The following is a 71,174-nucleotide window of genomic DNA, read 5'->3' on the forward strand; positions in this document are numbered from 1 at the left end:
GATTTGAAAGGTAACACAAAAAAAAAAAAAAAAAAAAAAAAAACAGAAGACCTCCTTCACGCACGATAAGGGCCGAGTTGCATTTTTGCACTTTGGTCCTTTCACGCACTAATTAATGCGTGAAACTTAGTAATGTTTTTTTTTTTTTTTTTGTACTAGTTTGATTCAACTTTTTTTTTTTTTGTGCTACAAAAGTCGCGGATTCAAGAAAAGAGGATATTCCTTTCACCTTTTTAAACTGAAAATAATGAGTCGTTTAAATAGCTTTTCAAAATAAAAAAGGGGTATCACGCTCAATAAGACCATTAGAGCCCGAGATAAATGCATAATAGACGGTAAAATAATCTCATATGACCCGTTACAATTTGAATAAAAAATGATAGCGTGGAGATAACTTATGTTTTATTTATTGATTTCTTGTGTTATATTTTACCAATTTTTTCGTAGAAAGGATTTCTGAACTAAAAGAAGTGGGTAAAAGTGTCTTGGGCCGGCATAGTTAAGACATAGAGATGCAGCTATATGGTCAGTTACAATTGACATGCTAGCTGACAATTGGAGAAACGTAACATCACATTAATATGATTATTTTAAATCTTAGATTTTATTCCTTTGATCCTGCTCGATCCTTACTCATTCTAAAATAGTATCCCACTCTACGTGTTTTTTATCCTTTTAAAATTTATTTAGGCTTGGGGTTGTATAGTGGATTATCAATACCTATTAGTTGGGGAGTGAAGATTCGAAAGCCGGAAGACAAATTGGCAATAATAAACAAATATCGAATCATATCTGACAATGTTTCGTCAAATCAAATCATGGATTCTTGAATTCGTCCTTAGATTTCATCCCAATGAGGGATATTAAAAAATTGTTTGCACAAGTTATGGAAAAAAGGATAACCTTTTTCCCAAAAACTATCAAACAAATACAACATGCAATAACTTAGAAAAAGATTTGGCCAAAAAAAAAAAATCAGCTTATTTTTGTTTCAAACGCCATTAAGTCAATTTGCATTTGAGTAAAGGAGTTGATCTTTCCATTATCTTTTTACTGCTACTGTGTAATAACGAAACTTTTACGAATATAATTTGTACCAACTAAGCATCCATTAATCACCCAAACTGAACAGTACATTTGAATATGCCATTAGTATTTTGTATGTTACACTGTGGTTTTAAAACAAGTGAAGAAAGAATAAAGTTACAGATCAAAGATGTCAATCATGACCTCTAAATCCTGTCTCAGATGAGTAAAATAATCACAAGAGGACTGTTACAACTTACAATCAAACTCTAACAGTATCAGTAGTTTCAGGCTAAAATACTTACATCCCTGATTAAATTGCCACTAACCAACTGAAAAAACTCTATGTCTCATGCTAACAACAGTTCATGGAGCTCTCAAAATTTAGCTGTAAGACCCGCTCAAGGGAGACAACCCGCGATTCTATATGCTCATTTGGTCTGCTTCTAAGAAACTTCAAGTCATGGAGGCATGAGATTTACAAAGCTTCCTTGGGATCGCTGAGAATTACTCGACTCTGATCCTTCTGACTCGTCCTCTGTTGAAAAACAACGCAGAAATAAAAGACAAAACTGAGTTTCTTGACTTGGAGTTCCATAGAGAGAACAATACTTCAACCAGAAGTATCATACAAAATGAAGCTATTTGTTTCTTTCTGCGTCGGGTAATCTAAAATCAAGAATAAGGTAGAAGGGAGCAAAAGGCATCAAGTAAAACAACATGCAAAAAAACATTGATTCTCTCGAGGCGCACCCAACATGACAAAATATTAAGGCACAAAACTGTATTTGACACAAACAACTATAGTATTTCAGATGTTCGAAAGCACTGACTCTGGCAGACAAGAACCGAAACAACGCACGGGAAGAATCAACCGAATTAAATACATTCCTTGATAAAGAGAGATGAAATAGGTAAGTATTACCGAATAGTGCTTTGATTGTTGGCCTCTTTGACTTGGTATTCTTCTTCTTAAGTTCAGCTGTGAAAAAAATGAGACCTCAAAGTCAGTTAACTTTCACAGAGCAACGAAGAAATCTGTTCCAAATACTAACTTTAGAATGAGCTTATAAATCGAGTAACTTAGCAGTCAACTTGTTTGTGATGTCCACTCACCGATGAATACCATAAACCACTATAAAGGGAACCCAACTACTAGAGCTAATTGTGCATAGTAATTATATTACAACCCCGTCAAAGCTTAATGCAGAAATTTACAATAGAGAAATGCTGAAAGCTCTACAACTGCACATACAATTAAACCAATTATCCCTTCCAAGGGTGACATTCAAGATGTCTTAGGTCTTCAAAGAGTCAATAACTAAGAAGTATAAAATGAAATCACGCATTCCAACCATTGATCTGTGAGAACAGACACAGTGGGGTCACAGTTATGAATAACCACCAAAAAGGAGAATTTTGTCCAAATTACTTGCATCACCAAATCCCTCATCATTCTTGTACTACAAGGCTTCGGCTTCTTTAAGTACCGCAATTTCAAGTTTGGTCCATTCATATGGAATAAGAAAGAAAAAAGCAGAGAAAATACCAACTAGAAGAAGCTAAAAAATGAGGTCCAGCTATTTAATGCTATCTTGAATTAAATACCCACTATGCTATCGTGCTTTGATATCATGAAGTTGCATCCGATCTTAGCTTATATAAAAGAGATCGAAATCTAGAAACAACATTACAACCTAGAGATATCCAGGAGGTCCATGCATGCAGAAGCACTAACTACTTCAAGAAGACCCATCCATATAATAAAAAGAATGAAAAATGCTGCATCAGTGATTATCTAAAACCTAAGTTGCGCGGACTCTTCACTTTGGTTGCCGCACCCGTGTCGGATTCTCCAAAAGTGCACTACTTTTGGAGTATCCGACACGCACCCGACGATATTTTTGAAGAGTCCGTGCAACATAATCTAAAACATATCATACCACCACATCTTAAATATCTTATAAATCATATTTTCTCCAGTTTAACACTACTAGTTGCTTCCACCGTGTCACAGTCCTCCGGAAAGAGCGAGAGAGAGAGAGAGAGATACCCATTCCATCCGCTTGGTAATCATTCACGATTTCAAAGTTTTTGTACGTGTACCCCACAAAGTTGATGTCCTTCGATGAGAGCATCTGCAGAAATGTAGGTAGGAATCAGATAAAGAGGGACTTAATAAAGGTGGAGAAGGAACAGTAGGTATCAGCAAGTTAAAGAGTACAACAACAGGAATAATGAAAAAAGAAAACCTTAGGAACACCATGAAACACTTATAGAACACAATACAAGAGAGGTGCAACTGCAGACATTTCTAAGGTGGGAATCTCTGTTAAGGTGCACCTAATTATCCAACCATGTAATGTAGCATCTATCTAGAGCAACGTATATAACTGGAAACAGAAGATACTTTCTCCCTTAAACGGTTTGACTTCCAGCTCTCTTCTTTCTCACCTTAAGTTTCTAGATATTTTTTTTTTGTTTTTTGTAGTTGCAACTTCGACATAGATTGCAAAACTTTTAAGAAAAAGGGCTCCAAAGTTAAAGGAAGAAACAAGGGAAAGATGGAGAACGGACAATTCAAGTACGACAACATTATTGCTCATCAATGATAATTACACTACGACCAGGGTAATTTGTGAATATCTCGTCTGAAACTTTGGTAGCGATTATGCATGCCATGTTACATGTCTATAATTATCACTAAAATTGCAGTAAACAGAATGTAGAAACAAAATGAAATCCCACATGATGCACCAGAGTGAATACCTTTCTCCAAGGACCAGATCTTGATGCACTCTGAGAATGAGATTCAGACTGCAGAGACAACAAGAAGATATCAAAAGCGAGTTAAATAGATCCCAGTGAAACACATTAGCAGAAGAATAAAAGGCACATCAATACCTCTTCAAACTTTTCAAAGTTTTGGGTGTCCAACTCATCATTAACCTCAGGGATGAAGGCAGCGTCCATATGATAGATTCTCTCCCAGTCTATTCCTTTAAACCAAGGGTGGACCTGATATAGAAGAAAAGATGGAAAAAGAAGAAGAAAAAAGCAGGCAATTTACACTTTGAAATTACATTGAAACTGATAAAAGAACATAGAATAGGACACACCATACAACACCTTTATTTCATCAGCACCATTTGAACCTAGTCTCTGGGTAACATTGCAAAGGAGTTTGCTAATAAGATCTTCCGCTTCTGAAGATAGCTTTGCTTCCTCTGGAAACTTTAAATGTGATTTCCAGTTTACTATCTGCAGGTACATGGATAAGATTATTCAGATGACAAGATTCTAAGGGACCTCTTCAGTACTTTCTTTGTGAAAAAGAGCAATGGTTTGAGGATAATCAAGGGTAGAATTGCTTATAAGATGAAGAGATGGAACCTTATTTTTCAGGGAAAAGGAAAAAAATATGGAAAAAAAGTTCTCCAGGAAACCAATAAGAAAAAAGTAGTAGTAAATAAAATGTGGAAATAGCTTTTAGAAACAAGCTGAACAATAAGGAAAGAAAATAGTACTAGTAATTGACCATTACAATGCGCAGAGCTTTTCCAATGCCTGTTATGAATGATATGTATGATTACACTAGCCAAGCCTCACTCTGGGATTCTATCATTTATATTTATAATCTTTTGCTCCTGCCTTGTTAACCCTTTCTTTAATTTATTTATTTCCTAGAACTATCACAGTGAGCGAATAAGTACGAAGCGCGCCTTTCATCATGCCAAATCTCTTTTATTTTGTCCTTCTGGAGATTACATTCTAAGAGATTAGTATAATATTATTCTAAAATGTAGATTAGTCAATCACATAACATTTGCAGGGAAGAGAGAGAGCACAAGAGGGTAGCCAGATGATCAAACAAAATAAAGCTTCTATTTAAGTTGAAACATCAACCTATTTCCTCCAAAGTTCAGATAGAGAAATTTGTGTGGTGGTGGGGGTGGGTGGGGCGGGGGGGGGGGGGGGGGGGGAGAGATGTGACAGATAAAGTGGTACAGAACTACAGACAGACCTCAACGAACAAGCAGGCCCAAGGAGCAGAGCGTGAGCAACAATTTCAAAATTCCAATTCATGTCCTTTGGCATAAGCCATACTATAGAAGATATAGATAAATAAACTAAACTATAAGAAAAGTAAAGCACCAAGCATTGGCAGGATAAAGAAAATATTTTAGTTTGAATGAGATCAATGAGACCATAGTAGAACTGCTCCAGTGAGGAAGATAGGAAATAAAGAAATCAAAGTAAGGGAAACATATACAAATAAATTCAATGATGATCGTTAATGAAATCACTCTGAAGCTCACCTTGCGACATGTTGACATGGGATCATCAGAATAGAAAGGTGGATAGCCCACTAGCATTTCATACATAATAGCACCAAGTGACCACCTGAAGAACAAGAGCAAATGTATGCCAAATACATCAGGACAAATATATAAAGCACACGAAAAGAACAAACTTGTACAACTGTAGCAACTTAAAACATAAGATCACATTTTTCCAGAAATTAAACAAAAGCAAAAAGGTATACTCAAAGAGGCCATAGAGAACTGTACTAACCAATCGCACTCCATTCCATAACCTTTCTTCAGCAGGACTTCAGGAGCTATATAGTCTGGTGTACCCACTGTAGAATATGCCTGGGTTGTCCCAATTGGGGAAATTTAGTTAGATAAGGAGATTGACTTCTCAATATTATTATTAAAAGTGAAAATCCCAAAAAAGCGACAAGGACCATGGAGTTTGAAGCGAAAAACGAGAAGTAAAGCGCATATTTTATGGAACATCAAATATCTATGAATTTAATATGATAAAATTAAAGTACAATTAAAATAACTAATTTTAGCATCTAACATACAATAATGTTGATATTAATCCAACTCCTCAAAGTTGAAATTCAAAGAAGCTATTGATTCTTGTTGGAATCAGTTAGTACACCATTATTTGAGGAGCACCTACGAAGCGATAACAGGTCGCTTCTCCATCGCTTTATTGACAAAGCGATGGCTCTAAAGAACACTGCTTCTTCAACCACACAAATCAAACTCTAAAATGATCCAAAAAAACACATAAATGATGCTACTTCAGGTTAATGGTAAGCAATACGGTCATTGTGAAGAAAACATACACGCAACTCCAAAACTTAGATCATGAGGTAAGGAGTATCCAAAACCAAATAAGGAGACAACAACTCAGTCCCTCAACCAATGTGGGACATTCCACCCCTCCCTGTGCACGCCTAGGACGGGACATATGTAGCGTGGACAATATAACATGGGGTCCGAACATTGGGTTAACCAAGATTAGGGATTGGTCTGGCTCTGATACCATGTTAATAAACTGGACCTTGGTCATAACTCATCCCAAAAGCTAGTTCATAACATGAGGGGTCGCCAAAGACTATATAAGGAGACAACAACCCATTTCCTCAACCGGGACATACTAATTGTCATCATGTACCAATTCTAATGATTCTTTCATCTACATTACCAACAGAGAATGGCCTTGTGCAATAAGAGTAAACCAGTGTCTTCTGAAAGAATAAAAGAGGGAAGTTCAACCAAAAAATACTCAAAAGGGAGGAGACTCACAAGTGTCCTCCTATTTTTCTGCCAATGTTGTAATTGCTCTTGCTGAGTGCGTTTTGGTGCTGAAGCACTCCGGGAAGATCCATGTACACTATCACCAGCGAAATCCTTCTCTTCTAGCGTGCTGCAGTCTAATGGCTTACATAGTCCAAAATCTGATAGTCTCAAATGACCGTATCTATCAAGCAGCAAGTTATCAGGCTTAATGTCTCTGCAGCGAATGAAGTGTGGGGAAAACAAGGTTAGAATGTTTATACAGGTCCAGTACGAATGTAGAAATAAAACATAACAAACTGCAACCAGGCATCAAAAAACGTTATCACCTGTGTATATAATTATGTATATGGATAGATTCTATAGCCAAAACAGTCTCAGCAACATAAAATCTGGCTTCATCTTCAGTTAGTGTATCCTTCCTCATGAGTAGGGTCATCATATCACCACCAGGTAGATATTCCATGATAAGATAAAGAAACTCATCATCTTGGAAAGAACAATAGAGTTTGACAATGCAATTACTGTCCACCTCTGCGAGCAGATTCCTTTCAGCTTTTACATGCTCAACCTAATAGGATCCAAAAGCTAAGGACCAGTAAATATAGTAGCAGAAACGTTATGGCAATCTGATGTTCATAATCACGTACCTGTCCTCTACGTAGCATTTCTGATTTCTTAAGTTTTTTCATTGCATATACAGAGCCCGTTGTTTTCTCTCTACAAACTCTTACCTGTAATGGAAAAAAGAGAAACGTTTACATCCTATAGACTTTCTGAAATGAGAATTTTTTATCCACAGTTCATGATATTGAGCTCAGAAACATTTAGCTGCTAGTAAACAGTGTGTTGAAGGTATAATGCAAGCGCTCCAGCATATTCAGCATGTCACTTAGTCCAACTACTACATTAGCAAATCATGGGGCAACCTGCTTATATGATGCCATCCCGAAACTGGCAAGATACCACCTAACGGAGATTCAGGACAAACTTGTAACTCATAAGGGAGACCACTACCCAGCAGAAAACTCTATTTTTTCAAGCTTTGACAAAAGAATTTCTTATGAAACCTGTAGTTTTGACACAAGAAAGGATGAGAATTGTATCGACTGGGTCTCTAAAAACCTTTTCTCGAGAAAGGCAACACCTTATTATTTTCGAAAGCACCACAATTAACTCGCAAGTATTAATTAAAGGAAAAAAGGAAATAAAAAACTCAGCTTACACAAGAATAAGGAGTTTCCCACTTATCCATCCAAGAATCCTTAGTTAAGAGGCAGAACCCCATGAAAGAGTGAGGTGACAATGTTCTTATTGCTTATTAGATTCACACTGAAGATAAAGATGTCATTTCAGTAAAGATTCTGCTTGGTTCATAAACCTCCCCTCGTCCCACCTTTTAAAGGGGAGGTTTATGAAGCTTATTGTACTACTTGGTTTTCAGGTCCCATAATTCAACCACACAACATAGCTTGAGCACCACTTACATATTATCAGTGGTGAGCTCAAGCTCCACACTAGCCTGTGGTGGCTTTTCTTGTTATTTTGTTTCATTAATATTACATGTTGTGATATGTCCCATTTCTACTTTTATGTAATGTATCCTATATAGGCTCCATTGACCCCTGTGGGTAAGTTTAGATGTACTTGGTACTGTATTTAAGCTAAACCTCACGAGGCTTAATTCAGATATGTGATGCTTCAAGCCTCTCTATTGGATGCTCATGCCTTTTAGTTGATACGCCGGGAGAAAGGTTCACTCGGTGATCGGCAGGCTCGTCGGGTGACGGTCACTGCCCCATAGTTTGATTCGTGACACTTTGGCATCTATGTTTTACAGAAATCAAGGGAAAATAGGAGGCAGTACCTATCCCAAAAAAAAAAAAAAAAGGGAAAATAGGAAGCTGAAAATTTTACTATTTTATGCGAGATGTTTTACCATCCACGTTCAGAACTCGGCAAACCGAAAATCTACGGTTAGAAGATTGTATTAATATCAGAACAAAACTGTACAAGAAAGAAACAAAGATATTAACAGGCAATTACACTTTTCAATAGAGAACTTACCTCCCCAAATGCACCCTTCCCGATCATTGTTAATAACTCAAAATCATCAGCTCCCATTTTGTGCCTTTGCAGACGCATGTATTCAGTTTCCTTCTTTTCATGAAATTTCAGTAGATTATTTTGATCTTCCTCTGAGACATCAGCATCCGCAAGCTTCTTTTCCAATACACTTCGACTGGTGACCAAATATAAAAAGGAAAAGGATATATTTCAAAGCACTTCGTAGGGCGGATAATTCAGAAATATCAAGACTATGCAACTCTTAGGCAGAGCAAAAAGGTAAAGGGTGCTCTTCTTTAGGTAATGATAATTCTGCCAAATCCGGCTAAACAGCACGACCATGCACCACCTTCCAAAATGACTGAATGAATTAACAGCTAACCAGCAAGACCATGCACATCTTCCAAAATGAATGAATGAAAGTATTTACATCTGGAATGATGCGACACTACAGCCAATCCTACTTATTTCCTGCAGCCTCTTCTATGCATTTGAAGTTGGCTAATTGTCTGGCACAATCATCGAAGTCAGTTTGACTAGTTTGCCATGTTTCAATTATACAAGATGCCTTACAAACAACACAGAGTTTTACCAAAGCACACTTTACATTGGGAACACCTTTAGTGGAATTTGAACCTAAACATTAATGTACTTTATTTATGTTTGTTCCTGCTGATGTAGGAAGGTAACACAAGTGAGCTATGATCAAACCTAGCCTTTATCATAATTCGTGACATCATTTTTGTACTTATTATTATGCAAACCAATTAACCAACTCTAAGCTGAAAATAGATGGGGTAATTAGTATCAACCATTTGAAAAGGTCAATCTTCTCACCAAATAGGGACGAGAAAGATCGGAAGAGGAAAATAGCAGACAAGCTGGAGGACCGCATATAACAAGTAATTTTTTGTCACACCAGTGTGACTGGACAATTTCTTCATATAAAAAGAAAAGCAGAATTTTTTTGTCATTTACATGCCTTATTGCATACAATGAGAGAAACATCGCTATATATGCAATATACTGAATATAACTTATGGACAAGAAATGATGCTCGTGTGTTGTTGTTATGAGTTGTGTATAGTTTATAAGCAGATAAAAGTAAGTGTTTTGAAGCAGAACGAGCTGGATAAGGATACAACAGGGGTTTAGCCAATAGAAGTTATATTCCAACCATTAACAATGACTGATGCCGATTTCATTTTAGATAATTCCTCGAATAGGTTTTAATGGAGATGAAGAAAGAGTCATTCCTGTCAACTTCTAAAAAATCCAGGCTTGTGGCAATGTGTAAAATGTAGAAAACTCGGAATCACATGCCCTGGGCTAACATTATTCAAGTGTTTTCCTTTTTCTCCTTAAAGTTGCTTAATACTTGCAGGAAAAATTACAAGCCTGCATATTACTAGTTAATGCAAATCATAACTCATGATACCAATGGAACGCATCTCAGGTTATTAGCACTCAGTCTAGGAACTAAAGATAACTCATTTTAAGATTATAAGAGTAGCAAGCATGACGTACCGCTCCTTTCTCTCCTGCAAACTTCTCATCTGTTCCTTGTAATGATTCTCAATGTATTGTTTCGCTGCAGCGACCCTTTGCTTCGTTACATTGGAGGCCTCTTCAGCTGACATAGGAGGCTGGGGATCTTCTCTTCCACTACCCATTGAATCTTTTGTTTTCTTGGTCGATGACCTTAACCGATCTCGTGGTTGAAACTTCTGGAACCAACTTCTTGCCGAATCCATCTACTCTTTCTCAGCTTAATAGGTCATACATTAGGAGTTCTTGAACCCGAGAATCATCGTAAAGTAACTCCACTCATTCCCCAAAATCAAGAACCTACCAAAATCATAGTAAATTCACATATATAAGAACACATAAGGGCACCAAGTCAAATACAAAACATACCAAATTTATCTCTTTTTTCCACCATATCAATTAAAATCCAATTTTTTTCATGGGTTTTTAAAAAAATCAATATATATAGTGCTCCCACCAACAAGAATCACCAAAAGTACAAAAAAAAGAAAGAAATTGAAACCCAATTAAATAGTTTTCATAAATGATTTAGACCCAATTCAGAAACCAAGATATGGTAAAAAGGGGAAGAATCAAGAATCTTATAAATTGAGAGTTATTGTTGATGCACCAAAATTGAAACCCAATTCAAGAATATATAATTATACAAGTTGCACACGTAATTTTAACCAACCCCATCTAACAAAAAAAAAACTGCAAAATAAGTAATATGTATGAACACAAAATCAAATACAAAGGAAAAATATGCTTACCAACAAATCTTTTGTGCTGCAGAGATACAGTAATCAAAACAGGGAGATGCTATATATACATATACATATACATATAATTATATACAATATACAAGACAGAAAGATTGAAGGTTTAGTTTACAAGATCGTTATGTACAGATTAAAATTATACTTAAAATATGAAATACCAAAAAAAAGAAGAAAACAAAATAGTATATTTTTTTCAACTTTTGGCTGGGAAGAAGAGAGTTAAAGCGGCAATTTCGTTCAGTTTTATTCTCCCTTGTTTTCCCCGCCTTCTATATTTAATACATGGCCGACACATTGGATTATAGTGTATATATATATATATATTATGTTTAAAATATGATTAATATAATATTATATTTTATGCTTCGTATTTAAAATTTTATTATATTCGTATTTGCTATAAAAATTTATTAATATTTTTTAAAAGAGAAGATTTGTTTAAAAGAAAATTATTTTCCTCTTTTTGAGATAAAACAATAGTAATATTTAAGCATCAGTTGATACTTTCAATTTTAATTCGATTAATTTAAATGTGTAAAATACTTATTATTTTTTATTAAATTTTGATTTGAATAATTATAATTCAAATTATTAAATTAATTTTACATGTTTAAAACGAAATAAAGTAGAAATTGATTTTCTATTTAAACGAAGAAATGCTATTTTTTAATTTTTGATAAATATTCTCGGTTTAGCTCATTTTACCTGTCATGTTGTCTTTTGCATGATTTTTTAAGGAAACGTGAATAAGAATTATAATTTGACTAATTTACCTTATTCATTATTTGATCTCCATTTGATATTAATCTCTTTTCACATTTATTAGAGTAAGAATAAAAATGAAAAAATAATTCAATTCTATCTTATTTTAAAATATAAATATTTTAAGTATATTTATTTTAGTAAACATAACAAATAAATGACATGGCGGAATAGCAAATACAACAATTAAATATTTAGATTAGATTTCAGATTGATTATTTTTTTAATATGGGGTCCAATTTTTTTTTTCATGAGTTTGGAGAGGGTGGGGTTCACTTTTTTTTTATGAGTTTGGAGAGAGTGGGGTCCACTTTTTTCCTTTTTTTTAAATATTGCTTGACGTTTTTAGTATGGGATCCACCCTTTTTTTTTTAAGAGTGACTGACGACGAAGCATGGGTAAACCGATGCTTCTATATAGTAGAAAAATAGAAATATAATAAAATATTTCTATCTACTTTTTAGAAGAGTTGGTAATATAAAGTATAAAATGTCATTTTTTTTGCTCTTAAATAGAAAGGTGGGTGGGACCACAAATGATTTTTTTGCCCTTAAATAAAAAAGTGGACCAAAGGACGGACGACGATCTTGCTTATAAATCGGCTCTTCTATATAGTAGTAAAGTAATACATATTTCTACTACATTAGAAGCACCGAATGGTGCACTTTTTCGTCATCCGTTTGTGGGCCCAAAAAAATTGTGGGCCCACATATTAAACACAAACCAACCAATATTAAAAAAAAATGTGATCCCTATATTAAACACAACCCAACCAATATTTAAAAAAAAAAAAAAAAAAAAGTGGAACCCACCATCTCCAAATTCACGGAGAAAAAAAAAAGTGGACCCCATATTAACAAAATCAAGCAATATAAAAAAAAGTGAATCCCATAGTAAAAAAACAAACAATGTCAAAAATGAAAGTAGATTATTTTTCCATTCCTTTCCAAAATTCCATAATCCCTTCCCGAACCAAACATGAATCTTTCGATTCATTTGGCTCTCACGCTCAATTACTTAATTTACCTAAAAAAAAACGTGCAGACTTTGTATTCGTAGCAAACACTAATATAATAAAGTTTTAGATACAGAGCACAAACTATAATGTTATATTAATCATGTTTTGAACATTAAAAAAAAAAGTAAAAAAAGGTGGAACCCGCCATCTCCAAACTCACAGGGAAAAAAAAAGTGGGCCCCATATTAACAAAATCAAGCAATATAAAAAAAAGTGAATCCCATATTAAAAAACAAACAGTGTCAAAAAAACGTGCAGACTTTGTATTCGTAGCAAACACTAATATAATAAAGTTTTAGATACGGAGCACAAACTATAATGTTAACTGTGGGCCCACATATTAAACACAAACCAACCAATATTCAAAAAAAAGTGTGGTCCCCATATTAAACACAAACCAACCAATATTAAAAAAAAAAGTAAAATAAGTGGAACCCACCATCTCCAAACTCAAGGGGAAAAAAAAGTGGACCTCATATTAACAAAATCAAACAATATTAAAAAAAGTGAATTCCATATTAAAAAAACAAACAATGTCAAAAAAAAAAAAAACGTGCAGACTTTGTATTCGTAGCAAACACTAATATAATAAAGTTTTATATACGGAGCACAAACTACAATGTTATATTAATCGTGTTTTGAACATTAAAAAAAAAGTAAAAAAAGTGGAACCCACTATCTCCAAACTCACGGGGAAAAAAAAGTGGATCCCATATTAACAAAATCAGGCAATATAAAAAAAAAAGTGAATCCCATATTAAAAAACAAACAATGTCAAAAAAAAAAAAAACGTGCAGACTTTGTATTCGAAGCAAACACTAATATAATAAAGTTTTAGATACGGAGCACAAACTACAATGTTATATTAATCGTGTTTTGAACATAGTAGGGCACTTTTTCGTCGTCCATTTGTGAGCCCAAAAAAAAATTGTGGGCCCACATATTAAACACAAACCAACCAATATTTTAAAAAAAAAAAAAAAGGTAAAAAAGGTAGAACCTACCATCTCCAAACTCACGGAAAAAACAAAAGTGGACCCCATATTAACAAAATCAAGCAATATAAAAAAAAAGTAAATCCCATATTAAAAAAACAAACAATGTCAAAAAAAAAAAACGTGCAGACTTTGTATTCGTAGCAAACACTAATATAATAAAGTTTTAGATACAGAGCACAAACTACAATGTTATATTAATCATGTTTTGAATATTAAAAAAAAAAGTACAAAAAGTGGAACCACCATCTCCAAACTCACGGGGAAAAAAAACTAGGCCCCATATTAACAAAATCAAGCAATATAAAAAAAAGTAAAAAAGTAACAATGTCAAAAAAAAAACCTGCAGACTTTGTATTCGTAGCAAACACTAATAATAAAGTTTTAGATACGGAGCAAAAACTATAATGTTAATTGTGGGCCCACATATTAAACACAAACCAACCAATATTAAAAAAAAAAGTAAAAAAGTGGAACCCACCATCTCCAAACTCACGGGGAAAAAAAAGTGGATCCCATATTAACAAAATCAAGCAATATAAAAAAAAGTGAATCCCATATTACAAAAAAAAAAACAATGTCAAAAAAAAAACGTGCAGACTTTGTATTTGTAGCAAACACTAATATAATAAAGTTTTAGATACGCAACACAAACTACAATGTTATAATTAATTGTGTTTTGAACATTAAAAAAAAAAGTAAAAAAAGCGGAACCCACTATCTCCAAACTCACGGGAAAAAAAAAAAGTGGACCCCATATTAACAAAATAAAGCAATATAAAAAAAAAGTGAATCCCATATTAAAAAAACAAACAATGTAAAAAAAAAAACGTGCAGATTTTGTATTCGTAGCAAACGCTAATATAATAAAGTTTTAGATACGGAGCACAAACTACAATGTTATATTAATCGTGTTTTGAACATAATATATAGTGTATATATATAATCACTATTCAAAGACAACTACATACACATAGATGCATTATAATCTAAAGTGTTGGGCCCGTGCGCTAGGTCATCTAGTATATATATATATATATATATATTATGTTCAAAACACGATTAATATAACATTGTAATTTGTGCTCCGTATCCAAAACTTTATTATATTAGTGTTTGCTACGAATACAAAGTTGACAAAAATTTATTAATACTTTTTAAAAGAGAAGAGTTATTTAAAAGAATACTATTTTCCTCTCTTTAAGATAAAACAATAGCAATATTTAAGCATCAGTTGATACTTTGAATTTTAATTCGATTAATTTAAAGGAGTAAAGTATTCTATTGTTAATGTATGTAGATTGGGCTAATACCTATTATTTTTTATCAAAATTTGATTTGGATAATTCCAATTCAAATTATTATATTAATTTTACATGTTTAAAATGAAACAAAGTAGAAATTTGATTTTCTATTTAAATGAAGAACTACTATTTTTTTATTTTTGGTAAATATTTTTGGTTTAACTCATTTTACTTGTCATGTTGTCTTTTGCACGTTTTTTTTTTTACATTGTTTGTTTTTTTAATATGAGATTCACTTTTTTTTTTTTTTAATATTGCTTGATTTTATTAATATGGGTTCCACACTTTTTTCCGTGAGTTTGGAGATGGTGGGTTCCACATTTTTATTTTATTTTTATTTTTTTAATATTGGTTGGTGTTTAGTATGGGGCCCACACTTTTTTTTAATGCAAGGTTCCACTTTTTTTTTTCCCGTGAGTTTGGAGATGGTGGGTTCCACTTTTTTTTTTTTAATATTGGTTGGTGTTTAGTATGGGGCCCACACTTTTTTTTTTAATGCAACGGATGACGAAGCATGGGTCCAAACCCATGCTTCTATATAGTTAAAATTACTACTATATTATATACCCATACCAAACTTCTTCTCCAATTTCCTCCCTTGTTAAAAAAGAAATGTATACAAGTACTAATTTTTTTTAATTTTTTATGCCAACCTAATTTGATGTTTTTGATTAGATTCTGCGTAAATCATTTATCTATACGGTCAAATCTCTCTATAATGACAGCATTTGTTTGAAAATTTTGATGACTGATATAGTAAGGTGTTGTTATGTATGTATACCGGCAATGACATTTAATGTTTAGATCTCATTTAGCTGTTATAAACAAAAGTATGCGAACAATTATTTTTCTGTATTTTATATGCTAAACGAAAACAATATACTTGTTAATTTTAAAAAAATTCAATTGATTTTTATATCTCATTAATTAAAAATTGAAGACTAATAAACCTATATATAATATAAAGCTAGGCATAGACAAGGTGATGAGGCACCTCTCTATGGCCTAGAATTGCATTTATCTTTTTTGTGGTTTTTTTTTGCCTTTTTCTCTTAATTTTATATTCAACTTATTCTTAAAAATATATAAATGGCCAAATAAATATTTAATTAGTGAGGCAGACGTTTGATAGATGAAAGAATTTAGTCCCCTTGGTCTCTTCCCATAAATTGTAACGGTATATTTCATGAAATAATTTGCAATAATGATCTCATCAATTACTTAGTAACTGAAGGGACGTTTAGAAAATGCAAAATGATAAGATTTTAGTCTTCTGCATTCTCTTTCCAAAATTGTAACCGCAGAAAGTTATTACTTATTTATATCATGGTATAATTTTCAAAACATATCTCATCATATCAAATGCTTGATGAAGCAATTGCTTTAGGGGGATAAGGCATTATCAACCCAAGATCATGCTTATAGCAGTGGAAAATGACAAGGTGAGATCTAAGGAATTCCATTCTACTTGCTATGCATTTGGGCTATCTCTATCATTTTCATGTGCTTGCCAATTGCCTCTCATATCTATTGATTTTTTTAGCTAACTGGTTTTGTTGTTTAAGCTTCATTATTTACATTGTTGTTCTAGACTATTGAAAAGATTGTCTACAATTCGATTCACCAACGGGTATCTCCCTATTGCAGACAAAAGAGTACATATTTCGTGAAGGTTGTAGACAGTTGAGGGGCCGGAAAAATTACAAATATGATAATAGCGTGCAAATATTTAATGGCTTTTGATGCCGCTCAACCAAAAGCATGTTATTAAGGAAGTGATGTGACAACTATCTTTGACGACCAAGGATTCTATTTATCTTCTTTTTTTCCCATTATTTTGGCTTTTTCTCCTTTTTTGGTTTATTAGTATCTAAATATTTTTGTTAAACTTTCTCCTTTCCCTATAATAAATGTGATTAATTTGCATTAAATTTATTAGTAAAAGCAAATAAGTTTTCCTTATGTCTAAGATGAGTAGATCACTAATTCCTCTTTTATCGGTCCCTTTTAATATGATTAATTTATAGTAAGTTTATTAGTAAAAGCAAATAACGCTCTCTCTCCAATCTCCCCCACATCTTTATCAGTAAAAGCAAAGATCACTACTCATTCTTTTCATTAATTTAAAAAAAAAAACTCAAAATTCATTATTAAAGGGAAACAATCGCATAATGAAATGCTACAACTATTACTGAAATTCATTATTAAATGATAAATCATAATGATTGATTAACATGGGTTTTCGGTTACTAAACTCTCCGAAAGAATCAAACTTACTTTGTGCATTCTTAAATCTATATAAAGGTTTTCACATTATCATTAGCTGATTAACAAGATATGGTTTGCAACTCTTTTTGCAAGAAAAATGATTGATAATGGAATAAAAAGAAAGTTTTGCAAGGTTTGATGAAATGAAACATGAAATAAAGCAAGAATGCAGATGGTGGAAGGTTACCGAAGCGTTGGAGGATGGTGGAGAGGAGTTTGGACAATTGCGAAGAGCCGTTAGTTTGATTCTATTGAGGTTTTTACAATTGAAGAAGAAACTACTCAAGGAAGAACCGAATCTGCAAAAAAGTGTAAACAGAGAATCGAAATCAGATGTAGCGAAGAATGAAGATAGAGGAACAAATAATGAAAAAGTAAAACCTGAATCAGAATCGAAGCGGAGGATCTGAAGAAATTTCAAAAAATGAATAGTATATATGTATTGAGGCTCTGACAACGTGTTTCCTCCCTTATCAAAGTTTGTTACTTTTTTTTTTAAATTTTTTTTATAAAGAAGTGATTCACTTTTTATAATATTCAAAATCATAATAATGTGCACTAAGATTTCATGGTAATCAAGTTCCCAAATATTAATTCCCAAAAAGAATGTTTTTTGTGTAACTAACAACTTTTACTTTCAAGTAACTATAAGAATGACAAACAAAAAAGTAACTAAAGAAAACCAAAAAAACAAGGAAAAGGCGCACTACATTGCTAAAACACATGATTAAATAGGGGAAAATAAAAAGGAAAATGGAAAGGAAAAAAACGAAAAATATTGTGAAGAAAAGAGGAATGCATGGCCAGATTTATTTGTTTCGTATTTTCTTTTTCTTTGTAAATCACATTTCTCCTTTGTTATTTTTTTCAAAATATGGTAAACATCATAAAATACTTTAGAAAGTAAAATGCAAAAATGCATATATAATTTTTATAGATACATATAAAAGATGTAGTTTCTCTTTTCTATCTAAAAATTTTCTTATAACTGCGCGAAGCGCAGACAAATTTACTAGTTACTAATAAATCCATAACTAGTTGTACCATATCGATAAAGAATTAAAATTTAAGGAACATATGCGTTTGCATCTAAAATTAATTGAGAATTTAAATATTTCAAGTTTGACTACAAATGTAGTTTGTTTCGTAATCTCTTTTGTTTCGTAAATTTCAGTTGTCTAAAAGTTTAACAATTGAATCTTCTATTTCACCAACCCAAGTAACTTTTTATTCTTAGGCCATTATAGTTAATTGTTGTTATAAAAAATGACAATTATAGAGAGGTTTAGAATAAATCTTAAATATTGTGTGATTATAAATCATTTTATTAAGGGTAAATGGAAAATTTTAAAGTTAAGTTTAGTTATTAATTATAGAAATGTGACATTTTTTTTCGAACAGACTAAAAAGGAAAGGAAAGGGTGTCAAATAAATTGGGACAGAAGGAGTGATAAATTTTAGATAAATATAATAGATCTGAATTAAAGTTATTAGATTATGCCAAGTTCGTACTAGTTTCACTTTATGTTGAGTTATTTTTTATGGAAAATATTTTTCATTATCAAAAGGAGGAAAATAAATTTCCTTGCTATATTATTTTTCTCTTTAATTATTTTATTTTTTAATTTTTTATATATTTGTTTCAACTAGCAATTAGAGTTTAAATTATTTATTACCCAAAAGTGTCGGCAGAACACATTCCAATTTGTTGATATTATTGGAAAAAAAAATCCCTGAGAAATACTTTTCACTCAACATCAAACACCAGAAAATATTTTATTCATGAAAAAGGACTTATATCATTCCAAACATATATATCTTAACTACTTATTTATTTCTTTGAAGGAATTATTTCAAGAAACTAGCTAGTCCTTTAAGGGGAAATATAAAATAAATAAAAATATAAATAAGATAAAGATATCAATTTTCTTTTGGTTTCAGAATTAGCATAACCATTTTCCAGTTAAAAAAAAGTGTCTCGAATATATTAAATTGGTCTTAATAGAACATAAGGATTGCTCAATTCGTGCGTATATAGTTAAGACAAACAAATAAAGTAAAGAACTACTTGTGTTGATTATTGTGATAATAAAACAGAGGTATTGAAATATCGAAAAGTCCCCATCAAATCTATGATTTATGAAGTTGCTAAAGATCAAGAGACGTGGGTGCTCGTACTACCCGTTCCAATCAAATCTATATCTAACTATGTATTAAAAAATAAAAGTTGACTAACTGGTATAGGCTATGGCATCACATGTTATGTAGGCGTGTAAGCATGTTACAAACATAACCGTATTTTCTTTTTCCAATAACCATCAAAACCAATAGTTAAGTGCTTGTTGAATTGAAAATAATATACACTATTGACACAGCCTTTGCTGAAAATCATGTGTTACACAACTAAGGTCTAAGAAACGTCAAGCATTTCCAAGGTAGGAAAACCCAAGACTCCAAAAACACACACATAAAAATATAATTATTCCAAGACCAAATCGAAAAGATAAATATTCCAAGAAACACATACTCCTTGCGTCTCAATTTAAGTGCCTAATTTTCCTTTTTAGTCTGTCAAAAAAGAATGTATCCTTCTATATTTATATAGTTGACAATGTAAACATCCTACATAACAAGTTTAAAACTAAAAGATTCAAATGATATTTTGGAACATTACACACATCTTTAATTTAGGATCACAAGATTCAAAAAATCTCTATGTATTTCTTAAATTTCTTGCCAAGTCAAACTAAAACACTTAAAATAGGACGGATAGAGCATTATGTTTAAGGAAATATATAAAGGGGGCCGAGGAAGGTAAAAATCAAACAACTAAACTGTTTTTAAACTCAACACTATTAATTACAGAGATAACACCCGCCAAGTAAAAGCCAATTGAGTGATCAAGTATAAGTCATTTGGGCATGAAATACTACTCTCTTCATCCAAAAATACTAGTGGCATTTTGCTTTTCGAGAGTTAATTGGACTAATATTCTAACCTAAATTATATTAGATTAAATCTGTATTTTAAAATTAAAATTTATATATTTGAATTAAGTAGGAATTCTTCTCATATCAGTATGGCGAGAATATACATGTTACAATGTTGATCAAAGTTCATATAGTTTGACTCTCGAGAAACAAATCCTGCCAAGTATTTTAGGTATTGACTTTGAACTTCAAGTGATGTTAAAATATTGTTTTGGAGGATATATCAAGTGAGATAAACTCACAACCATTCTTTGTTAAAGTAAAATTTTATGTTCAAACACAATAAGTTTTATAACTTTTAATTCAATTTCATCTTCAAATACTCCTTTTTTATTTAGCTTCAATTCAAATATTGTCCAAACATGTATCCCTTTCTTCATACTCTTTCAGAATACATAGATAATCTGAACAAGAAAAGAAAAAAGAAAATAAAAAGGTAAGTCCCAATAGATATGAGTTTGTAGAATTTTTTTTGAAGATAACCTAGAGGAGTAGAACAATTGTGGCACAGGCTATCTTTGTCAATAGGGACGGGGACAACGATGTCACACAAGAAAATGGCAGACGCAAAAAATCAACTCCAATAGTTCGATATGTCACAAGTTTATAGTTTGAATTTGTCCTTAGGTACATGCGACTTTCATGGTAAAAATTTATGTGCACCAGATGTTTACACCAAACAAGAAATGTAAGGTATATGCTTACACATATTTATCTTTTACTTCAAATTTAAAAACTTCATTATTTGATTTGATATAAACATCCAGTACATGTGCGGGTAAGTATCTACTATACTTCCATTTTCCTTCTATAGTAATTTTGGTATGATTATGATAAATGGATTTCTCTCCTTCTTCGGATAAATGAGGAATGAAAATGAAAGAAGGAATCATTGCTCGAAATCTGTAATAGTAAGAAGTTAACAAATAATTAATGAATTAGTCGAGAAACACGTAAGTGATCCGAACACTACCATAGTTAAAAAAAATTGTAAGAAAAGGCATTGGATATTTTTGTTTGGACCCCCCAGGGACCATAGAGCTGTTCAGAGGAAGAAACACGACTTACACAAGACAACAACAATAATTTGAGTAGACAGTGACAAAAAGAGAGAGCTTGCTTTCCCTGTACGCCCAAACTATTTTGGTGTTAGTCAGCAATCAATCGCATTCCCTACCTAAAATTTTCTCAATCTTTGCTCTAAAGTTCCAACTTTTAGGTAGTTGGTTTTAAAACGTCATGTTCATGCTTTTGAACAAAATTTGAGTAGTTGATTTTAAGGCACGATATGCTTCACAATATTATCCATTTGTCTTTATTTCAATTACTCGTGTTATAAATTTGGAATTTTTGTGTGAATTTCTTTAAAAGTCTTCCAAAAACTTGGCGTACCCATCTTGATAGTTATACACAACAAACCCGGGAAAACATAGATGTTCAATGTGATTATTCACCTTTTCTATCTTGATTTGATAAATATTCAATTTATCTGACATGATTATAGGATTCTGGGTGACGTTTTTCATTAAGTTCTCGTTAAAATTAACATCTTGACAATGGCTACACATGACCTGGTAGGTGCAAAATGAAGTGACGAATTTTCAAAGTAAGATACGAACAAAATAATATATTGGTGATTGTTGTTACAAGAAATTACTTGACACTAATATAAATAGAAGAATGGAAGACTATAAATACTTGTACTGAAGGCACATCCTCAGGGCTTCAACATGTAAATTTAACCCGAGTTGCCATAATTCCTACTTTTGAATTCAGCAAAGGGTAGTCTGTGATAATGACAGCATTTCGCAAGCTGCAAATACCGAAAAACCAGCTCTAGTCTCTTTTATTGGCAATCCTGCAAGGTTTAATTCCACTATGGAAACAGAACGCGTAAATCAGCGAAAATATGCCATATGTCTAGATGACTGAAATGGAGAAGAGCCAAAAGGAGAGGATTTTTGAACCCTTGGTGGAGTGACAACTGGCTTCTTTTTCTCTATCGTGGTCTCAGACCGCAACCAGTTCTCAACTACTGAAAGCAAATTGGGGGAAGACTTCAACTCTGGAAGCTCGGGTAACTTCTCAGACCTCTTCAGAGTTCCATCTTGGATGTAAACAAGATCTGTCGCCCATGTTTCCAGCCCATCAAATATATGTGTTGCATAGACAATTGTAGCTCCTCTCTGTTATAATGACATGGAACCAGAAAATTATTTTTTTGGCCTACCTTCTATTACCAGAATCTGTAACACAATTAGTATCTAAATTGGTTTATCAATATCACTTCCATGAACCTCAGTGTGGATATGGCTTACTAAATTATGTAGTTTTGCAAGACTGCTTAAATGGCACTTCACTATTTTCTATTGTGATTTTATTTCAGGTGACGCTAAGGGATGATTAGATACGCACTCTTCAGACTTAAATATCAACGAGTCCCCCACCTAGCCCTCTCAATCAACCCAAAATAAAAAAAATAAAAAAAGGAGAAAATCCAATGGGAATATTGAACATCAGTTTGAAAACTACCCTTGTACTGCTTAGATCCAGTTGACTGTCTACACACATGTAAGTTCAGAAATAAAAAGTGCATACCAGTTCACATTCTTCCTTGAAGAAATCCAATAAATCCATCCTCGCGACGACATCTAAGTCAACTGTGACCTCATCCAGTAAAAGAACCTGGATGAAAGCGATTCTCCATTAGCAACAGTCATCAAAGAAGTTAACCCACCCTACTGACAATTCTCAATGACAAAAAGTTATGAAGCTCCACTCCACAATGAAAGGAAGAAAAATGTAAGTGAGAGACAACCGATGAGAATGAGCACCAGAACTATTTCGGAAAAATTTAATATGGTGAGCCTACTGCAAATACGACCAATATTCTAGGAGGTTGATGCAAACCTTGGATCACCAAATCTTTACTTTGAACTCTGATAAGGTTGACTGTGGACCTATGCCTCAAAGATTACCTTGTAGGGGTGAAGGAGACCCATGCAGATTTGGACTCTACGCCTCTGACCATCCGATACCTTGTGCATACGCCATTGCAGATCAATATCCAGCAACTCAATCAACTTTTCTCTCCGAACTGGATCCACTCCTTCAACTAAATCATGACAGAAAAACAAAAAAAAGGTTGAAAATTTCCATTCAAACTCCACAAGTTCACATTTTTGCAGAAGATTACATACAGAATAGTCATGGTTATTTTTTTTGAGTAAGTGGTACTGTTGTATTCCTCAGCATTAACGATATGCTGGCAACCTCCAAAAAGGACAGTAAAGAAAAAGATTTTAAAGATAAAGATAAACTTACAGTGCTCCTAATAAATCTACAAGTTCATCTACATTCTGTATATAATAGTCAAGGTTATTATATCTCAAAATTCAGAAAACCGAATGGTATCAATAAATTCGGAACTCTACATATATTAATATTAGTCACGGACTCCAAGATCCAGAGGTAGAATGGTGCAAAAAAGGAAATCAGATTGAAAGTTTTACAATCATTGAAAGCCTAAAGTTTTCGATAACACATCGGTAGTTCCTGTAATAGATTAAATAGTTTAGGGGATCTTGAGAAAGCCTAGATTAGAAGGGTCATCAGCACATTTCATAAGTGATGCCTACAACTATATATTCTGCCTTTTCATAGCACGAGTCAATACATATATATCCACTGGAATGACATACAACAAGCACTTGATAGTGTAGTCATGACAGAAGATCATTATGTAATGCCATCAGGAGATTAAAAAAGGAAACTTAGAGAAAAAAGAGATTACACACCTCCGAATATCATATGTTCAGCTGAAAAATCTCCCTGAAGTGGAATATCTCCCTGAATTTTTGCAAAAAAAAAACAACGCCATTTAGACAAGGATTCTATTCAGCAAGGCCGAAGTTCTATGCTACAATAACAATAAAAAGACTGAAAAAGGAACTGTAAATTATAATGGAGGTAGCATAGAAGTCTTCAACCACAATAACCAACAACATTTGAATAATTAAGGATACATGCATCGTTCATCATACCCGAAGGCCGTTCAGGATTATTTCAGTAGGGTGCAGGGTACAAACAGAAGGCAGAGCTAGCGTAGGGGTTACAGGTTCGGCAGGACCCAGTAGCTTTAGCCAAATCTCCGTATTTGTTAAAAAATCTACTTAATATATATAAATATTTTATCCGGAATCCAGTAAGCTTCCTTTTCTATAATCCAGAACCCATAAACTCAAAATTTTGGATCCGCCTCTGGGTACAAAACTATTATTATGTACCTGTTACTACTTTAGGCCATGGAGCGAAATTAGTATAAATACATACAGTATATATTTTCAAAAAGTTGATCTACTACGACACTGATGCAGTTGCACCTACTGCCAATATGCTAAATCCACCGATGATCACACCCTCAATTCAACAACAACAACAACATACCTAAAGTAATCCCACAAGTGGGGTCCTGGCAGGGTAGGATGTACGCAGACCTTACCCTACCTTTTTGGGGTAGAGCGGCTGTTTCTGATAGGAACTCGGCTCAAAAGAAGTGTAATAAAAGCAGGTAGAAAGGAAAATAACCAGAACAAAAAGCAAGATAAACAAAGCAAATGAAGTGACAGATAGACAAAAAAGGCAGACACGACAATCATGAAGTACTTACAACAGCTCCAACATTTTTGCTCCAAGACTCTCCAAGGTAAGCCAGATCACCACTACAAACAAGGTGGGTGTCATGAAAAGCCGAAAAATTCAGCACCTTCACTACATCTTTTCCACCAACCATATGCTTTCCCGCCAATATCCTCAACAGAGTCGTCTTCCCTATTCCAAAATGAAAAATAAAAATTAAGTCTCGCAATTTATCCAACAAAATTGAACACAATGGGTGCAAAATGCCCAGTGATTTAGGAGTTAGTATGAATAGACATTTCTAAATATTCTTCTATACCCTCGGTTTCAATTTATTTGTCTGTTTTTAACTTAATACGGAGTTAAAGAAAGTACTTTTTGAATTTTGAGGTCCCAACTTACACACACATACATAGAATGTAACAATATGTTGTGATCTTACGTGGAAAGTTAGGAATTAAACATGTACCAAAAAATGAAATACACATTCTTTTTTAAAGACACTAAAAGGAAAAGTAAGATAAATAAATTAGACGTACCGGATCCATTAGCACCGACAAGGAGACATCGAGATCCGGGAGAAATGTTGAGATTAAAATCGAAAAAGATGGGACTTTGGAAATCGTATGAGAATTGCATTCCATTTACTTGAATACTGCTTGATTTTCCTTCCATCCTCTTCTTCTTTGTTTTTCTTCAATACTGTAGTGTAAATTATTCAATATGGTATTGTAAGCATTTCCCGGGTTGTATTTTATACCCGTTTTAAAAGCTGTCACCGCTTACCTAACTAACTCTTCTGACAACTGCTGAACTGGACGTTACCCTGTTGTTTGTATTCCAACCACAAAACCCCGTCGGTCCGGTCAAATTCGACCCGGATCCGATTAGTACACTTTTGGAGCTCCGAATTAAATGTCAATCTACCTTATGTGCTACTTTATGCACCACTAATGACACTTTTTTAGATTCAATTCAATTATTTTTTAAAGTTAAATTGAATTAAATGATCAATAATTTAAAATTAAAATCTAAACATGTAAAAAGTTTACAATATTATTATAAGTTGTAATTTTTCTCATATCACGTGATAAAAGTATATATTAAAAAACTAATCAATACTTACATAGAAGTTTACTATATCACCCTTTGAATATAATAAATTCATGTTTTGGGGAATGATTATAGTTAATAATAAGGATAAATTAGAAATTAAGTGATAAATTAATTCTTGATTTTTTAAACTGAACAAGTGAAAATTAACATTTATTACAGTGGACAAGTGACACTCAAGGGGAGTGGTCTAGTGATCAATGAAGTGGATTAAACACCATAAAGTCTCACGTTTAAGTAGTAAAAGGCCAAGAAATCTTTTTTTTTTTAATAGCGGATACTTGATTTATATTTGAAGCCGACCCATAACATTCAAAGTTCAAGAGGAAATTAGTTAAAAAGAGTCTTTAAAATGAGCGAGAGGGTCATTTAATCAATTCACCCGTTAAATAACGCCATTTGACAAAGGTAACGGCTTACAAACAGCCACGCGTACCTTCAGGAACACGTGACCCAATTGGAGAGTCAAACCCACCCGAATCCATGAAACCGAATTGGCGGCCGCCCATCGATGCATCACGCGCTAGTATAAAATGAGCGCATTGAAAAATCCAACGATTTTCATTCATTTCCCAAATTAGGGTTTTATTATATTGTTTTGCTTTTTACGAAATCTCAATCGTCAATTGCGAGACTTTTACTATAATTTCAATTTGGAGCAGTTGAATTTTTCATATTATTATTGGATTAATAATGGTATATTAAAGCATCTGCTTAAGGCTCTCCGTTAATGTGGATCATCTTTATCAATCAAATGAGCTCAAGGAGTTTGTAAAAGGAGTTTCACGGTGTGACTACTTCCTAGTTAATTTGGTAAGTAGACTTTCACCAACAATTAGTTAATTTGAGGTTCCAGAAAATATACTTTAGTCAGAAAATGTAATATGTTATTGATATTAAGAAAGAAATCAATTAATCAACTATAACCTTGATATTTTGGTGATATGCAAAGTTTCGGTTAGCGGGATGCTTTTTCTCCACTGAGGATGAGAAAATTATGCTCATCGAATTACTTGAGTTGATTTCTCATATGGTCATTAAACTATTTGTTATTATCTCGGAAAGTCACTTTCTTTGTTGAAGGAAATTAGAATCGACTTTCTGAGATAATAACTATTAGTTGAGTGACCAGGTGAGAAATCAACTCCGAATTACTTGTAATAAGACTATATGAGTTATGTTTATCCAATCGGTTCGTCAAGTCACGGTCCAGCTTTATTTCCTGCATATATAGTCTTACAACCTATTGATTGCTCTGAATTGTAGTGATCGTGCATAACTGGCAATGCAGCTCAAGGGAATTTAATTTTCTGATGCACTTATGTGCTTAACTATATGACATTCCACTTGTATATTTTAAAGAAATGTACTACTATATGATATACTTTGAATATCAAGAATGAGAATTGTATTGCTGAAAGGGGTTTTTCGTTGTTTTCTTTTGCTCACAGGAAAAAGGAGAGATGGAAGAAGAGGAGGAAGATAAGATTTTACTCAGCAGTTTGGGTGTGACCTCTGCAAATCCCGAAGATATTGAACGTGACGTCTTGGACAAGGTTTGTTCTGCAGAGTTGGAAATGCTGTTTGTCTGAAAACCTTTTGTCGATAGGAATTTTGACTAGTTTTGTGAGATGCTTAGATGTTTATAATGCACTTTAGCTCTTGTAGCTGATTGATTCTTCTCTGTGTTACTGGTTACCAAATTTGTTTATATATTGGCAGGCAACAAGGCACGTTGGGGACAGCAATGAAGCTACAGGGATTGCTGAAGAAGAGATAGTGGAAAGAAAGGAAGAAAATGAAGAAGGACATGATCAGAAATTAGATTTGTTTAATAAATTGAGAGCAGTAGAAGTAGAAATAGATGCGATTAAAGATGGATTTGGACACTTGGAGCGCTTTAGAAGAAATGAGGAGGAAGTCCCTGATACTGATGGTAGCAGCGAGGCAAAGCTTACGGAAAGTGAGCAAAGCATGATTCAGGCACCTCTGGATGATTCAAACCTTCAACATGCTTTAGCTGATGATCGTCTAAGAAGTCTTCTTGAAACAAAGGCTCAACTCAAGGATGAACTTTCAAAATTTGCTAATGATACTTCGCCTGGTGCGTTGATAAGAGATCTTGTTAAGGATCAACCTAAATTCAAAAGAAAGGCGAAAGAAGTTCAGAAGTCAAGTAACAAGAAGAGCAAACGGCGGAAGACAGCATTGCTGGATGATGATGATGATTTTGATGCAGTGTTAGCTGCAGCATCTTCTGGATTTGTGGAAACAGTATGTGGTTTTTACGAACTGTAAATTGAAAAGATTTTTATAAGGTGGAAGCTACATGTGTGCGTGTTTGTTTGTCAATAATAAGAAGTACTTACCCGCAAGGGTGGCTTAGTTGGTTGAGCATGGGGCTTTCATAATGGAGGTCTCAAGTTCGAAACCCCCTGCCTATGACAGCAGGGGATTTGCCTTCTAGGTCGAGCTCGTCGCACCGGGCTTGCCTAGTGCGGGTTATCTCTCCTGTGTGGTTTGCGAGCTATTGCACAGGAGCTGGGTTTACCCTGTGCGCACCCGAAGGGTAGCGGCTGCGGGTTACCATGTCATAAAAAAAAATAAAAAAAATAATAAGAAGTACTTCTTTCAACATAAGCATCTAGTATCATACCTAAGCATATGGAGTTCTCATGCTAATCTCATATTACCTCTGTCGCAGGAAAGAGATGCACTAGTAAGAAAAGGAATGTTAACCCCCTTCCACAGGCTCAAAGGCTTTGAACGTCGGATCCATGATTCAGAGTCTTCCGGTAGACAAAGTGCTGCAGCTGATATAAACAGTAATGATGATGACCTTGCTTCCACCAGTATAGCCAAGGCTGTCCAGTCAATCTCACAGGCAGCTCAAGCTCGTCCAACCACCAAGTTGCTTGATTCTGCATCATTACCAAAACTTGATGCACCAACCCACCCTTTCCAAAGACTAAGAAAACCCCTAAAAATCCCTCAATCATTAGAGATTACAACAGAGAAGAATGGAGAAGGTACTAAAAAGAAGAAAAGGCCGTTACCTAGCAAGAAGTGGAGAAAGTTGGCATTTCGTGAGCTTAGGCAGGACGAAGTGTCAGGTATCTTTATTCACATGCTTCTGTGCTATGTTTAGTGGTAAGGACGCAATGCGTGAAGTTTGGGTTAGGCATGCGTCACGAGCTCAAACCTTGGCAGTGATTAAAGCATGGTATTTAAGTGCGAGCGGGGTGGAGTTTTTTTTTTTTTTTGGGGGGGGGGGGGGGGGGGGGATACTCCCTTATAGGGATGTGCTGTCAGTCTGTTCGGTTCAGTTTTGAGATTTTCGGTTTTCCAGTTGATAAAAGGGAAAACTGAAACCGAACTGAAATTAGTTCGGTTTGGTTTATATTGGTTCAGTTTGGGCCTTACCAGTTGGTAACTTTTTGTTTGGTTGAAGTAAGTCTAAATAGATAATAGTAGCTAGGCAGTGGATGACTAATTTAGGCCTGCTTTGGTTCATGACAGTTTCACTTGAAGGGCATAAGCTGGTCTGCAAATTGATTTAAGGAAGAAGGATTATAATCACATTTGAAATGGACCTCACAACTTACTATGAAAAATCCACTCATAAATAAATAAACAAATACATACAATCAGAGAAACAACATAAAACAAAATAAGATTAAAAAGCAGTTACTTTGAAATCTATAGGCGGAGAGGAGAGAGTACAGATTTCAAAGGCTGAACTGCTTCAGAACATAACTTTGAGCAGAGTCGCATACTTGGATCCCAAACCATAAGTATCTTAGCTGAACAGGAAAAGCAATGTGAACAGTCACCGACAACGGTAATTTGTAAATTTGTAGGCTAAAGTCTGAAGACTGTGAACTGCGTGACGGCAACTTTATATAGTGATGAATGGGGATTAGAAATGCTGTTAATGGAAGAAGAAATTGTGGCTAATCAGGGAAAAGGATGGAAGCTCAGGAAGAGAAAACCGATATCTAAAAAAAAAAATACTGAAGAGGATTGATGGAAGCCTGAAGGCAATTTGAAATTTCGAAGTCTGAGCTGCTAAAAACCAAATTTTTTGGTTCGAATGCCTACCCCTGCTCCCTAAGTTTTGAACTGTGAGCACAATTGGGATGATGATCACAAAATATGTGTGTGTGTTTCGCTCTGATATTGTTAATAAATACAGAACAGATTGCTATTTGTGATATATTCTCTTCCCGTCCTGTATAAGTATTTGATTGTTATCTGATATTCTAGATGCATTGCAAATTCTTCTCGAGAAATTATATTGGTTTTGTGGTTTTGTTTGCTCATGATATATTTTCCTCCAAACATGAATAGCTTTATAATGCCACTCTGATGCAGTTAAGTTTTGCCTATCAAAGCCAACAGCATGTGGTATGTTTATTCTAGTGACAAGATTGGATAATAAGCTAACATCTGAAATGGATTTTAGAGGTTCCATCGCTAGAACTCATATCGGTTTCATGTAGTCTGATGTAGTAGTCTTAGTGCTATGATTGGTAAGCTTGATAGAGACTCTAGATTTTATTGCCAGTTAAGATGTCAAATATTTAGACTGTAAGTTTGAATCTTTCTGTATTCTGCTATATGGTTTCTTAAACTTTTTGGTGTTCAAGCAGAATGATATTGGTTGAAAGGTTTGGGGGTGGGGGTCGTAACATTGGGTCGTAACATTCACATATGAACATCATATAGATAAAGATGTATATAAAAGGTACTAAACTTTGTTTGTCTGCTGAAGATGTCAATACGTCCAGTCATGAGGACAACAAAGGGGATATTGAAGATGTAGAACCTTCTTTTGTGGAACTTGAAGGTGGATTCAAAATCCCGGAAACTATCTTTAACAAGCTTTTTGACTATCAGAAGGTTGGTGTGCAGTGGCTGTGGGAACTTCACTGTCAAAGAGCTGGTGGGATAATTGGAGATGAGATGGGTCTTGGTAAAACCATACAGGTTTTATCTTTTCTTGGATCACTGCATTTTAGCGATATGTATAAGCCAAGCATTGTTATTTGTCCGGTCACACTTTTGAGGCAATGGAAGAGGGAAGCTAAAACATGGTATCCCAGCTTCCACGTGGAGATATTACATGATTCAGCTCATAATCTATCAAGTAAAAAGAAGCAAGTGGATTCTGAAAGTGACTATGAAAGCGAAGATCTGCTCGATAGTGAGACTGAAGGAAACAAATCTTCTAAGACTTCCAAAAAATGGGATCCCGTGATAGCTCGTGTTGTAAGATCCAATTCTGGGCTATTGATCACCACTTATGAGCAACTCCGTCTATTGGGGGAGAAATTAATTGACATTGAATGGGGTTATGCAGTGTTAGATGAAGGGCATCGGATTCGGAACCCAAATGCTGAAGCTACTCTTGTATGCAAACAGCTCCAGACTGTTCACCGTATCATAATGACAGGGGCCCCAATTCAAAACAAGCTGAGTGAACTGTGGTCATTGTTTGATTTTGTCTTCCCGGGAAAGTTGGGAGTTCTACCTGTGTTTGAGGCTGAATTTGCTGTTCCCATATCTGTTGGGGGTTATGCTAATGCAACACCGTTGCAAGTTTCCACAGCTTACAGGTTGGTGTTTTATCCCATAATAGAGCTATGTAGATTTCCGTAGTTACTTTCTACTCCTGATTTTTAGCTTCTATCCAAGTCGGAGGCAAAGGGACTATCTATGTTTTGTATTTATTTTTTCTATTTTTACTCAATTTTTTTATATTTAATTCTGGATGAACTTATTAAAGATGAAGAAAAGGAAATCTGTAGTAGTCCATGACAACCGATTCTCCCTCTTGCCCTGTGAGGACAAAAGTAAAACTAAAAAGAAGCCAAAAATGGGATAATACTGATTAGAAGTTTAGAACTTGGATTGCTTGTATCCTTTAATTTATTGCTAAGCCCGGTCTGATTGGCGCATGTTGGACCCTTGAGGGGATTTGAGGTGGTCCCCACAAGGGGATGTGGCATTGAGTTTGTGGTTCATTCTGTGGCTTTGCGCTGTTGATATGCAGATGTGCTGTGGTGTTACGTGACTTAATCATGCCTTACCTCCTCCGGCGGATGAAAGCTGATGTCAATGCTAATCTCACTAAGAAAACTGAGCATGTCCTGTTCTGTAGCCTCACACCAGAGCAGCGATCTGTTTACCGAGCTTTTCTTGCCAGCTCTGAGGTTGAACAGATCTTTGATGGGAACAGGAACTCTCTCTCTGGAATCGATGTTATGCGGAAAATTTGCAACCACCCCGATCTTCTCGAGAGAGAACACTCCGGTAGAGATCCAGACTATGGAAATCCTGAACGCAGTGGAAAAATGAAAGTCGTTGCAGAAGTGCTCAAGGTATGGAAGGAACAGGGGCACCGTGTTCTCCTTTTTTCTCAAACTCAACAGATGCTGGATATTCTTGAGAAATTTCTGGTTACATGTGAATTCAGTTATAGGCGAATGGATGGTGTCACTCCTGTAAAGCAGAGGATGGTTTTGATAGATGAATTTAACAATACAGATGATATTTTCATCTTCATCCTGACAACAAAAGTTGGTGGTCTGGGGACAAACCTGACTGGAGCTAACAGAGTAATCATTTTTGATCCAGACTGGAACCCATCAACTGATATGCAGGTACTTCGACTCTTATCCTCTTGTTATTGATTTTCCAATTATGGAGAAATTGAGATTCTTGGTCCCTAGACAACAGGCTGATTTGTGTTGTTGGACATCAAATATTGCTTCTTATACTTTAGCCCCTTGACTAATGCTTCAAATTTCGTTTTTAAAAAAAAATGATAATGAATATTAAAAAAAAGGAAAAGAAAAGAAAAAACTTGAGGATGCAGAAACAGGTTTAAGGTAGTGAACCCGTCCAGAAGTTGAGGATGCAACTTATGATTAAATCGGTTAAAAAGGTTTAGATAAGATTAATCACTACAGTACGGTTTGGGGGAAAGGGATTTGCGGAGCTGTGAATGCTTATTTTTTTGGATAAGATATAGGGGAGCTGTGAAAGGTTTTTGCTCTTATTTAAATACAGTAACATTGAAGTGCAAAATTGAACCCAAACAATTAAGTTTCTCTTTTAAATTTCCTTACAGAGGAGAATATTGGTAGCTTGTCACTTGTCAGTGTGATTTAACATTAAATATAAACAAGCAAAATGAATAAAATAAAACAAACAAGTGAAGAACAAACTAGAGGAAAGGTCTTAGATATTTGTCAAATTAGAAGAGAGGAGAGGTGTATTGAGTTCTTTATTGAACTAGGGTGGATATCTAAGTAAATATTTTTAGTAGGGGTGGGGTGGATGTCTAAGTAATACTTTATATTTGTTCAATGTTTTTAATTGGGACCTTTACATAGGACAGGCCAGGGAGCGTGCTTGGCGTATTGGTCAGAAAAAAGATGTTACCGTGTATAGATTGATTACCCGAGGAACCATTGAGGAGAAGGTGTATCATCGACAGATTTACAAGCACTTTCTTACCAACAAAATATTGAAAAACCCGCAGCAAAGAAGATTTTTCAAAGCAAGAGATATGAAAGATCTCTTTACATTAAATGATGATGGAAATGGAGGATCTACAGAAACATCTAGTATATTCAGCCAAGTAGCTGAAGATGTGAACATTGTCGGGGCTCCTGATAATCAAGCTAAACCGTATTTTAAAGCACCGCCAGAAAAGGATAATGGGTCCAAGATTGGCAAGGGAAACAACTCAGATACCAAGGGAAAAGCGGGAGATTATAACAACAATGGGGAATTAGATGAAGAAACAAGTATCCTGCGGGGTCTTTTTGACGCTCATGGGATCCATGTAAGTTCTCTATTTTTGCAAGTCAGTGCGCAGTATGCTTCGTGTTCCCATACCCGTAGTCCATTTGTCACCGTGTGCTTCTGTTTCAATGTAATCTGAAGCTTCGGTTTTGAGTTAAATTTTGCTCTTCTGTTTTTCATATTCTTTTAATCACCTTTATTTATCAGTCATTTCTTTGTTTTACTTGCCTTATTTATCTTTTCTGCTTTGCCAGAGTGCAATGAATCATGATGCTATCATGAATGCTCATGATGAAGAAAAGTTGAAGCTAGAGGAGCAGGCTTCCCAAGTAGCTCAAAGAGCTGCAGAAGCACTCCGGCAATCAAGAATGCTTCGAAGCCGTGAAAGTGTAGCAGTGCCAACCTGGACTGGCAGATCAGGAGCTGCTGGAGGGCCATCATCTGCTAAAAAGAAATTTGGTTCTACTGTTAATCCTCAATTAACCAGCAAATCATCTGAAGAATCATCGAGTGACTATGCTATCAGGACAAATGCTTTAGCTGCAGGGGCATCTGCTGGAAAAGCATTATCTTCAGCGGAGTTGTTGGCTAGGATTAGGGGGAATGAAGAGAAAGCTGTTAGTGATGGACTTGTACATCAGTTTGGTATGTCAACGGCTTCAACCTCCAACAGCAGAGCAGGATCTCTAAGTAGTGGGCACCGGAGTGCATCTTCTAGCCATGTGGTTCAGCCAGAAGTGTTGGTTCGCCAGATCTGTACATTTATACAACAGAGAGGTGGAAAGACCAATTCAGCCAGTATTGTAGATTATTTCAGGGACAGGGTACCATCAAAGGATCTGCCACTGTTCAAGAATCTATTGAAGGAAATTGCGATTCTGGAGAAAAACCCTGGTGGATCTTTCTGGGTTCTAAAGCCTGAATATCAGGATCAGTAATGCCTTCCTAGTTCAAACATATGATCCATGAACTCCGCTTCTGTGCTTTCTCAGAAATGAAATATCATATTGCCACTAGAACATCTCAAGTGATTCAAATTTCATTTTTCAGTTAGAAGTTTGCCATTCCTCGAGGGTCAAGGTGACACATTCGTTAGGCTGAGAGATTTTCGTTTTAGTTCTCAGCATCTTTGGTCAGTATAACACTCTAGGTAGTTGGACCTATGGGCAGTGTACATAGTTGGATAGGTTTCTGCTTCCCATAAGTCATTGATTTTTCTTGTAACAGCAAATAGTTGATACTCCGGAAACAAAGCTGTGCACAAAAAAAAAAAAAAAAAAAAATCCTGTGCACAAAAAAATAATTCTTCTTCTTTTGCTTTGTCTTACTGCTGCCCGTTTCATTTGGTTTCAGTATGCGCATAATACACAAAAGCTGCATTTTGCGGCAAACTTTATCAATGGACTTAAATTTGGTTGCAGTTGAAATAGTTGAACCTTGGAGGAGTAAACAAACTAACAAAGTGAGAAAATTCAGTTGTCACCTCTTAAGTTGTTTGGAAGCATTTCAGTTACTCAAAGCGAAGGAACGATTTCTCCCTTGAGAGCGCAATAGAATTCAACTTCTTATTGTTTTGTTGATACTTTTTGAATCAGTGGTTGGAAGCTAGTAAATTGACAGTTGCAGCAGAAGGAAACATCGTCTATTCATTTTCATTTTAAAGAAAGGGAAGATGAAGCTGGAGGAAATTGGGAAATATATTTAATGGAGAACCCGAAAAAAGGAAGTTAAGTACTAACATTTCTAGATCTCAAATGAGTACAAGAAAGTAAATATGAGGAACGTAAGTTATTATACACACTTTAGGTACTTTACAACTTCTAAAAGTTCCTTGGAAAACGTTTCAAAAACTTCAAACTCCAAATTTTATTTATGTGTATTGATTCACTAACTTAATTTTTCTTATGGCTCGGAAGAAATGTTAATCCTTTTTTATTCCATGTATGGCGTCTTAGCAGCACCGAAGCAACTTATGCTTTGCATCTAGTCGGTATTTTTGACACTGATTGACAGACAAGAACAAATGGAAGACAATTTTTCTTCGAAAGAGTAAGGATATCTTTTAGCTATTTTGCACCAAGATGTCAGCTCTAGTAATTTCTCTCTCTTTTTTTTTTTTTTTTTTTTTTTGAGGCATAGTTCATTTGAGGGATACCAAAAACATTAGGAGCATAAGGAAAGAGCACAACAAATAAAAGCATCTCTACTCATATAAGCTTAATGGATCACACCAAGGACTTGGAAGTGTTAAATTACATGAAATATAGATAAGAATATGTTTTCGAAATCATCTCAGTGCAATAAATCAGTTACTTCCGGAATGCTCGACAGACATTTGTGTAAAATAAGATATTTTCCCTATTGCATGCCGTACAGAAGCTCGATTAGGATGTCGAGCGAGTACATTAACATATTCCACCGCAGTTGTCTTCCAAAATGCGAGGAAAAACTACCATGACATTTCTCTTCCATTTTCTGATTCCCGGTGTATCTTTCTATGGTAATACAACAGCGATCATACATGTAAGCCATATTTAACACACAAAAAATTAAAATGCTGCCCATCCAGCTGCTGTAGTTTTACTTGATCCAGATCCAGTGGTAGAAGGAAGGCTTCTCTGTAGATGCCAATAAGGATATTTGATATTAAAAGACTTGATCACTTCAACATGAAATAGTTGCTCATAATGAAGTCATAGCAAACAGGTAAAAAGAGCATCACATCAGTCATAAAAGAACATAACCACTGAAACTCAAGTTCCAATTAACAAGTGACACGCATATGTTTTGTTCTTTGAATATACCAACCAGACTATGTTTCACATGTTATGATAGCAAGAGATATTTCATCAATATCTGCAGAACAAGTGTTCATTAGAGCAGCCAACAATAGTAAAACCAAGTCGCCAAAAGATTCCAAATGTCTGTTAGATTGTTTTGTTGATCAAAGTCACTGTTGGCTATTATTCTCGACTGAAAGCAGTATGCAAATAGCTACCTTCATAGGAAGCATTAGGAAAGGGATATGACAATACCTCGATTTGAGAGAGATCTGAAAGCGGATCGGTGGAATTCCTAGTACTTTCCTTTGACCCCTTGAGAGCAATACTGGGAGTAGTAGAAGTCTTTCGAGCAATGGCTGGATCATTCGGAGGGGGTGGAAGAGGAGACCTGATCTTGTTACCTCCACTAGGTGGAGGCGCAAGGGCTGGGGTTTTTTTCACAGCTCCTGTTGTTCCTGCTGCCAATCCCACAGCTGAAAGCATGCCTGTCCCACTAGATGGTTTGTTCTTCACATTTATCCGGATTGTTTCACCTTCCTATACACCAAACTACCAGAAGTTATTAACTTTAGATAAATAGCAGAGATTGTTATAGAGGATAATCCAATGATTACAATTAATTTTGAATGCATATTGGGACAGCGCGAGTAACATTAAGTCCGAATGAGAAGATCAAGGAACTGGAGAAATGAAGATCATAACAAGAAAACCAAATCAGGGAAACAAATTATCAGGTAGGAATCCACATAACATCATAGATGGATGCCCGGGCATTGAGAAGGAAGGACACTTTCAGAGGCGAGCGGGGCAACTCGAGTTAGACGAGAGGCAGGGATATAATTTCAAAGAGGATAGGCTGGTTCGCTTAGAGAGAATCTCTTCTATGATCAGGTCCGAATCATGTGTACGTAAGCAGGCTCCGTAAGATCCAGTATAAGTATAAGTGAACTAGATAAAACGGAATCAGATTCCGCTTTATCTAGTTCAAGTTTTCCTTGCATCAGCACTTAAAACTAAAAAGAAACAAACACCCAATCAGATGCATAAAATTGATTAAGAATCAAACATGGCAAGTATTTTTATGCTCCCAAACACTAGCAAAAAGAAAAGGTGTAGTCATGGTAAAGGAATCTCTAAGCTCTAATCTAACAATTAGACATTTGAAGCATACTAGATTTGCAAAATAAGCTCATCTTCTCTTTTGCCTGTTCGAATAAGCATCTGCTCGAATTTAGTCCTGTATTAGCTAAATACCTACCTAACTTGATCATTATATCCAGCTCTCATTTTATAACGGGAACATTCACAAAAAGCATCTAACAAATTTACCCATCCTAATTAGCAACAGGACTCTCCTCTTTTCCATTGCTGCATTTGTTTTGTATCTTGCTATTTTGTTGTCTATTTTGAGCTGAGGGTCTATCGGAAACAACCTCTCTACTGGGGTGGGCATGGTACGATAGATGCCTAAATTACTCGGACTCTTCACTTTCGATGCCGCACCCTTGTCAACCCAGCGTGGGTGTGGGTGCGAGTGTGGGATCCGTACTAGATATGGTCAATCGATTTTGGGTACTTCAACCAAAATCGACGGAGAAATTCAGGACAAATACTGATATTTTTGTAATCAAAACAAAAACTAAGGTGAAATTGAAGAAAACGAAATACCTTGTATATAGAAATTTCTATGTCAGTCTTCCTTATATCTCCTTCTGGAATTCTCCTCTTGATCAATATTTTCTCCTTGAAATACCTTGTAAGTTTTTCACATAATGTCTCATAATTTAGACAAATAACTCTATTTTTAGGTAATTGAATTAATTTTAGCTGAATCCCTACATGGATCCATATCCCCGAATCTTTAAACTTAGCTCATGAAGGACCTAGCTCTAGATCCACACCCGTATTGGACATAAGCACCCAAGTCCGAGCAATTTAGGTAGATACCGATTACCACACTAAAATCGAAATTTTTGATATCGCGATTTCGGCATTATTGTATTTGGTATTCGATACGGTATTCGGTATTTATAAGAGAAATATTGAATACCAAATACCATACAGTATATAGTTACATATACAACTCATATATATTATTAACATACTAACAAATATATAAACTAATATTAATAAAAAAACTAATTGTTTAGACGTTGGAACTTTGACTACTCTATCTTAATCAACAAGTCCTTTTTGTGTAATTGATTAATGAAGGGAATTGCTTATATTTTCTTTTGAATATTTTTATATGCTTAAGGTGTTGGTATGATATAATTGAGACATTTTTTGAATAGCCGAAGTCGTAATTCTCTATTATATGAGTATATGTAAGTTGAAGTCGAACAAACTATGGTTACCGATTTACTGTATCAGCAAATACCGAACCCAACTTAAAATACCGAAACATACCGAATTAATTTGGTACGGTAATGGGTAAAGTATATTTAAAAACCGAAAATAGAAATTACCGACCGAAGTTTCCAATACTATACCATGCCCACCCCTAGTCTCTACCTCACAAAGGTAGGGGGTAAGGTATGCGTACATCCTACCCTCCGCAGACCCCACTTGTTGGATTGCACTGGATGTGTTGTTGTTGATTAGCAAAAGGACAAATATTCTTGGTTCATTATCAAATAACCACTCATTCACAAACTTCCTGTAGGACATTCCATAAGTTAAAAATGTAGTTCTTTTAGGATGATCTATCCTAGGGAGTTTTCACTATCAGATAGTTCAAATGCATATGATTTAGGTTCAATTACTACTCAATTATCCTCTCCAAGCAACTGTATTAACAAACTGAAAAGCAAATTTCTTTTGTAACAAGAATCAACAACATACCCAGTGAAATCCCACAAGTGGGGGTATGTGGAGGGTAGAGTGCACGCAGACCTCATGAGGGTAAAGAGATTGTTTCCGATAGACCTCGGCTCAAGTAAAGCATATCAAAACAAGTATGAAAAGAAAATACAGTAGAGAATAACATTAGCAACAACAAAGTAAGGACGCCTTTTGAATTTTGTAGTCTTAAATTAAAGAAACGTAAAATGTACCAAAATAATATCCTTTAATCTTGTGGTCTTAAACATGTCATGTGAAAAGTTGGAATTAAAGAGTTTCCAAAAAAAAAGAAAAAAAAAAGAGAGACATTATTTTTTAAAAAGACTAAAAAGGAAAGTAAGACAAATAAATTGGAACAGATGGAGCAATACGATAACTGAAGCAAAGAAAACAACAAGTAATAATAAAATTGAAGAAATAGGAAAGTAGGAGAATAAAAATAAAACCTTTAATCGGTGATTAACAGCAGGATGAATATCAATGTGATTATCGTCACCAGCCTCACCATCTCCAACATCCTTCTCAATCTCTCTCTTCACATACTTCTCATGATCAGATAACGCCACATTAAAATCAAACGCCTCATTCCTTTCATTAAACCCTAACCCTACAAACGCATGCTTCCCTCTCCCATCCTCGATCTTCAACACGAAGTACCTGTTATGGAATCGAAGATAACAGGACAGAAAATCGAAGTGAGAAAGAACGAAAACTCTTTGTATCGATTTTTCTTGCATTGAAAATAAAAGAATACATCACTAATTTACATTACAGAGAAGTAAAGAAAATAGAATAAAAAGGAAGTATGTTATTTTCTTTATAGATACTAAACTAAAAGCAAACCACATATTAGTATGTAATTAATGTATATCCTAGACTTTGAAGTAAATCATACTCCTCCGTCCCAATTCACGTGTTTTACTTTCCTTTTTTGTGTGTCTCAAAAAGAGTCAACTCTTTCTATAATTCGTAAGTTTTCAAATTCCAACATTCTACATGGCAAGTTGAAGACCACAAGATTTAAGGGGTCATTTGTTACGCTGGATAAGGTGGCATATTCCGGGATTAAGTTTGGGATAAATTTTATACCTTGTTTGGTTGAAAACTTATAACTTCAACCAAACAAGGTATACAAATTTCCCCAAACTTAGTCTTGGATATCCCATCTTATACCATCAAGCTTGGTATTATTTTATCCCACCTCCCAGGTGGGTTAAATTAGTCAAGGGATAGCTTAGTCCGCGTACCAAACAACCCTTACAAGATCCAAAAGTCGCCCTTTGTTTCTTAAACTTCATCCCCAGTCAAAACTAATACACTTAAATTGAGACGGAGGGAGTAATATAAAATGAAAGTAAATATTCTAATCACATTAATGCAAATCATCATAACATACAAGTAATGTAAATATTTTCACAGTTACCTCGACGAGTCGAGCACCGATTCAACCGAGCTCTCTCTCTGTCCGGGCCCCACAAAACACGCCGCGAATAGCTCTCCGGTATTCGGATCCTCCAATCGGATCTCGCAACGCTCTTTGCAGGATACGACCCGGACCCGACCCGTCCAGATCTTATCGGATTGTAACCATTCACCGCATTTGTAACCCCCGCTAGTTGGACGTGGAGGGATTTTGAAAACGGATACCTCACGCACTACGAGGAGCGTGTGCTCAAACGATTCTTCATCCTCCTCCTCGAACGACATCGTTTTGTGGATATCAAGAGAAAAAAAAAATACGAAATCAGTCTTTCAGGTGTTTTTGAGTTCAGATTTTTGGAGTGGAGTTGGTGGTGTTGCTGGTAGGAGAGAAGAGACGTGTTGGAGTTGAGAATTTTACTTATTTGCCCTCAATGTATTTTCGAGAAAATGACAAAAATGGTCCAGGTTTGTCAAAAGTTAACACAAGATTCAAATGTCTTTCTTATTTTCTTAAATTTTGTGTTAAGTTAAAACCAGACAAATAAATTGAAACGAAGGAAGTGATATCTTTAGTCTCCGTCAAATTTCAACAATTTATGTTCGTTAGATTTAACAGATTGAGAGATAAAAGATTTTATCATTAATAGGGTTGCTTATCATACGGATAATTACGCTTAACGATTTGGGTTATCGCTTATTGGCTTTTAAATGTACTAATCTGTTAGCCAACCGATAAGATATCAGTAGGTTCAGTATCGGGTTAGTAATTATCTAGTGGTTATCGGCCGGTGTATCGGTTAAATCTAAGAGACAATAAAAATTATCAAAAAAGGGCCTAAAATACCCTCGAACTATTATACTTGGTGCAAAAATACCCTCCATCCACCTTTGAGCTCCAAAATGCCCCCGCTGTCTTTGGGTCTAATATACCTTTATTTCTAACAACCCAATCTCATTAAATATGTGGCATCATTTTATTGGTTACCATATATAATTAACTAAACTCATTAGATTTAATCTAACTTGGTCATTAGATTTAATCTAAGTTGACCGGATCAACCCATCTAACCTGTCAACCTGACCCGCCCCAAATTAAATCCCCCATCAACTAAAAGAATAGAACCACTTCATTTTACCCATCTACCCGACAAACCCTTTACCCAATTCATTAAAAAAATCAGTTCGCTAGTTGAACCACTTCGAAAACCCTAGAACCCTTGAACCAATTTTCGGCCAAAATCTAGCTATTTTTTGCCTGAATACGTTCATTGGGTGAAGATTTGGACTATACGAATTGTATTCCTCCTTTTGAAGTAAGATTTTGCTACTTATTGCTTATTTATTTTCAGTTAGGGTTTACAATTTTTTTTATTGTGTGCGCGATTTGATGTATGTTATCGTTTTTGTTGATCTTCCATGTGTTATATGCTTTTGTTGTTGTTACTCTATCACACTATATGAGGTGTCACAAGTTAGGGTCTCTATCACACTATATGAAGTGTCACAAGTTAGGGTCTCTATCACACTATATGAAGTGTCACAAGTTAGGGTTTTTTTTAATTGTTGTTTCAAGTTGGAATATTTTGTTGGTCGGACCACTTTATATGCTTTTTCCTCTTTATTTCTTGCCTTTTTTTTCTTTTTCTTTTTCTGTTTTTGTATTGTGTATATGTGTATCTGTTAGGTATATTTATGAATGTTAGGTGTAGGTTTTTTTTTTCATGCATAGCTCAATTTTTGTTTGTTTTGGGTACTTTATTCAATGCTTTTGTCTACGTATGCTATTATTTTAAGCATGTGGTCCCTCTTCCCTTGTTCTTGTCTTCACATAAATATTGGTAGATTCCCTATTCCTTATTCAATTGTTGTGTATGCAGCTTTTTATTTCCCTTTCTTTAATGTTCTAATGGGCCTGTTTCCCTTTCTTTTATATTTGTCACGTGCCTTTCTTGAAGGATGGTTGATAAGGTTGATTTAGTCTTTAATAATGGGGGCAAGTGGATCTTGAATCCTCAAGTTGTCTACATAAACAACAGAATCATGTGTGGGAGGGATGTGATCCAGACTTGCTGTTATATAGACATATGTAAAGAATACAATGAAAAATTAGGTTTTAGGATGGTAAAACAACTGCTGGTCACAGGGCTTTCTGGGAGATATTACTTGGTTGAGAGTGATGCAGGCATTAGAACACTTCAATCTTTTCTATCTAGTCAGCTTTGTGTGTTGCAATTCTTTGCTGTAGATGAAATTGAAGATAATCTTTCAGCTTCCAACATCATTCATCATAAAGAACTATGCTTTGTATCAGTAGATGTCGGAACTGATTGTAAGTCAGGTGACGAAGAGGATGATGATAATGAACCAGTTCCTAGTGACTATGACAGTGAAGAATTGGAACTTTTTAGAAAGGAAAAGCATAGGGAAGTAAATGAGAAACTAGACAGGTTTTTAGTGTTGGAAAAGGGTATGAGCTTTAAGGATCTTGATGAAGCTAAAAGAGTTGTGAGCTTTTACTAAGTTTCTACTAAGAAAGGACTTATAGTTGATCATAGTGACGGTCATAAAGTTAGATATAAGTGTGATGTTGGTTGTCCTTTTGTGTGTTTGATTTCTGAAGATAACAAGAATCAGGATTTTAAGATTAAGACCATACAATTAGAACATAATTGTCAGCCAACATTTAAGAATAAAAGAGCTACTCAACAAGCTATAACACATTACTTCAAGAACAAAGTGCAGAATAATCCTAAGTACAAGGTGAAAGATATGAGGCAGGATTTGGATGATCAATTTTCACTTAATATTAGTGCTCCAAAGATGAAGAGGGTTAAAAGACTTATTTTAGAGAAATTGGAGGGTAGCTAAATTGGTGATTTCAATAGGTTGGAGGCTTATGCTCAAGGATTGAGGGATAGCAATCCTGGTACTGATGTGGTGATAAACATATCTAAAGAGGCTCTTGAACAAGGTAAAAGAAGATTTCTAAGAATTTATGTGTGCTTTCAAGATTTGAAAAGTGATTGGAGAGGAGGTTTGAGGCATTTATAGGGCTGGATGGCACATTTTTTGAAGGGAAGTGTAGGGAAATTTTATTGGTTGCCCTTGGTCAAGATGCAGAAAAGCACTTTTATACTCTAGTTTGGGCAGTAGTGGATAGAGAAACATCCAGAACTTGGAAATGGTTCATTTAGTTGTTGAGAAATTCTTTAGAGCTGGCAGATGGTGAAGGATTGACACTTATGTCTGATATGCAAAAGGTATTTGTTTTCCTGTATTATTAGTTTCTGATTTTCTATTTTGTATAGTTGATGTACTTTAACTTGTTATTCTAATGATTCTTACAAGGATTGATTGATGTTGTTACTCATGTGCTTCCTAAAGCACACCACAGATGGTTTGTAAGGCACATTGAAGCAGGACTTGGAGGGGTGTAGAGACGAAGAAGTTACCGTGGTGGTCTGCTTGGAGCACATATGAAAAATAAATCCATGATCAGTTGAATTCCATGGGTGTGGTGTCTGAAGAAGCTGTCAAATATCTGTTGTGGTACCCAGCAGATCACTGGTGCAGGGCCTATTTTGACACAGTCTGCAAGAACTTCTCAGTTGAAAGCAATTTTACTAAGTCATTCAACAAATGAATTCAAGAAGCAAGGACAAAACCAATAATCATGATGCTGGAAGATATTAGAATAAAGGTATATCTGTTTTACTTCTTTTTCCTAGAATTCTGTCTTACCAAATCTTGTGCTGAAATGTCTTTAGAGTGAAAATGCTGAGAAAGACAGTTTTGGTAGATTAAATGTTTCCAGTGATCACACATTGTGCTTTCTACTGCAATTTTGGTCTCTAATCTCTCACATTGTGCCTCTTATTGCAATTGGGTTGCTAAGTATATCTATTTTCCTTGATTTAGTACAAGGGGTAGTTTTTAGTTTTTTCTAGAGATTTGGATGTTCTTGGATTTTGATTTGGTACCTTTTTTGTGTGTAAAAATGGAATCTTTATTTGAGTTTGTCAGTATTTATGTACATGGTAGATTCTATGGGTTGCTGAGTATATCTGTTTTTCTATAGAAGGTTTAAGCTTCATGTGCTTGTAGAGAGTCCCAACTATAATGCATTCTTTGTCTTCCTCTAATCTCAGAACAGTACATACTGCAAACAGAATGTAAGGATACAATATGAAGGAAACAAAACACAAGGAAAAATGTAATATTTGATACTGTAAATGTTCAAAGAACCAATAAGCCAGCTCTAAATGATGCTACAGTTAGGAAAAATGTAATATTTGATACTGTAAATGTTCTAAGCACCAATAAGCTAGGTCTAAATGAAACTACAATTGGAAATCCCAGATATCTCTTTCTTGAGTTTTCACCTTATGTTCTAAGGAATAAATTTAGCCACTTTTTGAAGATAAAATCACCATAGGTTCACCAAAAGCTATAGTTAGATAATTAAACACAAACAAGGGAGATAAGCATCAGTGATGGCAACAGAAAATAGGATGAATTAGTTATCAAAATGGGGGAGCTGAAAATTTTGAAACTCAGAGAATGCATATTTGGTAGTTGCAACATACCTTTAGTAAGGAACCCCTGTGCATTTTATACATAAAACTGATTTGGGGATTTTTCTTGAATGTGAAAATTGAATATCACATTGTGCTTCTTATTGCAATTGGGTTGCTGGATATCTGTTTTTGTTTGTTTGTTTGAAATGCATACTTGAAAGCAATTGAAATGCATACTTGAAAGCAACCATAAATTCAAAGCTTCTTATCTACTTGCCCATTCTTACTGGCTAAGTGGTATCACAGACTTAGCAGTTACTCCATTTGTTTCCAACTCAACTAATAGGGCTATTGTATAGCCAGATCAGAACAAATGTTACAAGGTCTATTCAGATCATAGCCATATAATGCAGCTAACAAGTTATTTTCTGGAGCTATTGAGTTTGATACAGTTTAATATATGTCTCATTCATTGTTATTTATTATGAATGTTATGTATAGGTGATGACTATGTTTGAAAGATCTTGAAGATGAGGCAAGAACTTGGATGGGAGATTTCAGCCCATATGCCATGGATTTGTATAATGATTTCAGAATCATTGTACAAGGCTGCCAAGTTCAAGGTAATGGAGACTTAAGGTATGAGGTGGTTGAGGGTGGAGATAAACATGTTGTGGATCTACTTAGGAAGAAGTATACATGTAGGACATGGGACTTGACATGAATTCCATGTCCTCATGCCATTAAAGCTTTACTTCATGGCAAACAAGAACCATTGAGTGAGATATATTAGTGGTATTCAAAACAGGCTTACATGTTAGTATACATGCATAAGATACAACCTGTTAGAGGTGACAAATTCTGAAAAGTTGATCCATCTCACGCTATGGAGCCACCAGAAATACATAAAATGGTTGACAGACCAAAGATTAAGAAAACAAGGGAAAATTATGAGGCAGGGAAGAGGGAGGGGCTATGGAAGAATTCAAGAAAAGATCTAAAATGACATGTGGGCACTGTAGTGCAACATGCCACAACAGAGGCAAAGACAAAGCTACTGCACCTTCAAAGAGGTCTGCCAAAAACAATGATGCATCTTCAACTACAAATAACCAACCAGTTGCACCTTCAAGAGCACTTGTTGATGAAGATGATGATGAGGATAATCAGCCAATTTTTAGGCCTAAGGTGATAACTGAAGCTAAAATTAGGCTTAAACTCAAGAAGATGCATCAGCAACTAACTGGTTCAAGGAAAATTGGCTTCAAGGGTTATGAGAATGGTGTGAGTAGGCCTATTAATATGCCATACTTACCAAGAAAGTTGGGTTGGAGAGGTAAACCATGTGTGACCTCAAATCAGTTGGAATTAGCAAAGGAGAAGAAAATTGGGAACTTGAAGGCAAAGAGGGGCAAGCATTAGGGCATAAGTTACTTGGTTCAAGTAGTTGTTCCTTTTAAGTTTTTCAATGTTATGTAATGACACAATTAAACTTCATATTTTGCTATTTTTTGTTGTGAATCAGTCTTGGAAGTGGTTGTATTGATTCACTTCAAAAGGAAACAAAATTAAGTTTTCAAGACTCTCAAACATGAAAATTTAAAACTTTTAACCAAATACAGAAATTTCAAAACATAATATTTTTTTTCATTAGACAAATTAACTAGACCATGCCATGAAGCTCAAGAAGAGAAATTAAATGAAAGAAGAGGGTATATATTTGAGAAGGGGGATAAATAAATACCAGGTACTTATTGTAGAGTTTTCTTGACTTTCCTTTTGCAACCTTCGCAGTGAATGGAAACTTTCAAGACCAATGTCGGTAGAAAACTACGAAGAAATTTGAATAGTTTTCTAAGAACCTAGTAAGAAGATAAAGAAAGGTTGGAGGGTTCTAAATCGATTAAATGGGGATTTAATTTGGGGCGGGGCGGGTTGACAGGTTAGATGGTTTGATCCGGTCAACTTAGATTAAATTTAATGAGTTTAGTTAATTATATGAGGGTAATCAATCAAATGATGCCAAGTATTTAATAAGATGGGGCTGTTAGAAATAAGAGTATATTACACCCAAAAGGTCGACAACGGGGGTATTTGGGGGCTCAAAGGTGGATGAAGGGTATTTTTGCACCAATTTTAATAGTTCGAGGGTATTTTAGGCCCTTTTTCGTAAAAAATTAAAATTATAATATGTAGTCTAGTTTTCACCGACGAATTTAGATTAACGACGCTGGAAAATTTACATCTTTATGAACTTGAAACCCATTAAATATATGGGTATTGTTTGTAATTCCTGTTTCTTCAATTTTCACCTTCTGAGAGAGATTTCCCACATTAGTGTTTCCTAAAACTTCTCCTTTTCTCAAATGCTCTTAATTCTTAGCACTAGAACAAGCATCAGAAGCACTATATCCAGAGGCAGACTCAGGATTTGAGCGCGACGGGGACACTTTTGCTTTTAAATATGCTAACTATAAGTGTCAAAGTTCGACGTGCAACTCTTTAAACTTAATGATTATAATAACTTATCAGCAAAACTTTAATATTATTGATTTTTTTATGACATGGGAACCCGCAACCACTAATTATTATTGATTATCATCAATTTGGTTTTAATATAATAAATATACGTCATTCATTGTGCTTAAACTTGACTCGGCTTTATATTCTACACAACAAAAATAAGTTTTTTAAAAAAAAAAAAAAAAAGAAAAGAAAAAGTAGGTGGCTTAAACTTGACTCGACTTTATATTCTTAACAACAAAAATAAGTTTAAAAAAAAAAAGAAAAAAGAAGAAGAAAAAACAGGTAAATTTCTTTGCAAAATAGGCGCTAAGAGGAGACACTTGTTTTAAGCTCATTTTAAACTTCAAAATTCTTATTTTTTTCTCAAAGAAAACAAAGTCAATTTAAGAAAAAAAAAAAATATAGAAAGAAAAACATAAAAAAGATGCTATAGCGTGGTATCAAACCCAGGTTATCTGAATGCTAAATCTCATGGCCATGAAACCAGCACGCCCAGTTGGACCTTCTGTCTTTTAAGGGCCACGAAATATATTTAAGAGGGTCTCTATATATATATATAGTTTTTCCCGAGGCTTGAGGGCACGTGCCACCCCAACCCACAACGTAGGTCCGCCGCCCCTGAGTATATCACAAGAAGAAGGAAACGCAGAGGTGCTTGAAGGAGAGAAGGGCCAAGAAAGAAGAGAGGTATTATTATAATTACAATAACTAAAACTGTTGAATACTGATCCTAAAAATGGATTCTTTAGTGAGAGATTCAACATTAAAACGCTTAAAATAATGATTAAAGCCACTAGGCACAATTGCACAAACTAAAGTAAAAAACTACCTTCCTTATAACTAAGAAACTGATTACCTAGTTAGAAACTGATTTCACACACTAGATACTTTATATATCTAAGGGGTCGTTTGATGCATGGTATAAGCGGAGATGCTCCAGCACTAATTTTTTGTATCATATTTGGTAGAAGGCATAAATTTATTCTGGGATAAATTTATACCTTCTATCAAATAGAGTATAAAATGAAACACAATCTTAAGGATGAGATATCTCACCTTATCCCACTAACCTTGGGATTATTTTATCCCATCATAGTTTAGTCCGCATACCAAGCCACCCCTAAGGGTTTACAATAGACACTTTATGTACTTAGGGGTCGTTGGTACACGGTATAAGGTGGATATTCCAACACTAGCTTTGAGATTAATTTTGTACCATGTTTGGTAGAAGGTATAAAACTATCACAGGATAAATTATACCTTCTTTCAAACAAAGTATAAAATGAAGCCCATAATTAAAGATGGGATATCCCACCTTATCCCACTAACCTTGGAATTATTTTATCCCACTTTTTATATAGGATAAATTAGTCATAGGTTTATAATTCTGGGATTATAAAACTGGCATAATTTTGTCCGCGTACCAAACGACCACCTAGGGATAAAAATATAATATGGTAATTCTTAACAGTTTAACGGTTTACTCGATAAGAAAATTGAGTAATCCGTCCCCACACCAATAAACCATTACGTCCCCGCACCGAAAAACTATTAATTCTAAAAATTTAATCCGTTCACCAACCATTAATCCAATAACCCAATAAGCTAATTTTGCAGTTGAGTTATTGATACGGTTCGATTTTGAACAACCCTAATCATTAACACCAAAAAAGTTTCATCAAATCCTAAAACATGCAACACAAAAAACTACACTAGACACTAAAAAGATTGTAAAAGCTATAAAAATTGTACCTCTAAATGTGAGTTTCCGCTAATTCTTTTTTTTTTCCTCATAGTTCTCGTCAAATTTAATAAATAAATTTTCGTAAGTATCTAACGGAGAATAAAAATATTAATTTTTGACAAATTTAGAGGACCAAAATTGCTCAGTGCGTAGAAAAGGGACTATTTTGAACCTACCATCAAACATAAGCAACCATTTTTGTCATTTTCTCTGTTAGGCTTGGTAAATTTACTTTTTTACCCTCACTGTATTTTCATTATTCCCTCTATATCCCTAAATTTTCCGCGTGCTTTATAATGGAACCCTAATGACAGTTCTGTATCAATCTTTAGTTAGCTCCATAAACCATCAAAGTTGCTAAGGTACTGCTAGGGTTTTACCTTTACAAAAACCTTAAACTAAAGACTCATTTTGTTTTATTCCAATTCATGTTGGTGTTCTGATTTAATTAATATCTCTGCAGTTTCTAACTAATCTTGAAATTGAGGATTCGATTGATTTTTGCAGTTTCTGGTTTGCTGTTGTTTTGTAAACAGGTGAAACATTAAGAAGATGTATCTCCAGTTTTACATCAATGAAAAGGGTGACAAAGTTTACACCACTAAGGTATATATCTTCACCAAATCATTTTTAACAGATTTTTTGTGGTTTACACTTTGGAGAACTGTTTCATGGGAATTATGCATTTTGTTTTTCTTGTCATAATACATAGATAGACGCCTTAACTTGGCCTCAACCGGCATTTAAACAACCCAACTTTGAAAATGCACAAATAGACACTTTTCGGGATGTGCATTCTCAAAGTTGGGGTGTTTACGAGGCCAACTTAAACCAAGTTAAGGTGTCGAGAGGTGCATTTTCAAAGTTGGGGTGTTTTGTTTTTTTAAGTTAAGGCGTCTATCTATTTATTCTGCCTAATATTTTAGGGAACCCTTTTCTGTTTGTATTGTACTTTGACAAAGCTTTATCATATTTGAAAGGAGATGCTATCTGAAAAATTGAGCTTAAGAAGTTTCCTCTGACAAAAAAAAAAATCTTTTATGTACTTTAATTTATTATTATTAGTAGATGGTGAAGGAACATTCAATTAATCATATAAGTAGTTATATTGGTGTATATTCCTTTTCTGTTCAATTATTCTGGATATATTTACATTATCTTTGTGCTGCCATTAGTGGAATTAGCACTGTCTTAACACACTCTTAGAGAAACCAAGATATTAGGAGGAATAACATCGTAGTTGGCATAAGCCGATAACTCACATCGGGAGCTTTTGGTTTTCGGACCTCATTTAATGGTTAAGCACTTAGGCTAAGGCTTAATTGGCAGATTGGGAAGCTTTTATGTAACTCATGGTTGTTAGGTTTTCTAGAACATGATGATTTAACTGTTCTTTTTTTCCTGTTGGTTCTAAGACTTTTATCCTTAAAATTGCTATGTCCTAGCCATAACAGCGGGTTATGTTAAAGTAAGTTACGTCATGCTAAAGCTCAATCTCACTTAACTCATTGAGGGAGGTTTCTAGGTAGCTTGCTTGTAATAATAGTACTCAATAGAGTTATACACTTGTCTGGTACTAGTATCTGAGTCTGAATTTGGATTTCTACAACCATGTTAAGCTAGCTGCGGTGCCTTTGAGTTTATCTGCCTTCATGTTTACACAATAGAGTAAGTATCGCCTGAATGTCGCTATACTATACTTAGTTCAACATGAGAATGTAATAAATTGAGGCCTGTTACTGAACTTTATTATTCAAATGGGTATTCAGTCTGAAGATATCTTCTTGGTGGGATGGTGTCCTGCAAAAGCCTCGTTTTTTTGTAGATTTGGATTTGGGTGACAATGGAGATTTGCTTGACAATATTTTAACTTTCAGTGTTCTGTTCATGATTTTTATGATGAGTAGCTGGTATAGTTCGTCTCACCCGTAGCATATATAAATAATTGACTCTCATGATTCATGAATTTTATTTAACAATCTGGACATTTTCATTAGGAATAAAAGATCAAGCGCTCGACTTAACTGTTATTATGTTCTTTTTTGGCCTGCTGTTGCTCCCCATCCCTAAATTCTTCACTTTCTTGATCGTGGCAATCTATTAAAGATGATTTTTGCTTGTACTTCCTAAACATGCATTGATGCCTGACTTCTTTTACTTTTTTTTATAAATATAGAAAGAGTCACCACTTGGTTTGGCCACTCAATCTGCTCACCCAGGTAATCTATAGTCCCCTTTATCTATTGTATCTACACTGGCGTTAAGAGTACAAACAACAAGGTGTTTTGTAACTCATCGACCCGTTTGTTGCTGTTAATGATCTTTCCTGGCTTCTGTTCTCTGCAGCCCGCTTCTCGCCTGATGATAAATTTTCAAGGCAAAGAGTGCTTCTGAAGAAGCGTTTTGGCTTGCTTCCAACCCAAAAACCGCCTCAAAAGTACTAGCCATTTTTGGTGTGTCTAGTATTGCTTTCTACTAATAGTTATTTGCTTCTCTGTCTTGCCGTTGTTGATGTGAATCATTAAGTAATGTGTTGTAACTCAGATTGTATGTCAGCAATTCAAACCTACATCTCTTATTGATGTTTTATTGGGTTTATTTGTCGTAATGGGGTTCATAAATCTTAGAGGAGCCAAAGGGTGTTTTGAATTTGATCTATACAATCTAAATCAGACAGTCATAATTAGAGGAATGGTGAATAACTTAAGTAATTTCGTTTAGCCAATATTCTAACCACCAAACTAGCTAAATCTGGTTTTGTTTTTTGGGGAATCGTTACTTAGCTTGGCTTTTGGAAGACGACATATGAATTTGGTTTCGAAAAGAATTAATTCTGAAGACATTGGTTGAAGATGATTAAAATCGGACATCTTTATTTGATGCTAAATTTGGTTATCGAATTTTGAAAGGTGAATACAACATCCACTTTGTTTGGACTATTTGTTGTGAAAAATTTCTTTAATAAGAAGCTTTATAACCAAACAAATCAGATTAGGCCTGACCGTTGCTTAGATTTGTTGGAAATAGTGAGATTTTTAACAAAATTTGAAGGCAATTTGCTGGAGATTTAGATTGACTTTAATAATAATTGCAACTGAAATTGCAGAACAAGTCTATCTAGTGATGTGTTATACGCTTTAGTACATTGTTGTACACTTTTATAGAAGGTAGATATATTATTTATATACATGTATAAATATTGTATAATAATGTATAAGCGGCGTTGTAAAGGCTATGCTGTGTAAATAAATATGACAATGGGTATGCAAAGTGTTATGTTGGGCTTTAATTCCTTGGGCCAGGTCCAGCCCATATATAAGCTCCCCTTCTCCTTCTGTTGATGTTCGGGCCTGTGCTTTAATTCCTTCTTACCGTCTGATTGTAAAAATGCCAATTAAAAATTGTTTTAATGCTTGCTCATGAAGGAGTTTTTCTTTCTTTCACCATAAGTCCCTAAGTCTTTTGGTGTCTGATATTTTTTTAAAAATAAATTAAATGCATACTAAAGAATATGTGGGTATTAATGATTTTTCGGCAATTTTTTTTAAAAGCTCTATTAAAAGAACCAATGACATTAGTGTGTTTGCATAGTTATTTCTTGCTTTCTTTTTCTAAATTTAATTTTAAGAAAAGTACCTCAATCCTATTTGTAAAGGCTAAAAAATGGAACCTTTTTAAACAAATAGAAGAATAGCTTGTAAATCTTTTCAGAGGACAGAGCATTTCCTAACACCATATTATACTTCTCGACGGCTAGCTCTCACCTAAATATAATTCTAAAATATTTCGTAGCTCATTACCACTTCACTTGTATAGGCTTAATAATTTTAGACTCATAATTATTTTTCGACAAATTTAGTTGTCTTTACAAGTCACATAAGCTTTGTTAAGAAGCACATTTTAGGTGCATTTTTCCAAACATTTTTCCAACCTCGCTAGCTCGAATACAAAGGCTATCCTTAATTTAATTTCTATGAGTTCAACCTTTAAATTTTTTAATGTTGAATTCATTTTATTTTTAAAATTATAAACCTAGTAGCTTTTAACTTACACATAAATTTATGTTTGTGTTGTAAGTGTTGGATTCAGATGAATCTTGTACCACAACTGTGCATGTTAGAGATATAATCAAATAAGGAGTATCGTTTTTCTGGAAAAAACGAGCTTATGGTACTCTCCAACTTATAGGACCTTTTTTTGAAACATGCATGTTTCTTATAAATTTTCTTAGTTGCTTTGGGGAATAAAATATGCATGCGCCATCCTGTCAACATTAATTCAGCATGAACTATCTATAAACTACCAATAATTAGGCTCTGTTTCTAACATCTGGAATTAATTAATTGTAGATTTTGGAGGTTTGTTTCCCTTCTTTATGATGGAAATGATGTTAGAATATGAGACGTGTCTTCGTCACTGATTATGAATCCACAGCTCACGTGTCACGTGTACTAGCAATTATTGTCTTACAAGAAAGTTTATACTCTTATTTTATACTCATATAATTTATAATGATATTCTGGTACTTTAATTAATTGCAAATCGGATTTTGCATATCGGTTTCGAGATACTTTAATACATTATTAATCTAATAAAACATTCTATTTGTACTGTAACTATATATCGATTGTATCGATAATGTTTTCGTGTACCACTCACTAAAAATGACTTGTTTGATTCTCTACTGCAATTAATTTATTGAAACTATCTGGACCAATTGCTTTTTTTTTTTCTTTTTCCAAATAATTCTGACTAACTGTCAACTATGTCCAATTATAGTTCACGTTGTTTTCCTTCAGCTTATCCATCAGAATTTTCTTTAATGAAGAAGTTGACAGATTCACTCATAGAAATGAACTAGTTGTGTGGTAGCCGCCAGGGATAAATGAACAATCATTTGCCACAATTACTTCATTGAATTTTACAGCCAATATACTTCATTGATAGACACGCTTGAGGACGAATTCAGGAGTTCAATATAAACAACACTTAGTTGAGGTGTCAAAATGGAAAAAAAGGGCAACTTTAGGAGGCCGTATATGCATTCAGAGGCGTATCTAGCTTATAAGTTTGGGGTTCAATTGAACCCCAAACTTTCGACGCGGAGCCTAAATTTATGTGTAAATAATTATTAAAATTGCAATAATAGTAGATATGAACCCCTAACCTTAAAAATATAATGGGTTCAACGCTAAAAATCTTAAAATTGAACCCATAAAATTTAAATTCTAGATCCGCCTCTGTATGCATTAAGCCTTTTCAATTTATATACAAGATAGGGAATTATGCCAAATCTTCCATCACCTCAGGCGAGCACTGCATAACCCGGGTGAATGGATTCTATTAATAAAGATAATATCTTCATCAAAGTTGTCAGATGGATACTAATTGGATGTTTATAAAAAATAATTAAAGAAAAGATATCATTTGGCATCTGGAAACTTTTATTGGAGAATTCGTGTGTTTTTACCAAAATAGTACTGTAGTAATATTTGTCGCTTCGCTTGACGTTCCACCTTAATTTTGTCTATTGCACATTCATTTTATGCTGCATGCAGTAATTTTATAATTTCCAGCAAGTTCAAATCCAAGATATACAGTAGATTTGAAAATAAGTGTATTTAACAGCTTAATTGTTAATAATCATACATCAAAGGGACAGATACACAAAATGATTGAAAGCAGTAAATATAGATGAAAATTTTGTCTACACCTAAACGAACATTTTAAATCATGAGAAAAATGCAAATCCTAAAGATCTTATGCTAGCTGCCTAAGCTAGATAATATGTAATGATTAAATACGCACCAACATGTAAAGTGAGGGCATTCAATTATTTAGTTTTCTTGTCTCGCAGACAAGTCACTTCATTTCTAACGATTTCTTGTGTGTGTAGCTCAAGTTTCATTTTCTTTGGTAATTAATGATTAAGGACCCACCCAGTTAATAAATGGACAAAAGGGATACACATAGCAAATTGCGGCTGCTTAAATTCAACTTGCTTATCACGGTTTCAGTTCAATAAATATAGGGCCTCCAGCTCTTGCTCTGTCCCCAATTACTATTAGAGGATTTGCTCTGTCAGTACTAACAGTGATGAATATTAGGAAAATGTTATTGAAACAAATTAGACTGAATATTATTATTGGAGGAGGTTGCTGCAGGTGAAAACTACGGTTGCTGATGATCCAATAATTGTTGATGATGAGTTGTAAAATATCCAAATTGAGTATTGCTAGATTGAAATACTCTCTCAGGGAAATTGAATTTGGCTTCTTTGCCTTTGAATCTAAGTGAAAATAACCGGAGGAAGAAGTGTTGGATCTTTTAAAAATGAGTTTGGGTTAACGAGGGTGGACTGTGAATGGATTTGAGTTTAATTATATCTGGACCAATAATAATAATATTGGGTTTAATTACATGTGGACCAATAAAAATAATGTCATAAATTTAATTAAAAAATTCATATATTCTATATCAGCTTTTGTTAAAAGGAGGGACAATTTTATACTGTTTGGCCATAGATTTTAAAGTTGAAATTTGAAATTGAAAATTTGAGTTTTTGAAGTTGTGATTTTGGAACTTGAAGTTGTGTTTGGATATGCATTTTACATGGAAAAAAAATTGAAGTTTTGTGAGTGGAAGTCCCAAAAACCCTGGACCAATTTTTGGAACTTGAAAATTATTTGAAGACAGATTTTCAAAATCTGATCCAAAATCTATGGCCAAACAGAAATTTGAAGATAAATTTTCAAAACCTGCTCCAAAATCTATGGCCAAACGCTACCCTAAAAAGTTAACGTTAAGGGCATTTTTTTTTATCCAAATAAGTGGAAGGAGGGGCAAATTTGATCCAATAATTGAAAAGAGGGCATTTTTGAACTATTTCTAATACTATTTAGCTCCTTCAAAATAGAGGCTAATAGAGTCCGTAGATTTAAAGCAAGTGTGATTTTCTTAATAATATATATGCATTTTTAATATTTTAGTGCATTTATACGTACGTAATTGGAGTCGAAAAATAAAAAATCTAGTTAATCTCGCGCTTTCCGTCCTAAATCCGTGTTTGCTTGAAAAGAAGTGTAGAGGATTTGGATTCACTAATAATGGATGAAGCAATCCCATCCACGTAATTCCCAAGCCTTATGGCAAAAGGCATGTTCTTGTGGTCGTGGCAAATCTATATATAATATAAAGCTAGGCATAAAAATGGTGATGTGGCACTCTCTAAAGCCAAAAAACCTATTTATCTTTTTTCTCCTTTTTTTGCAATTTTTTCCTCCTTCATCCTATTAATTTAGCTTATTTAAAACATCCACAATCATTTTTATTTTTCTAATTAAACTGAACATTTAATACATATTCAAGTCTATGCCTTTTCATTTCATCCGTTTTGCTCTTTTTTTTTTGGCTCATGGGTCAGCATTCAACAACCATTTTAATCTCCAATTAAATTGAGCAATTAATACAGTTTAATGTCTATGTTTTTTATCTTCTTTCATATTAGTTTCTCCTCACATTTTTCATTCATTTGGCTTCACGCCCAAAAGGGGTGGCACTGCCTTCTATGACACCATCTCAAACGCAACGTTTTATATTTTAATGTTTTCTTGATTTGAAATTGTGGAGAAGATTGAGGTGTTGGATTGTGATGTATTGAACAAGGAAAAGATTTTGTCTGAGGGTAAAAACGGAGAGGTTTTCGGACAAGAGTGAGTAAGAGGGAGTTCCATAGCTGCCAAAAGAGAAAACAAGAAGTGCAATATGAAGTTTAGTAGTCATTTTTTCGTTCTTCTTCTTCAGCAGTTTGATCACGCGAATGTTTAGGCCTTTCCCAAGTTTAATTTTGTAATAAGTTCGTTCTATATTATTATTAACGTATGGTAAAGTGTATGTAGTCGTTTCAATAAATTATTTGATTTGTTATTATTTTGTGTTAGATTGAGATAAGATTATGTATATTATGTTCAAGAAGATAGGGAAGTCAAAGGAAGAATGTTGATCTTTACTTGGCATGGTCAGTGTATTTTTCTTTTTATTTTGCATAATTACAATTTGTTTTGTGAGATTCATGTGAAAGATATGCAACATTTTGGTTGAAAACTTTACTCTTTTGACTCTCATAATTAATCTTACTCAACATTTGCTAAATTACTTGTGCTATGCCATCTACATCGAGGAGCAGGCTCGATGGTATCTACCTCAACATTGGATGCATATCTTCTAAGGTAATTATATACTCTTTAAATTCATAATTGTTTCTACTTCTTAGTTTGCTATAATTTCTTTTACAAAGAACAATTTTTTCCGATTAGATATGTTGTGGATATGATTAATTATATCTGTTCAAAAACTGACACAATGTAATTTTAAAGCTATTTTGAAACTTAATATATGAAAAAAGAGGGAAAATCTAATTTCTTAACAAGAAATGATGATTTGCCTAATGTTAATGTGTGAATCTCAATAATCATCAACCAAACATAAGTCACAATTGCATAGCAATTAAAAAGACCTAAGCTTATGCTAAATCAAAAATTTTAAAAAGAAGGAAGCGGCTACCAACACGAAGAAGACCTTCGGATTAATATTAGAATTTTAAGAAAATTTGTTATATTAATATTTAATGATCAAGAAGAAAAGTCATTAAACTAATTTCTCATATTTTGTTGGGTTCTTTTCGTATTCCTAATGATTTATTCACCAATTAAACTGTTTATTCTTTTTCTGTTTCAAACTGTATCGGTTGTTTCATATTCTCTAATTAAATTGAATAAATAATGCGTAATAATATCCATGGTTATCGATATTTTATGATATATTTTTATGCAATATTTATTTAATATATTTTCTTATAGTTCATGTTGAGATTTGAGAATAATATATTTCGGTTTCTTATTTTTATTGTTAGGAAGTTAAAAGAGAAAGAAAAATAAAATTTGATTTTTTATTTTTTTAAAATGCGTGATTGTGTAGGGAAGTAAAAAGGTCAAAAAGGAAAAAGAAAAATAGATATAAAGGTTAAAAATGGGAAAAAAAGAAAGAAAAGAATAAGCTAAGAATTACATAAGAGGTTCATATAATTAGATAGTTAGATATTTTAAAGTTTGAATATATATGCACAAAAATAGATTGGTTTTTGTTGAATACTTTATTTCTTTACTTTATTTTAAGAAAAACAAAAAATTTTATTCACTTGTACTTATACTATACAAGTAATTATTGAAGACTAAAAACTCTTAAGTGACGGAAATCACATAAATATATATATATATATATATATATATATTAAGCGCTTACAATATAATTATTTATAATTTAATTTATTTTACTTTGAAAAATAAAAAGCTAAGAAGTTTAATATTTGAAAGGCAAATTTGCGCGAAGCGCGGATAAATTCACTAGTATATAGTAATAGTAAACTATGTCGCTTCATACACTTAAGTATGTTATGTGGGTCATCATTCTGTCACTAATTAATGATTAATATACTACTTAGTAATATCATTAGTCATTATTATGTGCCATTTGTTTTCTCAATCATATGTTTACTTAGGAGCAATGGAGGGTAAGAGTTTCTACATGGTATTGGTGTTGCATTTGACTTAAATTATATATGCAGCTAAAAGTTTTAATAATATAGTATAATGTTCGTAATAAATTATCATAAAATTTTAGTAGTGAGTGCCATTATTCTTAGTTTCATACTCAATTTAAATTTTAGACACATATCTACTTTGGAATAGAGATTTGATTGACCAACCTACTCTTTACAATGGATTAAGACTTTTTTTTTTTTGGGGGTAAATCAATGGATTAAGATATTGATAATGATGATGATAATGTCAAGAATTTTTACACGTAATTTAACCTCTTATACCAGTTGCTTGTCATTATTGTAGGTTATCAATCAATGGTTATTAAATAGAGTTGCTAACATGTGCATTTTAAGTGATCTCCACAATTTATGCATAAAACGTGAAATCATTTACAATCTACTCGTTATTCCTCAAAAATTTAAAAACAAAATTAAGACCAAGATTTTTGTTATCCGGTAAAATCGGATTTACAAAAAATCAATTAGAAATTTGTTTTTATACGGTTTGAAGACAAGTGAGATGTATCCAATTCCGATAACTTTTTTTATGAGCCCGGTTCGAAGTAGTTTAGATCGCGATAGAGTTTAGTAAGCAACAAAGACAATATAATAAGATTCAAGCAACTAAAAATGATAAGAAAATGATGATTCTGTGTATATTTCTCGTTCTTGAAGATAAAATGATGTTTACAAGAGTATGAGAAAAAAGGAAAAAGATGCTTTCCTTCCACCCTAAGCTAAGTTTATACAAGCAAATCCTCAATTTTTCAAACCTCATAGTACATGTGATATGACCTTTCTGCCGCCCCAACGTGCATACTTGCAGCGGCGCTTTGATCGAGGATTGTTGACGTGACGGGAGTTGGTGAGAATGGAAACTAGCTGGACAATCCCTGCGATCATAATAAATATCCGGTTCGTGATCGGGATCGGATGCGTTTTTACCCTCATATAATTTTTGTATTGATAATGTATCGTACTTGGCTTTGATCTCTTTCTTGGAGTTCTACTCAAAGAACATTAAGATATTCTCTTGTATTAATCATGTATCACATTCGGCTTTAATCTCTTTCTTTGTATTGATCATGTATTGTACTCGGCTCCACCTGTATTCTCCTCACATATTTTGGAAAGGGGTGGGGGGAATGATCTATCTAGTTTCTCGAGGCTCTTGAGATCTAATCACCAGTGCTGAAGACGAGTACGACCGCAGTTGGAATAACTAATTCCTGATGATCCGCACTGACCTTCTGCATCGTGCTTCTTCAGATCTATTTCCGAAGCACTGGAACCCTGCCCGTATGTATCCTGGCCAAATAATTATTCTGTCCTTTTTTGCTTTGGCAAGTCCCCTTTTTAACTCTTATCTAGTTTTCTTTTACCCAGCGGCCCCGGTAGAACAAAACTACATGCCTGAACTTTTTGGATGGGTAATGGCTATTCTATGCGCGTCCCCCGGGGTCTAGAGGAACTGGAGGATTAGCTCAGCCAACCGCTGGAGGGGCAAGAACCACGGTATACTAGAAATAACTTTCCCTTTCTTTTCGCCTTCACCTACTGTCCCTGTATTACGACAAGTTCTTTCTCAGGCCTTACTGCCCGGGGATCATCATCCTAGAGAACTCCTTCTCGAGAGGAAGCCCGGACAAACATTGTGTTGGCTGCGGCCGTGACCCTAAGTTCTTGCAAACGTAGGCCCTCGGGTGACCCAGATGCTTTTACCTCAGGAGATAGGCTCTCGATTGAGGACTCATCATAGATTTGTCCAGCATTGGCAAGAAGCTATGTAGAGGTAATTAATCTAGATGAAGGTGAAGCGGGAACAACGAACGAGGAAGGTTTGGGGGACCGTCTGTGATTGCCGAGGCAACCCATCCCGAGAGTGCTGCTCTCGAGCGCACTGAGGGCGCTTTCTATAATCAAGATGCTGGTTCTTTAGCCCCACCACCATCTATCGACGGGTTTCTCCCCGATTTGGAAGCGCCTCTCTTTCATCTGGCTGAGTTATTACTTCAGGTGCGTCTTTGGTTACTCTTCACAAGGCTCTTTATTTCGTTTCGCCAGAGTATGTTCATTACCCTTCTTCTCTCGAATAGGGTTATGCCAGTGCTGCTTCTACCCTCGAGTGGGTCAAAGGTATTCCCCTTTCCCACCCTTAGAACTGGAGAGGCTGAAGGCCGAGAACTTGCATCTGTGAGCGAAACTGTCGGGGCTCACGACTGGCTAGGCCACTATCTCAACAGAGAGGCTGAAAGCCAGGAGGGCTTTGGCCAATTGTGACGATGTCTTTCAGAGTCTCACCATCGCTCATCAAGAGCTTTAAGGCAGAATGGCACAAGCCGAAATTGAAGGAGCAGCTGCCCGGGATCTTGTGCGAGTGTTAGAAGCTTCTCAGGCACATCTTCGAGATAGTATCAATCGGCTACAACTTCGCCCGGCTGCTGCCAAGAAAGCTGTTGACCTGGCCAAGGACTTCACTATTTTGAAGACCCGGGCTGATCTTCTCTACAATATTAATGAGGGTCATATCGCATACATTTTCTCAGCACTGTTAGATGTAGAGGTCGATGTGGCGGCTGCGGAAATAGCGTTGGATGGCCTACTTCATCCTCAGATCATTCTACCAGTTCTTCAGATGGTGAGGATGCTCCTCCCCTAGTTTAGCTTATAGTCATGTTTTTCAAGCCCTTGTTCCTTCGTTGGACATTACGGTTTGTGAGCCGTTAAAATTTTTTGTTCATGTTTTAAAGGCCTCTATGCCTTTGTTTGATATTTTCGGCCTGCATGCAGGTTTGGCTATGTTTTATTTTATTTTTGTCAGATGTTAGGGCCCTTGTGCCCACGTTGGACGTTTATGTTTTAGGCTTTTGGGCCTATTGACCATTTCCCCTTTTGCGCTTTTAGGTGAATGAAGGCTGTTTGCTTTGTTTGTTAACCTTATTTTTGTTTTTATGCTTTGACATGCGCTTTGGTTGCAACAATCGTGACCATGAATGACTTGTTGTCTTTCTATTTTTAACACTTAACCGTCGAAGTGTGACCACTATGCCCGTCTACCAGAACTATGTTCATATTCGGGTGTTGGTGTTTAAGTTAGGAGATGTTGATCTATGTACGCTTTTTTCTTTTCGCGTTTATTGTTTGAGGTCAACATTCTTAACTCAATCCGGGCATGTCACTTCCTGAAACACTTTTTGCGACCGGGAATTAATCATCTGATTAGTAATAAAGGAAGGGTTCTTTGATTACGATGTTGATGAGGATGACGTCTAAGCCTCAGTTAATGGCACAAAAGTTCATGGAACCTGCACGGTCTGAGGCTCTAAGGCCGTTTCATATGTTTGAAGCCGTTTTGTAGGGTTGTAAGGCTTCCAAGTTCAGTTTTTCCCAAAAAGTTTTTTTTATGATGCTTCTGATGACAATAATTGAGAAATAAGTGGGGATACTTATTCCATTCCTGAATCTGGGATGAGCTGGCCATCCTATTAATATATGAGCCTTTGTAGGGCTTTTACACAGTTCCCATAAGATATTAAAAAAAAGGAGAGGGTGGGGTAGATCCGCTATTCGTCGACAATCCCACCGTATGTGCGCGTGTCTTCGGGAAAGTCTGTTTTGGAAATCTTGACAATTCATCCAGTTATGTATCCTCATCTCCCTCCGATACTTGAATGCGCGACACCGAGGGTTCGTGTATCGGGTTTCCAGTATCTGACCATTTTCCCAAGGATCCTACCATAAGCGAAGTACAATGTGCTTCTGGACAGTTGCCTCATTAAAAATCTTTTCGGTAAAACCCATTTGGGACAAAAACTCGTTCAAAGAAGAGAGTGCAACGAGCATCCCAGGTTCGATCAAAACATGTTCTTCCAGGGGCAGTCCCTGCCAAGGAGAAAAAGCAAGTCAATGCAAGAGAAATATTCCGAGGACATACATGAAACCTTCCTTAGAGATATAATCTCTTGAGGTGGCTGAAATTCTAACTATTTTTTAATTACTCTCCATGCTTGTCCTTGATCCGATAGTCTCATTTGCCTGCGATCCCTAATATCTAGTATGGGCCTTCCTAGTTAGGTCTTAATTTGCTTGCGTTGACGTCTAGTGTTGCGAGCGTAACTTTCCGGAGTCCTGGACCTTGAAGTACCTCAAGTTTGTCTTTCTATTGAAATATCTCTCGACCCTCTGTTTTTGAGCCACCATTTGTATCATTTCCATCTCCCTGCACTCTTCTAATAGGTCTATATTAATCGTCATTGCTTCCTCGTTGGATTCCTCTGTGGTTTAGGTGTACCTTATGCTGGGTTCTCCGATTTCTACAGGTATCAGGGCCTCTGCCCCGTATACCATGGAAAATAGAGTTTCTCCGATGCTAAAACTAGCCGTGGTTCTGTTTGCCCACAGCACCCGGGGTAGTTCCTTTAGCCATCTCCCCTTGGCATCTTCTAATTTCTGTTTGATATTCTGGACCAAGATTTTGTTGGTGGACTCTGGCTGTCCATTTGCACATAGGTGGTATGGGGAAGAGGCTATTTGATACGATTCGGCTTGGGAGAAACACCGATTCAAACAACAAATATGCGGAAATTAAAGATAGTAAGAAATTAAGGGATGAGAATTGAAGAAATAGGGATGAGAATAGAAGAGAGAAAGGACTAATTCAATCAAATCAACATTGAATTAATCCAAGGGAGGAGACTTAAACTCATATATGGAAATCTAATCCTAGATTATCCAAGAGAGATTCAAGGTTAGAGTTAAGAGAATCCACCCTGAATCTACAATAGCTAATCCTAGCTAAAACTAACTTCATACAAGGATAAAACTACTCTCAATGAGTTTTTTCAACAATCAACAACTAAGGAATGAGAATAGGCTAAGGCAAGTTTATATAGTTTTGCTTTTAAATGCATAGCCATAATTATTAAACTATTAGTGACATTTGGCATTTAACTACTGAGCCCTATTACAACAAAGGCCCCAAAGTGGCCTTTGCACAATTAACCCAATATTAGGCCTTTACACACCCAATTGCGCTCTTAGCCACTTTTTATGGCTTCCATCTTTTGGCCTTCATCTTCATGCTTCTTCTAAACAATCATCCACACTATGTATGTCCTGGTGAATGGTTCTTCCATGGCCTCCAAAGACCCTATATTCAATATCAAAGGGCGTGTGGCATGGAAGTGTACGTCCAAAGCTCTAATATGTATTTTAGCCTTTATATTTATCCATGAGCTTCGTAGGATCATATCACTATTCACTTGACCTTCAACCCTTCCAGGAAGTTAGTGATCTTTGCCCCTACGAACTGAGGGCCATTATCACATTTTATTTCCTTTGGCACCCCGAACCTACATATGGTATGATTCCATATGAAGTCTATCCCCTATTTTTCTCAAATTTTTTTATACGCCTTCGCTTCTACCCATTTTGAAAAGTAATCTGTTATCACCAATAGGAATAGGACATTTCCCACAGCCCCTGACATCAGTCCTACTATATTAATCCCCCATTTCAAGAAGGGCATGGGGTCATTACCTAATTGAGCAACTCTGCAGGCCGGTGTATCATAGGTGAGTGTCGCTGACATTTGTCGCATTTTTGAACGAAATCTTTGGCATCTTCATCCATACGCGACCAATAGTATCTAACCCTGACTATCGTTCAGACTAGTGACTCATACCAGAATAATTCCTATAGCTTCCTTCGTTTATATATTGTGATTCCGTTGGCCCCGGACACTCGGCCAGTAGGTCGAGGTACGAACTTCGATACAACTCTTCTTTATCCATGCAATACCGTGCAATTTTAAACTTTGATTCTTATAGCTGCAGCTTTGGCATATTCACGGAGAGTTCCATTCTGCAACTATTTTACGATATCATTCTGCTAGTCCCATGTCAGGCTAGTAGTGTTCACCTCGTGTAGACCTGGATCCAGAATGGAGTGCAGTAGATGGACTATGGAATCCAACCCTGCCCTTGCTGTTTCAGCCAAAAACCCCAGATTCACCAAGGCATCGGCTTGTGCGTTCATTTCTCGAGGAATTTGGGTGGCTTTCCACTATTGGAAGCGAGACCACTATGTCACGACTCTTCTCAAATATTCTAGCAAATGCTCTTTTTTGTCCTCATATTTGCCGAGGATCTAGTTTATGATTAGCTGAGAATTGCTTTTTAATTCCACTTTGTCAGCTCCCAGGTCTCGAGCCAATTCGAACCTTGCAATCGTTACCTTATACTCGGCCTCATTGTTCGTTAAAGGTAAACATTTAATGGCTTGCCTGACTGTGGCTCCTAATGGAGCGGTTAAGACAATTCCCATCCCATTCCCTTTGTGTTTACGGCCCCATCCGTATGTAGGACCCGTTCCCCAAAAGCGGCATCGGATTCCCAAATTGCTTCCCTTTGGGCACAGGACATTATTCCCAGACTGTAGTCAGTGACATTATCCGCTAAGGCTTGTGACTTGATAGCCGTCCGGGGTCAATAAGTGATATCATATGTGCACATTTCAATTGACCACCTTGCTAACTTGCCCGAAAACTCAGGTTTGTGCAGAATGTTACTTAAAGGAAACGTAGTTACCATGGAGATTGGGTGACATTCGAAGAATGGCTTAAGCTTTCGAGCCGCGACTACCAAATCTAGGGCTAGCTTTTTGAGGAGCGGGTAGTGTAGCTTGGCCTCGGATATGGCCTTACTGATACAATAAACAGGGGATTACATAAATTTTTCTTCCCGGACAAGCACAACACTTACCGCGGTTTCTGAAACAACTAAATAGATCAGCAGGGGTACTCCTTCCTCTGGTCTCGGTGGCTGGGGCAGATTTGATAGGTATGTTTTTAAATCACTTAAAGCTTGATGACATTTCAAGGTCCACTCGAAATCCTTTTTCTTTTTAAGCACGCTGAAGAACTTTTGGCAACGCTCGTACGATCGTGATATGAATCCTCCTATCAAGGCCACTCTTCCAGTTAATTGCTGCACTTTTCTGGCGTTATCAAGGATTTTCGGTATTTATTCGATGGCTCAATACCTATGTTAGACATGATGAACCCCAAGAATTTGCCAAAGCCCACTCCGAAAACGCATTTTTCTGGGTTCAACTTCAAGTTGTGGGGAAGAAGAATATCGAATACTTCCTAGAAATGTCTTATGTGTTCCTTTGTTCCCAGGGATTTAACAATTATGTCATCCAAATAAATTTCAATACTCCGACCTATCTGATGTTGAAACATCTGATGGGTCAACAGATGAAAGGTGACCTCCACATTTTCAAGCCCAAAAGGCATGGAATTATAGAAGTAGGTCCTGTGCTTTGTGATAAACGAAGTCTTTTCCTGGTGCGCGGGGTCCGATCGAATTTTATCAACCCTTGAGAACATGTCCAGGAAGCTGAGAAACTCGTGCCCGGCCACAGAATAGACCACCTGATGTAGGAGGGGCATAGGGTATGAGCTTCTCAAGATTGATTTATTAAAATCTTTCAAATCTAAATACATTCGAAAGCCAATAGGTTTCTTAGGGTGTACCATGACATTAGCTAGCCAATCCGAGTATTTCACCTCTCTGGCCGCTCCACGCTCAATGAGTCGAGCTACCTCTGCCTTAGCGAATTAACTGCTCCCGCTGACATCGAGCGTTTTTTCTACTTAATCAGCCGACAATTAGCATTCATGCTTAGCTTGTGGATGACCGACTCCGGAGGGATTCCTGTAACATTTAAACCTGACCAACTGAATCAATTTATGTTAAGCGTAAAAGACTTAAGCAGTTTCCCCCTGAACTCTAGCTCCAGGCCCGAACCCAGGTATACTTGTTCCTTCGACAAGTCTGGATGGCATGCGGTGAGTTCAAGGTCTTCAGGCGTGATACTTCCCACGTCTGCCTTTTCTGGGGCAACAAACCCTCTCGGTGTTCTTTTCTGTGAATCCTCGCTGGGTGGGTCTCTTACCTGTTCCGGTCCTTTTTCACGTCTGACCATGACTTGGGCCCCGGGGTTGGTTTTCTGTAATTGCTAACAACCGTCATTTCTTTGGTCATCCCTAGCAGTCGTTAGGGTTGCGCTTCTTTGGCTAGGCTTTGGGTCCTCTTGGACTTCAGCTACCTTTTAAGGGGTGGGAAATTTCATAACTTGATGGAAATTAGAGGGGGCTGCCTTCATGCTGTGCAACCATGGTCTTCCTATCATCAGATTGTAAAGCATGTATCACGACCCAAATAGCCGTGAGTGACACTCACACTAATTCACCTAGTGGGCGAAACAATCCTCTTAACCAACCATCCAATGATTACTAATTACCTATCCATTTCTAGACATATCAAGAATATAAATAAAGTTATAATCATTCAAATGTCTAGTCATGCCATACATAAATAAAGGGGAGGAGGTCTAACTAATGCAACCCCAAAATCCGAAAGTCATCATATGAGGACTCTAAAACATACTGTCTAAAGAATGAACAACTGTCTGAAATAAACATAAATGTCTGAAGTGAAGTAGACATCTAAAATAAGAAAGATCTTCAGGCGGCCTGGCATGGAGAGGAGCTCACCCTCGAATCTGTCGGAAACAGGCCTCACGCTAAATATGAGGTCTCGTAGATGCCTTCGGATCACAATCTGCACTCAAAAGAATGCAGCAAGATAGTATCAGTACAAACACTATATACCGGTAGATACCATAGGTCGACTAAGATTAGTATCATACATAAACCACGAAATCAATAAAATAACAGATAGGCACAACAACACATAACCACAAGAAGTTATCAACAAGAATCATCCCACTGAATTAAGATAAGCCACGCAACCATCAATCAATAAAAGTAATTCAAATCATGTAATTACCAACATAGTTGTATCTTACGAATTATCTCAACTCTGTCACATTTGGGTACACACATGCTAAATGGTAATGTTTTCCCAAATAGCTATGAGCCGATGCAATGCAATAAATAATAGAAGTATCTCCACCGTGTACACACATGCTAAATGGTATTGTTTTCCCAGATAGTCATGACCTGGAGGGGACCTATGGTGTCCATACACTACTCGCTCCGGAACTGACCTCAGATCACAAGCCCATCACTAGGCCACCTCCGCACCCCTGTTAAATGTGCCTTTTCATAATTATATTATCTTACTCATCACAATAGATTTCCGTTCCACAATCAATTATGTCAATATCAAGGAATACAAGTCACCATGCCACAAGTCATATCAAGACTCACGAATCAATTCATCAATAGCATGAATATGAGATTACTTCAAATCAACAAGAAGAGTATTCATTAACTCCTTCTTTATCATTTCATAATAGTTAGTCACAAAATAAGTCAACCAATGTCAATTAAGGAATTTCCAATCACACTTTATGTCTGAAGCCCTAATCACGCCTCTCCTATCAATTTCATAACATATGCAATTAACTAATCAAAGGCTAACTCAGGTAGACCGTAACCTAGCTTAAAACAAAACTGAGACAATGCAATCACTCCACGATAGCTTTCCCCTTTCGCAAGGCTTCCGAACGTTCAAAGTCTAGAAATATAGCGCTGCATGAGTATTCGAATCATCTAAATCAATACAACAATTTGGGGAAATGAACCTAACTATTTCTACCCTTTTTAAATGGGTGAACTATCACTAAGAGTGATTCATCATAATATCAACCCCAAAAATCATATTCTATCCGTTCATGGATTTTCTAATCATTCCAACCCTTTTACAAGAAGTTTTTATACTAAAGTTATCATCTTTATGAAGCCCTAAGTCTTAATACATCATTCCCATCATGTAATAATCATTTTTCATCTTAGGAAATGATAATATATACTCTTAGATGATTAAACAACAATAAAAGAAATAACTTATTTATTAATCAATCGTTTCTTAAGTTTTAGGGTTTTAGCCCTTCCATTCACCATTAACAAACTTTTAACTAATCATGGAATCTAACATGATGATGGAATGAATAAAGTCAAGGGTTTAGACTTACCTTTCAAGAGTACTTAGCCCTAGCGTTAGAATTTCGCCACAGGAGTTCTTGGAAACTATTTTGGAGTTGTGTGGGGAATGGGTTCATAATAAAGGATATAAAACACGGATTCTGCCTCCCTTCAACCGCTGCAGTGGTCTTGCTATAGCAGGAACCCTCCCGCTATGGCGAACCTCATTTATCCTTGGCTCCCTACGGCGAAGAGCCTATCTATGATGGACCCGTTACAACGATACCTTACCCGCTGTAGTGGTCCATTTTGACCAGTAGCTCGGTTTTTCTACTAGTTTTTCACCCAAATATCCCAACACCAATTTGAGGCCATATAGACACAAACAAAATATGCACATATACATAAAAACACGCTACAGACTCACTCGCGGTCTCGAAATTCCCAAAAGAGATCTAGTTTTCTGAGTTACCCCCCATAACGAACTAGCGAGTCGTGACAATATGTCTTCCTCCAAGATGTCAAACAAAGCCTTTGAAAAGACCCCCTCCACATGTGTAACTATCTCGATCTGCCCTCGTGGGGTCTTGCTTGATAAATTAAATTCGGTCAGGACATTGATCACCGGGATCACTTGCTCCATTAACCGCATTTCCTTGAGAACTCGGAGTTGCACCATGTTCACAACACTTCCTGGATCGACAAGCACACGCTTAATATTAAAATTAGAAATTTGAAGGGATATTACTAGTGCATCGGTATGTGGACCATCGACGTTTCTCTCTTCCGCAGCCTCGAACCCAACCTGATCCTCTAGGTGGTTCCTTTTTCTTCTTTTCTGGAAGGAGAGAGTTTCTTGTCATGAGGATATTGGGCTATCGCTCCGACAATCCTCTCCTCAAAAATCATATTGATCATGACCCGGGGCATCCGTTGTTCGTGTAAAGTCCTAGTTTCTTTCTCCCGAGTGTATTTGGACCTATTGCTTAAGACCTCCTTCACGTTTCCCTTTCGTAATAGACTACTACCTCATAACACAAGATTTTACAATATTCAGTTGAGTTCTTGGGAGGGTGTGAAATGACCACAACTCCATATCGCGTCTATTTGGGTTACACCGCGTCTCTACCGGAAACATTACTTCCTTCATCTTTTTCATGGCCATGACCAGTGCCCCAGCTTCCACATTGAAATTACATGACACGACACTTGGGGGGCCCGAATCACTTGATGACTTTCTTGGTGGAATCTCCCTTACTTTCTTGGGTTCAGCTCGGGGACCAGTTTTGAGGTCATCCTCTATTCTCATCTTAGCTGTGTATCTATTATTAACCTCGTTCCAAGACTTGTCCAGGAACTCCCTCAAGCTTTCTTTTAATTTTCTCAGCGCCTCTGAACTATTGATGTTCAAACCATCTCCGAATGCCGCAGCAGTGCAATCTTCCGGTATGGAGGGCCGCAACATCCTCTCCCGTTGGAATCTTTCCATGTAGTTACGGAGCATCTCATCATTCCTCTGATTTATATCAAAGATATCCTCTTTGTGCGTCTCAACTCTTCGAGCCCCGGCATGAGCTTTTACTAACGTATCTGCAAGAGCAACAAAAAAGCGCATAGAATTTTCAGGCAAGAGATTATACCAAGAAAGTGCCCCCTTAATTATTGTGTGCTGAAATTTTTTCAGCATGACTAATTGGATCTCGTGCCTCTTGAGGTCGTGTCCAGTGATGGCCGCTTCGAAGATCTATGGTTCCGTCATATATGGGTATATCCGATATTTTGAACTTCTTCTGATAAACACAGGAGCCGCACTCGATTTGTATGGAATATTTCCATATTTCCTCGCTCTCGCCCCTTTCAAGACAGGGGGAGCCTGGGTATTT

At 35.5% G+C, this 71,174-nt stretch overlaps 5 protein-coding genes across 6 annotated transcripts; 2 read left to right on the forward strand and 3 right to left on the reverse strand.

The window, feature by feature from the left end:
• Positions 1-1,111: 1,111 nt before the first annotated feature.
• Positions 1,112-11,267, reverse strand: LOC132610515 (uncharacterized). The gene is made up of 14 exons (XM_060324836.1): positions 10,991-11,267; positions 10,218-10,538; positions 8,691-8,865; positions 7,274-7,357; positions 6,953-7,194; positions 6,633-6,840; positions 5,602-5,681; positions 5,346-5,430; positions 4,156-4,287; positions 3,931-4,044; positions 3,796-3,843; positions 3,080-3,164; positions 1,952-2,008; positions 1,112-1,564 (listed from the first exon to the last, which is right to left on the reverse strand). The coding sequence occupies exons 2-14, from the start codon at positions 10,442-10,444 to the stop codon at positions 1,488-1,490; spliced, it is 1,614 nt and encodes a 537-aa protein (XP_060180819.1). The 5' UTR covers positions 10,445-10,538; positions 10,991-11,267; the 3' UTR covers positions 1,112-1,487.
• A 10,676-nt stretch (positions 11,268-21,943) lies between these two features.
• Positions 21,944-25,887, reverse strand: LOC132610516 (ABC transporter I family member 21-like). 2 transcript variants are annotated; one of them, XM_060324838.1, is made up of 7 exons: positions 25,761-25,887; positions 25,514-25,676; positions 25,006-25,166; positions 24,134-24,185; positions 23,315-23,451; positions 22,935-23,021; positions 21,944-22,522 (listed from the first exon to the last, which is right to left on the reverse strand). In XM_060324838.1, exons 2-7 carry the CDS (start codon positions 25,647-25,649, stop codon positions 22,235-22,237), a joined length of 861 nt encoding a protein of 286 aa, XP_060180821.1. In that variant the 5' UTR covers positions 25,650-25,676; positions 25,761-25,887; the 3' UTR covers positions 21,944-22,234. The 2 variants fall into 2 exon arrangements, with proteins under 2 accessions (XP_060180821.1, XP_060180820.1); XM_060324837.1 differs by having other exon boundaries at positions 25,514-25,873.
• Positions 25,888-26,572: 685 nt separating this feature from the next.
• Positions 26,573-36,339, forward strand: LOC132610517 (protein CHROMATIN REMODELING 8). Its single transcript, XM_060324839.1, has 8 exons — positions 26,573-26,900; positions 27,539-27,643; positions 27,810-28,361; positions 28,792-29,200; positions 30,862-31,705; positions 32,143-32,752; positions 33,493-33,942; positions 34,157-36,339. The coding sequence occupies exons 2-8, from the start codon at positions 27,551-27,553 to the stop codon at positions 34,838-34,840; spliced, it is 3,642 nt and encodes a 1,213-aa protein (XP_060180822.1). The 5' UTR covers positions 26,573-26,900; positions 27,539-27,550; the 3' UTR covers positions 34,841-36,339.
• Positions 36,093-41,339, reverse strand: LOC132610518 (uncharacterized protein At1g03900). Its single transcript, XM_060324840.1, has 4 exons — positions 40,953-41,339; positions 39,976-40,186; positions 36,938-37,222; positions 36,093-36,520 (listed from the first exon to the last, which is right to left on the reverse strand). The coding sequence occupies exons 1-4, from the start codon at positions 41,234-41,236 to the stop codon at positions 36,452-36,454; spliced, it is 849 nt and encodes a 282-aa protein (XP_060180823.1). The 5' UTR covers positions 41,237-41,339; the 3' UTR covers positions 36,093-36,451.
• An 8,650-nt stretch (positions 41,340-49,989) lies between these two features.
• Positions 49,990-52,336, forward strand: LOC132610617 (H/ACA ribonucleoprotein complex subunit 3-like protein). The gene is made up of 4 exons (XM_060324934.1): positions 49,990-50,100; positions 50,275-50,344; positions 51,915-51,957; positions 52,085-52,336. Exons 2-4 carry the CDS (start codon positions 50,291-50,293, stop codon positions 52,180-52,182), a joined length of 195 nt encoding a protein of 64 aa, XP_060180917.1. The 5' UTR covers positions 49,990-50,100; positions 50,275-50,290; the 3' UTR covers positions 52,183-52,336.
• The last annotated feature ends 18,838 nt before the right edge of the window (positions 52,337-71,174 follow it).

The sequence above is a fragment of the Lycium barbarum genome, chromosome 9, assembly GCF_019175385.1.
Source record: "Lycium barbarum isolate Lr01 chromosome 9, ASM1917538v2, whole genome shotgun sequence".
Taxonomy (NCBI): domain Eukaryota; kingdom Viridiplantae; phylum Streptophyta; class Magnoliopsida; order Solanales; family Solanaceae; genus Lycium; species Lycium barbarum.

What these genes read in the sequence shown, in the direction of transcription:
- LOC132610516 (XM_060324838.1), bottom strand. Translation starts at nt 25,649, where the DNA reads ATGGAAGGAAAATCAAGCAGTATTCAAGTAAATGGAATGCAATTCTCA. An exon ending in GCAAAAATGTTGGAGCTGTT is followed by an intron (nt 24,186 to 25,005) that starts GTAAGTACTTCA and finishes GCAAAAATTCAG; the next exon opens with GGAGATATTCCACTTCAGGG. An exon ending in GTCTCCTTCACCCCTACAAG is followed by an intron (nt 23,022 to 23,314) that starts GTAATCTTTGAG and finishes GCTTTCATCCAG; the next exon opens with GTTCTTTTACTGGATGAGGT.
- LOC132610617 (XM_060324934.1), top strand. Translation starts at nt 50,291, where the DNA reads ATGTATCTCCAGTTTTACATCAATGAAAAGGGTGACAAAGTTTACACC. An exon ending in ACAAAGTTTACACCACTAAG is followed by an intron (nt 50,345 to 51,914) that starts GTATATATCTTC and finishes TTATAAATATAG; the next exon opens with AAAGAGTCACCACTTGGTTT. An exon ending in CACTCAATCTGCTCACCCAG is followed by an intron (nt 51,958 to 52,084) that starts GTAATCTATAGT and finishes TGTTCTCTGCAG; the next exon opens with CCCGCTTCTCGCCTGATGAT.
- LOC132610517 (XM_060324839.1), top strand. Translation starts at nt 27,551, where the DNA reads ATGGAAGAAGAGGAGGAAGATAAGATTTTACTCAGCAGTTTGGGTGTG. An exon ending in AACGTGACGTCTTGGACAAG is followed by an intron (nt 27,644 to 27,809) that starts GTTTGTTCTGCA and finishes ATATATTGGCAG; the next exon opens with GCAACAAGGCACGTTGGGGA. An exon ending in ACCCATCAACTGATATGCAG is followed by an intron (nt 32,753 to 33,492) that starts GTACTTCGACTC and finishes TACATAGGACAG; the next exon opens with GCCAGGGAGCGTGCTTGGCG.
- LOC132610518 (XM_060324840.1), bottom strand. Translation starts at nt 41,236, where the DNA reads ATGTCGTTCGAGGAGGAGGATGAAGAATCGTTTGAGCACACGCTCCTC. An exon ending in CTGTTAATCACCGATTAAAG is followed by an intron (nt 37,223 to 39,975) that starts GTTTTATTTTTA and finishes TTTGGTGTATAG; the next exon opens with GAAGGTGAAACAATCCGGAT. An exon ending in CAGATCTCTCTCAAATCGAG is followed by an intron (nt 36,521 to 36,937) that starts GTATTGTCATAT and finishes TGGCATCTACAG; the next exon opens with AGAAGCCTTCCTTCTACCAC.
- LOC132610515 (XM_060324836.1), bottom strand. Translation starts at nt 10,444, where the DNA reads ATGGATTCGGCAAGAAGTTGGTTCCAGAAGTTTCAACCACGAGATCGG. An exon ending in GGAAGGGTGCATTTGGGGAG is followed by an intron (nt 7,358 to 8,690) that starts GTAAGTTCTCTA and finishes TTTCCATTACAG; the next exon opens with GTAAGAGTTTGTAGAGAGAA. An exon ending in ATACATAATTATATACACAG is followed by an intron (nt 6,841 to 6,952) that starts GTGATAACGTTT and finishes CATTCGCTGCAG; the next exon opens with AGACATTAAGCCTGATAACT.